The following is a 71,191-nucleotide window of genomic DNA, read 5'->3' as shown; positions in this document are numbered from 1 at the left end:
TTTTTTTTTTTTTTTTTTTTTTAAAGTTCACCATCCTCACAGAGCCAAAAGAGCTGGTTAGTGGGACTAGGGGGATGAATCCACACTTGGGACGCCTGGAGTTAGGCTGAGTGTTGTCTGGCAGGGAGGCCTTAAGATGAAAACATTTGAGAATCATGAGTTCCACACAGAATGATTGGAATTAGATAATAGTAGTACCAATGCAGATATGAAAAATTTGAGAAAGGACACATATTAGGAAGGGGAAGAAATGAGCCCATTTAAAAATATTTTCAGTTTTGAAGGATAGTAGGAGCCTCAACAGGATACACTCAGCATCTAACAGGTAGAGGAGGCCTGAAGGGAGGGTGGCAGGCCAAGGCTTGAGATTTGTAGCTCATTCACCTGGAAATGAAAGTCCTGAGAAAACAAAGAGCCCATACAAACTAAGTAGTGACCTGAGAAGTATGGCAAAAATAGGAATCTACTGCTGTGAAACACAAAGCTCAGGTATGGAGGTGAAAACACTGAAACTTGTGATGTGCAACGGTGACAGGCACACAGAAAATACAAGAGAGATAACAGATGGGGGTCAAGGGTGACTGCTGACTTGGGGACATTACTTTAAGACAGAAGTAAACAAGTAACAAGAAGACAGGAAAAAAACACTCACCACACTGCCAAATATTTGTTCTTTGGTAAGGGAAGGGAGAGGGTGTTTTTTGAGCACCTGGTAAATCTGAGCACAAGCCGATTTGAATCTTGGAAGAATGATGGATTTCTCTGCATAGGTTCCTAATGTGACAGACTACATAAATCATTTACATGTAAAAGCAAACTGAATATACAGATATACAAGCAGGATCCACACCTTTGAGTCATTTCTTTTGTGAACTACTATGGTGTTGTCTTTTTTTCCCAATGAGGAAAACGAGGGGAATCCGCTTTAAATTACAGAGATGGAGATTGAGGTCACTCCCAAGGGGATTAAGAGACACTGGGGGAAGATATTGAGATGGGTTATGAAAGATCAATTCCCTTGAGGACTCTAAGAATAGGATCAAAGTAGACAGAAGCACAATCAGCCTGTGCTTGAATACACTGAGCAGATGTGTCCTTAGCAGAAGGCAGTGGGCTAGATTCGACGGCCTTTCATTCCCTGACAACGCTCAACTGTGTCACACAGCTGGCACGGGGTAGAGGAATTAGTAGAGCGAGCTGGCATTGCCGCGGCCCCTTTAAGAGAGGAGGCGGCGAGGCGCGCTCCGACGGCTTCCCTCTGGCCCCGCCCCTTTCCCGTGAGCCCTCGGGGAGTGGTCCGACCGCGGGCGGCTGCCGGTGAGCAGAGGGGCGGGGGGCCGGGGGGAGACATGNCTGGCACTGCCCCTTTCTCTGCCCGCTGGAAGCTTCGCCTCCTGTCCTGGCCCTGCTCGGCCTAAATTCGGCTCCCCTTCTAATTCCATTTTCTGTCGCTCCTCACCCCCCTCATTTCTTTGCATCACCCCCTTTATTTCTGCTGTGCCCCCCGATTCTCTACCTCACACCCTACCTCCTGGGCCTCGCCCTCCCTCCCCCCATTTTCTCTGCCTCTCTGTACCTTTTTCGCCTCCGACCCCACCCCCTTTTTTTCTGCACCCGGCTCTCCCTCCTCAGCCTGCGAAGCTCGGGACCAGGACCGGGACTGGGATTGAGCATGAGAAGAGAGTGGGTGCGGTGTCTCGAATTGGGCTGGGGGCTGGGGGAGGGGAAGACACCATTGCGATCTGTTTCTCTAGGGTGTCAGACTGTTTAAGGCTCACAGAAGCTGCAGTAGTATCTCTACTGCCCAGCATCTGGCATTCTTTTGGAAGTAGAGTCGACCTTTACTCATTTCCCAGCTCTTGCTGTATCTTGTTCTTTTGAGGTTAAAAATGAAAACCTTACTCCTGTGGAGCCCATGCAAAATAACTTGAACGTAAAATAGGCTACAGAAGGTTTGGGGCATTTTAGATGACGTCCTGATTTATTGTACTATGCCTGTAATATCTGATAAGGATATCTGACCCTTAAAATTCAGGCTACAGAACTGAGGACAGGGAAGAGTTATGGTACCACCAGAAGTGTGGTGTACTATAGTATCATCAGGACGGTTCAGCTGAGCAGCAGTTAATAAACACCACGCATATGCAGTATGGGTGACTTTGCTTTTGGCATGGAGTTATTGACTGACTGTTAAGTGGCTTCAGTTCTTGTGTTTCAGTGTGCTTTCTTTTTGAGATTATTTATTTATTTATTTTTAGTTTTTGGTGTCAAGTTCGAGAAGGGTAAATCAAACCATGGACTCAGAGGCATATTGAGCTATGCTCAGGCCTCATGAGGGGAAAAGATGGTACATATTGCTGATTGTCTTAATCTGACTGAGAGTATGGGCCAAAGAGATGAGGGCAGATATCCATCATGTCTGTGCAGTATATGTGTGAAGATTATCTTCATTTAGAACAGTCTTTAACTGTTAACCTTATTGAGGTTTGTCTCTGAGACTTGTGGATAGGTAGATGAAGCTCTGGCATGAAAAGACATTTCTCCATGCAACCTCCCACCCCCACCTCTTTCCAGTAAATCCAGACTTCTAGAATGTGCATGCATCTCAATGGTAGCAAGCAAAGATAGTTGTGTGCCTCAGGAAAATTCATGAGTTCAAGCTTATTTTTCATTTGCAAGGTAATAAAATTCTAAGCCTTTGTGTACAGTATCTCTGTTCACTAGGATTCTTGGGTTTTAGAGATATTAGGTGGTTTTTTATTTCATTTTTTTTTTTTTTACATTTCATTTGCAGTGTCCCTTAAGGCGAGTTGGCCAGATAATTTCTATATTTTATGGTGTTTCTTTGTATAACCGTGTGTGATTTTTTTTTACTATCCTCAAAAAACATTTGCTGTTCAGTCTACTATGTATTATGCACAGAAAATACAAAGAAATATAGGCCCCTTCCCTTCAAGGAATTTATAGACAAGTCATAAGAAGAAAATAATGACATCTTAGATTTGGTAAGTATGAAAAGAGTACTATGTTAAAATAAGGAATTGATCACAGATATCTCTTTCTTATAGACAGAAATAATGTGATTTTGATAGTTAAAAGTACAAGGCTTTAGACTAGAGGTTGGAAAATTCTTTTCGGTAAAGGGTTAGATCCTGAAGATTGTTGACTATATAAGCCACACAGATTTCCATGTCTGTGTTGCATTTTACTCTTTGTTGTAGTTGTTTTTCTTTTTATAATCCTTTAAAATGTAAAACTGCATTTAGCTCTTGGGCCATACAAAAACAGATGGAATGCTATAGTTGCAAACCCCTGACTTTAGAGTTGGACCTGGATCCCTGTCACTTTGTACCAGTAACTATGTGTGATCTTAGTCAAGTTCCTTTCCCCTATTTAACTCTCATCTATATTGGGGATAATGATTGTAGGCTTATTGTGAGGAAGAAATGTTTTTAGCCTTCTACTTGGCCCCTAAGTAAATGCTTAATAAATGATAATTGTGCAATCCAGTGACTTATAAAATTGCATTTTATAAGATTAGGCTGAGAATAGTTATTTAATTGCTCAGTCTTATAAGGGGCAAACATAGTAATTTTTAATCAAATAAGGACTTTGAATTACCCTGAAAATATTTGCTCTTTGGTAGCTGATATCACTAACTTCATCTAATTTGCGGGCTGAAGTAAAAAAAAAAAAAGTAAGATTACTGATGGTATTTCCTGAAGTTTCTAAGTTAATAAAAGTGATAGAGTTCTTATAAAGGAAAAACAAAGATATCGCTTGTGGAATATGAAGTGCAAGAGTGTAAATCTGAAAGTCAAATCTGGGATTGATTTGGCATTCTTTAGCCTGTTTCTTTTCTCACTGTGGGTAGCAAGGGCTGTGAACTAAACAGTCTTCTAACTAACTCTCTTTTAAAAAATGCTTTTTTTTTTTTTTATTTATGTATATGTGGTGCTGAGAATCGAACCCAGCGCCTCACAGGTGCTAGGCAAACGTTCTACCACTGAGCCACAGTACCTACCCACTAACTCACTCTCAAGTCCAGTTCAAGTATAGATGGGATTGGGCCAAAGTATCTTCAATACTGGAAATTGAAATTTTATAACCCTAGTTACTGTCATTTGTCTCTTCTTATGACTCTTGCACTGTCATAGCTGTTGTGTTACTATATCATTTCAAGACCTTTATTTTTCAGCTTGACTTGGTGAAAAGAGAATGGTGTACCTCCAAGATTTAGCCTACTGGTGATTTATTCCTGTAATGTTGGTTTAGCTGCTTAACTCCTGGGAAAATTCTATTTAAAATGAACCTTTTCTTTATCTTTTTGAGAATCAAGGGTAAAAAAAAAAATTAGATCGCTAATGTGGTCAGTTTCTAGTTTGTAATATAGACTAATTGCTCCCATTGCAAACACAATGTCAAAGCACCCACGTGTTTTTGTTCATTGGGCTAGCTTTCTTAAAAGGCTTAAGAGTGAGTCACTGTTAGTAAAAATTATTGAGGTAGTTAATTAAGTCCAAAAAATGATCATTCACCATTGTGTTTTCCAGATAGTATACAAAGCAAAAGATGGAAGAAATATTTGTTTTGCCTTAAGTTTAGGGAATATGGGGTCTAGGCTTAACTAGTGTGATTCATTAATAAGCATTTATTAAATGTCTATAATGTGTGAAATATGATGGGAAATATAGGTCTGAGCCCTGCCCACAAAGTACTTACAATCCAGTGACTTAATAGATAATATTTATGGACATTACAACATGTTAGACATTGTGCTAAGTGCTTTGCAAGTATTTCTTTTTCTTTGCAATGCTTGGGATCTAACTGGCATGCTAGGTAAGTGCTCTACCACTGAGCTACATCCCTGTCCCTTATTTAAAATTTTATTTTGAGATAGGATCTCACCAAGTTGCCTAGGCTGGCTTTAAAATTTGCACCTTCCTGCCTCAGCCTCCCAAGTAGTTGGGATTACAGGTATACCATGTATAACTGCAATTATCATTTCATTTACACTTCCTAACATCGCTGTTATGAGATGGGCACTATTATCTTTCCCATTTAACAGATGAGGTAATTGGGGCTTAGAGAAGTTAAGTGACCTCCCTGATGTCACATAACTTAGACATATTTAGCCAGGATTCAAACCCACTCAATCTAGTTCAAAAGCCCCATTTTCTTAGCTCTTAAATCACATTGCTTCACGGCAAAGAGATAAAACTTAACTGTAAAGACAGATGAGTTAGAATTATCACCACTGCATATGAGGAGATAGCTTCAATGAGGGGTTATCTACCTTAAGGTTACAGATTAGAACTTGATGGAGCCACAATTTATACATCTGTCTGACTTCTAAATGTAGGCTTTTTGTCCTGTACTGTACTATACTCAATTTCATAAAATAAAATATATAAAAAAATAATACTTAAAGTTGAAAGGGCTTTGAAGGTAGATTGTAAGGGAAGACTGTGAGTGAATGGAGACCTAAATCATCTGCTTTTTCAAAGAAACACTGGAGAAGCAGTTCATGTTGATGTGAGAGTAAGGAGAAAATGAGAAAATTATAGTGGCTTTGGAGTGAGAAAGTCTAAATTTTAATTCTGACTTTGTCATTAAATGACAAATAATGTTGGGTAATTCATTTATTCTCATTTCATAGATGAAGAAACAGTGACAGAATTATAGTATCTGTCCCGAGATTATAAGGCTCAAATTATATGTGTGTGTGTGTGTGTGTGTGTATAATATAAATATATTATTTTTTTGTAGAAATAAAACAGGAATTGGTTCAAGGTCCTAGGTAAAAAGGTTTTCTTGAAAAAGATGTTTATCTTTCCTAAGAGGAGAGATGAAGATTAATGTGCTTTATTAAGATGGAGAGGCTTGGAATTGAGGAAGTTAGTGTCAAAACTCACCCCTCCACAGCTTCTCAGAAAAGTAGTCATTGGGGTTGAAAACTTGAGAAGGAGGATAAAACTTGGAAGAGCCTCTGTTGTGAATGTGCTAGGAGACAGAAATGAATAAATGTACGTAAAACTAAGATCAGCAAAAGCCTTGACTTTCTTGGCCATCTTGAATTAGTTTTCTTTTTTCTTTGCTGGGATTCAAACCCAGGGTATTATACATGCAAGGCAAGTGCTTTACCACTGAGCTACACCCCCAGCTCTTGAATTAACTTTTTATATAGGCTCTAATGGAATTCTTCAAGTAAGTAATGAATGTTTTTATACACATGCACAAATACATCTTAATCTATAGAAATTTTATCAGTTTTGGCCACATCTAATGTTCCAGTGATGTTCCTTCTTTATTTTTGACTGTTGGGGGATTCAAGTGCAATGGGCTGGAAGGATGGGCTGAAATTCACTAGAAAACCAGTTTCTGCTAAGTGGAAGTTTGATACATACGATGGTGGTACCTTGGGTGAAGCTGAGTTCCTTATCACTGGGAGAATTTCCAGCACAAGTGGGTCATGAATGTGTAGGAGGGGTAGATGTCTCCGTTTTGTGAAAGATGTCTCTTTGTGGTTATAATCCTTGGTGCCTGTTAGTGGTAATTTTAAATTCTATAATATCAATATTTTCTGTGCCTCTGTGTACGTGGGAGGCTAGAAGTTTTTGCTCTATCCTCCTAACAAAGCACCCTTTTTTGTGTCCTTTTTCTTTATTGAAAATTGCTTTCACTTCATGATTAGGATTTGACCTTTCAAAGAACCCATATTAACTTTCTCTGTCAACTCTTTTCTGAGGATTACAATTTTTCAGATGCCTGATATCATAATAGAAGGATCTCTATTTTTCCAACCTAAATAATTATTCTCCATGCTGTTGTTTTATATGCCAAGGTATGTGTTTCAAATCTGCGCAAGTACTATGCCCTTTTCAGGCATGTTTTAGTCACCTTTTCACCACTGTGACCAAAAGACCTGAGAAGAACAATTTTAGAGGAGGAGAAGTTTATTTGAGGTGTGGTTTCAGAAGTCTCAGTCCATAGGTGGCCAACTCCATTCCTCGGGGCCTGAGATAAGAAAGACTGTGGTCATGGAAAAGTATCACACAGGAAAGCAGCTGGAGACATGGCACCAGGAAGCAGAGAGATAAGACTTCTGCCACCACAGACAAAATATAACAAAGGCACGTCCTCACCTTTTTACACCGCACCCTATCTGTCTACAGTTACCACTCAGTTAATCCCTATCAGAGGATTAATGCACGGATTAGTTTAGGCTCTCATAACCAATCATCTCCCATTGTTATGGATTAGTTTAGGCTCTCATAACCAATCATCTCCCATTGTTTCACACATGAACTTTTGGGGGACATCTCATATTTAAACCATAATGGGGCACCCAGTGATATTTCAGCATAGGGCTAGAAATGCATAGGATCCAGTGTATACTATTCCCTACCTAAATGGGTTTGAGGATGTGGAAAGAATTTATGCTGTGCCACTAATTTAATATTTGTAGTAGCTAATCTGTGATTTTTTTGCATGCAAATATAAGGGAATAACTTTTACTAAGCCGCTTAATTAGGAATTCTTAGGATAAAAGACACAGAGATGTTTCTATATCATATAGGCAGAATAGACTATTTGAATCTTTAGTCTTTTCTCTCCCAGATTATATTTGTCGAATACCTAGCAGTCACTTTTTAATTTTAATTTTTGTGGTGCAACTTTTAAAAAAGTGAATCTTTCATTTATGTTACATCTTAACTTTGGATAAAATGTTTTTAAAGTTGATGTCATTGTACTGTTAAATAATTCATCATTGTTTCTTACTTTAAAAAAGCCTGTGTGACTGTAAGTTGACTAGAGGATCCAGTATTTTTGCTCCCTCCTTCTTTCCTGGACAACTACTGCTTTTATAACCCTGTTTCTGCTTTACTCCTTCCCACTCTCATCTGGATTCTACCCTCACTATTCCACTGAAACCTTATCAAGGTCACTGTTCTCTTTTTTGTCAAACACAGTGGTTACTTCTCAAGCCAGCCTTACTTGACTTTGCTGTAGCATTTGATAGTTTTTATCACTTATTCCTGCACAAAAATAAATTATTCCCTTTCTTCTTGAATTCTTAGCCACCACTCATTCCTCTTTCTTCTCCTGTGGCTTTTCCTCCATAGATTTCATCCCTCAGTTCCTCCTCTACCAGCCTCTCATTGTTGTCTATTAATGGATAAAAATCCTGAGCTTATATCTGTAGTCTTCTTGATATTTTGTTTGCTTCTAGGTGATCTCATCTGAGCCTGACTTCTACTAATTTATGATTTCCCAGTATATATCTGCAGTTAGGACTTCCCGCTTGAGCTCCAGACCTCTGTGCATATGTCATAGGTACATTAAACTCAGCATGTCAAACCTGAGTTTAGCCTTTCCTGTGTAAATACATTCTGCCTGTGTTCATACTCCATTGACTGACCCTACAATTTAACTAGGTGCTCAAGATAGCTTATCTACTTGGTTGCCCAGTCCATTATGACTCCTGTAAATCTTAAGTCTTTCATCTCCCTTCCCCTAACCTTTTCTTTTTAGTCACTGAATCTTTCTAAACTATATAATACCTTCTGAAACTCCATCTCTCTTCTATCACTACTCTCAGATTGTGATAAAAATATATAAATATATAAAAATGCATAGGATCCAGTGTATACTATTCCCTACCTAAAAGCTCTTATTGCCTGAATGATTGCAGTGGCCATCTAGCTGGCCTTTTAGACCCTCTCTAGTCTAGAAATTTTTTTTCAAAAATAGGAATCTGATATCAAGCCCCAGCTTGGAACCCTTCTATGATTTCCTTTTGCTTCTGGGATAAACTCCAAACTTTCTCCCCAATATATGTCATCCTTCATGATTTAGCTCCTGCTCATCTTTTAAATTTTTTTTGTTGTCAGTGGATCTTTTATTTTATTTTTATTTATTTATATGCATGCAGTGCTGAGGATTAAACCCCAGGGCCTCACACATGCCAGGCAAGCTGTACCACTGAGCCCCTCCTGCTGGTCTTTTAAACCTTACCTCTTATTACCATACAAGTTAGCCATACTGAACTACTTGTAATTCCCTTGAATGGGCTGTGTTCTCTCCTTCCTTGTCTAGATATATACAACTATTTCTCCACCTGAAATACATCCTTTCTTCTATTTTGTTACCTGCTCAGGTGACAGTTCTGGAAAGACTTTCTTTAATGTCCTTTACCTCACTCTTGGTAAAAAGATATCATTTTTATGCATACAAGTATATATTTTTATTATGATTATTCAGTCTGTTTTCACTAACTGGACTGAGAGCTCCTTGAAGGAGGGATTTCTTTACATTTCTGAACCCCAGGACCTCCCTAACATAGGACTCCATTCACATCTTAAAAGAATGTTTGGCTGGTCAGAATGAAAGGCCACAGGAAGGTAAAATGTAACTAATAGTGATGTATGATGCATCTTGGAATTAAGAAAGTTTCAGAAGTTTGGATGGGTTCAGCTTGTAGTTGATGGAATATTACTTGATCATTAAAAACGGAGTTCTGATACATGCTACAACATAGATTAACCTTGAAAACCTTATACTAAGTAAAAGAAGCTAGACACAAAAGGCATATTGTAGAATGCCATTTATATAAAATGTTCAGAATGGGTAAATCCTTAGAGAAAGAAAGTAGATTAGTAGTTGCCAAGGGCCTGGGGGGTTTAGAGGTGGGGGGGGGAATAGGGAGTATTCTAATTCTTTTTGGCAAGATGAAAATATTCTGGAATCAGATACTGGTGATTGATACACAACTTTGTAAATATACTGAAGACCACTGAATTGTGTAACTTAAAAGGATAAACTTTATATCATGTGAATTATATCAGCAAAGCTATTATTAAACAGATTTCCAGTTGATCAATGTAGCTTTATAGAACCTAACCTAGTACACTGTGCTTATTTGAATGCCAATGGAGTAATCCAGGTGAAATCCTAGCAGTATGTTGATTAGAGAACTTGTACTCCATCTTTTGATTTGATGCAGATATTTTAGTATTTAAATCTGACCTTGGTGTAGAAGAATTCAATTAATCTACAAATAATGTATTGACTTTCTAATTTGTTAAATGTATATTAGGCCAGCCATATGCTTTGGGATTGAACTTTGGGAAGCATGCACTTAAGTCTGGTAAATTGATAGAGGCAAAAGAAAAAAACACGCATTTCTAACATGACTACATTATCAAGTTTGGACAGCTTGGAACATATTCCATTGTACAGATGATCTGAAGATATTTTCTCATTTTTTTCTTTCCTCAACACTTATTTATATATTAATCTAGAAATGCAGTGATCCATGCTATTACCCTGGGAAATGGTTTTCTCACCTGTCCTACTAGATTACATGAAGATTAGGCATTTGGATATGTGAATTTAGTAATACTTTAAGCTATAACTGCATTTGGTCTAAAAATTGGTTCTGGATCACAGGGGAATATCATCAGAGATTTTGTGTTAAAAATCCAGAGGTATGTGTGAAATACAAACAGGTGGTCTCTGCCTGCAAGAAGAGCTTACATTGTTCTTTTATTTCAGGTCTTTTGGTGGGCCTTGTGCTTCGGTATGGCATTCATGTTCCAAGTGATGTAAATAATGTGACCCTGAGCTGTGAAGTGCAATCAAGTCCAACTACCTTGTTGGTAAATGTTAGTGGAAAATTTTATGAGTACACGCTGAAAGGAGAGATTAGCTCACATGAACTCAATAATGTTCAAGATAATGAAATGCTTAGAAAGGTAAGTTTTTAGTTAAAGGGAATCTTTGGATTTTTTTTTAATCCAAATATTTGGATTTTTAACCAGCAGCAAAGTGATTCTGAAGAAAAATAGTGAATTTTTAATATTTAAAATGATTCGCCTTTTAAAATGCAATAAAACCTCAGTTAGTATAATAATGTAAGGAAGTGAATATTTCTGTGTATCCTGATTGATGCTAAGTACTAAAAACTTTTTGTTTTATTCTGTGTTGTTTACAATTGTAATAAATAGTGACTAGGATTGATTTAAGCAGAAATTATAAGCATTTCTCTCAATTTACTGATGGTCTTTACAGTTTTAGAGTACTTTAGAGCTTTGAGGTTATTTGATACTGCCTAAAATATTCCATTAGTATTTCTTTAATTCTTTCTTGTGTTGGTTGATTTATACACTGAGTACAATTTAACCTCTCTTGGATTTATAATGTGGCACAATTTTGGGGGCCTTGGTATGAGCCTTGGTTGTTGGGCAGTGCTGTACATAATGCTTTATGTAAGAGGTGGAGTTGCATTCATACTGGCTTCCAGACATTTGAGGAGCTGCTTGCTTCTGTCCCACTTATAGTTTCTCTTATGAAGCTTCTCAGTGCGAGTTGTGCGTGTCTGGTTTTGTCCATGCTTGGCCACTTGCCTCAACATCTCCTATGTTCTCCATTGGCTGTCCTTGATTTTTATAGCTACTTGATTTTTTTCCGGACCATTTAAAATTTCCTATGAAATTTAGCTGGGAGCTGTGGTGCATACCTGTAATCCCAAAAACTTGGGAGGCTGAGGCAGGAGGATCACAAGTTTGAGGCCAGCTTCAGCAACTTAGTGAGGCCCTTTCTCAAAATAAAAAAAAAACAAAATTAAGAGGCTGGGTTATAGCTCATTGGTAGACCACTCCTGAGTTTGATCCCTGGTACCACAAATAAATAAAATAAAATTTTCTATAAACTTAAAGTTCACTTTGCAAAAAGAATTATCACTACCCATTGAATATTCTAGTAAACTGCCAGGCAGAATGGTACACACCTGTAATCCTAGTGACTCAGGAGGCTAAGGCAAGAAGATCATAACTTCAAGGCCATCTTTAGCAGTCTCAAGATAGCAAAAAAACCTGAAAAATCTCAGTGATAGAGCAATTCTGGATTCAATTGCTAGCACTGCCGAAAAATAAAGTTCTGGTAAACTAAGTTTCAGCACGGGTATGTGTGTAGCTGCATTGTGTTCATATCAAATTCTCCTGCAGCCTTATGGACAGAAGTGGGTGTCTGCATTATTAAAGCAAATAGGTTTTAAAATGAGTGGGCTATCAGGACTAAATATCGGAACTGTCCAGAAAGTTTTTACCTTAATATGTTGTATAGCTTTAGAGATGTCACCTATGTAACAAGTTGGTTTCCTCTCGCCAACAATAGTGACATACCTTAAATTCTATATTACCAGTTTTGGATCTCTTTTTTTATTTAAAGCAAAACTATGTTCATGCGTTTTCCTATTTCTAAGATTTTTAATACAGTAGTTTAACAAACTTTCCTTACATGTGGACTTAAATGATTATTCCAACACCATAGCCTTGTCATTTGGTTGAAAAGTAAAACAACAAACCATCCTATATGTGCCTAAGACAGGCAAGTATTAGATTCCCTATATGAAATATTTTTAAGTTACCATAGTAATGTTGTTGACCAGTGTGACAGTTATTTTTTTTCCTTTTTGATAGTTTGATAATGTAGTACAAGATCTTCTAAGAGAATGCGTCTAACATAATTCTTTATTTTAACAGGTTACTTTTGATCCAGAAGTATTTTTCAACATATTACTTCCTCCTATCATCTTTTATGCAGGTTATAGTCTGAAAAGGGTAAGTACTACATTTTATATACTTTGAATAACCTTAAACTTTCCATGGGCTTTATAATATTTGACACTTTAGAAATAGGCCATTTTTTCCAGGTACCCCTCCCTTCTATCTTTTTTAGATGATGAAATTTATCCTTATGCAAGAATGCATTCTTTTACCAATTTCTTCTACTGAATAATGTTTTTAATATTAACATAGCACACTACAATAGAAAACCTTTTCTTTTTCAAACATTTGGGGAGTATTCTATGCTAATACAGTGTAATTTTTTTTTCAGAGACATTTCTTTCGGAACCTCGGGTCTATTCTGGCATATGCTTTTCTTGGAACAGCAATTTCTTGTTTTGTTATTGGGTAAGCATTTGAAACTTGAAATACTTATAAGCCTTCAAATTATAATTGTAAAATAATTCATTTTTGATTTATGGGTATTAGGACTGTATTTCTGAATATGTCTAAGGACTTTTGCAGTAAGATGTATTCAAACAGGTAATAAGTTGCTTGCATTTTCAAGACCAAGGTATTAACCATACTTAAAAGTCATGATTTAAATTTGGGGTTAACCACAGAGTACTATAATAGATCCATCTTCTTACTCTTATTTTATTCTAACTTTTTTAACAGTGATTTTTTTTCTAAAGTAAGAATATGTTTATTGAACAGATCAATAATGTATGGCTGTGTAACGCTGATGAAGGTAACTGGACAACTTGCTGGAGATTTTTACTTTACAGATTGCCTGCTATTTGGTGCCATTGTATCAGCAACAGACCCAGGTATGTTTTACAAGAGGGGACCTTAAGTACTTTAGGTACAGTGTTTTCTAGTCAAAGCACTGTGGGTGTTTCTTTGAAGCATAGAATTTTTGATTAGGTACTTCCCTAGCACTAAGCTTTCCAGTTGTGGAAGAAAAATTACTGTCTGTAATTTCTTTTGGCTTAAGTGCACATTTATTTTTTTCTCATTTATTACATTTGCCTATTACTGGCCACTAATTGATGCTGTCTAGATGAGAGCTGTAAGATATTTTCTTCAGAAATTTAGGTTGATCTCTATCATTAGTGATTGGGTATAGGAGAAGATGAACTACTTTTTAGATTGTTAAAATGGGTAATAATTATACATGTTTTTAAACTTCTAGAAAACTAGTTCACTAAAAATCAGTCTAATTCAGCCATTTGCATTTACCAGTAAGAAAGAAGTTTAAAAATTGTTAGAAGGCAGATGTGCTGATAATAGTATGATTTTTTGGTCACTGGTGGTCTATTTTTTTATAGTTGTTGATGGACATTTATTTTATTCATTTATTTATATGTGGTGGTGAGAATCGAACTCAGTGCTTCACACATGCTAGGCAAGTGCTCTACCACTGAGCCACAACCCCAGACCCCACTGGTAGTCTTATGTATACATTAAATAATTACTTTTATAAAATTGGCCTTGTGATTATATAATTGTTTTGGTATTAACACAGCTTGCTTCCCTATACTTTTACTGTTAGGACACTAAAAATTTGTGTTCCATAAATAATTTAATTATATTAAGTGAAGTTTTCATTTTCCTAATATAATATTGCTAAGCTTAACAGCTACATTCATATTAGGAATTTGGAGAAAATGTAGAATGAAAAGGTCAGTATAGGAACATAGTCTGAAATTTTTTGTTTGTTTGTGGGATCCAGTTGAGGGCCTTGCACATGCTAGGCAAATATTATATCATAGAGCTATACCTCCCAACTCCTAGAGGGAAGTTTTTGAAGTAAGGATCAAGTTTTCTTTCACTGTGAGTTAAGAGTTTAGTAGAGGTTTGTTCTCTTCTACCTTTTGACCTTTAAGTTAATCATCTTAAATTGTCATCTAGTACAATTAAAGGTAGGGTCCAAGGTTTTGTCTCTGAATTCCTACGTTAATAACTCTGATTACACTGGACATTATGGGAAGGAGGAAAATGTGTTCTGTACTATTAAGAGATGATTTTAAAAGATTACTTAGAGGGCCATTTTAGACACTTACATAGTTGAGCATTTTTTTAATGTATGGTGCTGGGGATTGAACCCAGGGCCTTATGCATGTGACGCAAGCACTCTACCAACTGAGCTATGTCCCCAGCCCCTAGTAAGCATTTTTAAAACTGGAAATCAGGTTGCTTTTTTTTTAAAGACAACCATGGGTGACCCCTTATTGCTGGTAGCTGCTTCCATTATCAATATGAAGGTAGGATGGTTTTTGCAAGGATCTCTAGGTTCTGTGTTCTCTAGAAGTAAGTTCCTCGACTTTTCAAAACCTGTAAGAAATCTTAAGTTGATTGGACTCACTACATTACTTCCACCTTTTGGTTTAGTTTGGTGGGAGTACTGCCTGAATAGCTCAAGCAAGAATCTTTTGCTTACATAAAGTTGGACAGTTACATATTTTTCTGAATTATGTAGGCACTGGCCCCAATTCTATTATTTTGCAGTAGTTAATTTTCTATAAGGATGAGCTATAGGTTCTCTTTTCAGAATTCTGAATTGTCCCACCCTTCTCACTATCTCTTCATAAGCTTTGGTATCAGTATATTCCAGCTACAATGCCTTGCAGTAGAAGTTATATCTTTTAAAATGCAAGTTTCTTGTTTTTATGGTTAGCGTTTGAAAAGGGCTCTCCCATCTCTGGTTATATTAATCTTTCATGTCTGCTTGAGTTTATTTAGTGGATAAGCTCTATGTGACTCAGCATTTAAAGTTATAATGGAACTTTTCAACCTTATCTGATTTTCTGAGAATTGTAATATATTGCTTCCCCAAAAGAAGGGTTTGTTATTGTTTTCCTTCTCAGGATATAATATCCTGTGAGTTGGCTTCTTTTTCCATTAAATGTGGCAACTGTAATCCTGGTCATGAATTTTACCCCAACTAAAAACTGAACTTGGTGTTTTCATTTCCTACTGTCTTTGCTAAACCAGTGTGCTTGCAATTTGCAAGTCAAATAAAAGTGAGTTTTAAGGCTCCAAGGAGAAAAAAAGAGTATTTGCAGCAAGAGTTGCTTTTCATGTTAGTCTTCATTAAAGATTAATGATTACCTGGTCTGTAAGAAATTCTTAATATATTCTTTGTGAAAAGGAAATGTACAAAGCCAGATTATTAACATTTGCATAAAGAATATAGGCCAACTCAGTTCTCCAAGGTTATTTTCAGCTGTTTTTAAGATAATCAAAAAGGAGAAGTTGCATGTACACAATTAGGGAGAAATAATGACCAAATCACTGAATCATTGATATGATGAGAGATACTAAAAAGGAAGAAATGAATTTCTAAATAGCTCAGAATCAACTCTTGAGGGGAATATGTTATATTTGGGATGTTTAAATATTTTTCTGATTCTTTCTACTTGTTAGTGACTGTTCTTGCCATATTCCATGAACTTCAAGTCGACGTTGAACTCTACGCACTTCTTTTTGGTGAAAGTGTCCTCAATGATGCTGTTGCCATAGTGCTTTCCTCGTAAGTGTTTGTTTTCTTAATATATTCTAAATGTTAAAGTTGAGAGTAATAGGAAATGAAAATCACTTATTGAATAAAATTCATTATAAATAGAAATATTTGGAAGAACAAAGTTTTTTTTTCCTCTTATGAAGAAATGCATAGTTTATAGATAACTTGAAAAGGCAGGGAAGAAAAAAATCATGTACTCACATCACCTAAAAACAATTACTGTAAATATTCTAGGACATTTTTCTTTTTCTTTTTCTGTGTATGATATTTTTACATAATTGTGATTGTAGGATTTATGTAATTTTGTAATCTCTTTTAACATTATAACATAAAAACTTTGTTTTTAATTATATTTTTTAACAGATGATATATCCACATGGTTAAAAAATAAAAACTATATAAAATAATTTATACAGAAAAATCATATCCTTAACTTTTGTCCTCACCCCCCTCTCTTCTCAGTCCCTTAGAATGAACCATTTTTATTAGTTTCTTGCACATTGTAGTATTTCTTTATTCAAATGTAAACACAAATGTGAATATTCTTTTTTGTTCTAATTAGTTATACATGACAATAGAATGCATTTTACATATCATACATAAATGGAGTATGACTTCTCATTCTTTTGGTTGTACATGATGTAGAGTTACAACAGTTGTGTATTCATATATGCACATAGGGTTATATGCCCAATTCATTCTACTATCATTCCTACCACCATACTCTCTCCCCTCCATCTAATCCAAAGTACCTCTATTCTTCCCTAGCCCCCCCCCCACCTTATTGTGTATTAACATCTGCATATCAGAGAAAACATTCGGCCTTTGGTTTTTTGGGATTAGCTTCTTTGGCTCAGCATGATATTTTCCAGTTTCATCCATTTCCTGGCAAATGCCATAATTTCATTCTTCTTTAAGGCTCAGTAATATTCCATTGTGTATGTATACCACATTTTATTTATCCATTCATCTGTTGAAGGGCATGTAGGTCAGTTCCATAGTTTAGCTATTGTGAATTGAGCTGCTATAAACATTGATGTGGCTGTGTCTTGGTAGTATACTGATTTTAAGTCCTTTGGGTATAAACTGAGGAGTGGTAGAGCAGCTATGTAGTATTCTGTGTGTGAACTGTACTATATTTATTTTTCAGTCTCATTGCTGGATGCTGGAAGTATTTTCATTCTTTTGCTGTCCTATATGATGCTTCAGTGATTAACCTTGAACTTTCTTTGTTTTGTACATGCATAGGTACATGGTATGATAAATTCTAAAAAGTGAGATGGTGGTTAGTTTAAAGAGTAAATACATAAATACATTTTTAATTTTGTTAAAAGTTGCTAAATGGTTAAAGGGATCATACCACTTTACATTTTTGCCACTAAATTATGAGACTGTTTCCTCACAGCTTCTTCAATAGAATATTTGTCAAAATTTTTTATTTCTGGCAACTTGAAAGTTGAGTAATATCTCATTGTAGTTTAATTTGTATTTCTCTCATTAACATGATCATTTCCAAAGCTTTTATCTTTTTTTAATACCGAGTTTGGAATCCAGGGTGCTCTACCTCTGAAGTATATCTCCTGCCTCAGCCTCCCCAGTTGCTGGGATTTACAGACATGTACCACTGTATCTGGCCAGAATCCTTTTATCTCCAAAAGTATTAATAATATACCTTTTGTTCAAGACAGTTATTGAATGAGTAATTTCTACATTTAGGTGAAAATATTATTATACATGTTATTACAAGGTGTTTGCTGGGGGAAGAACGGGTCTGAACTGCTAAGGAACTCAATCCTGCCTAACTATTCTTACTAAGCAAATATTTAACCATGTAGACAGTTGTTATTACTTCATACCAGAACTTTCTATAAGAGAGAAGTACTATCCCTTCACATTTTCTCTTTATATCTTTGCTTAATTTCTATTTTATAAATATTTAAGAGTGATAAGTCACTCACTGTGGTTTGCATAGCATGATTGCCACTGGTGACCTTACTGCAAAGTGGGAAATTACCCTTTCTGAACTATAACACTCATCTCTTAAATGCTGTGTATGATGAAATACAAAAGGTCAAATCCTTTTCTTGTGTGTGAATACAGTATATGTGTTACTTCCTCCCTTCCACGTTTATTGCCAGAATTTTTTGCAGCTATCTACAGCTATTATAAATTTAATTTTTAATGCAAAGGTTGTAACTAATATTGACACCATACCTTTGATGATGGTAGCTATAAAATAAAAGTCATGTATGAATGGAGGAAGAAATGAGAGTGTTGTTGTAATTTGTGTCCTAAAAAGTGAAGCTACAGAGATTATTGAGCTTCTAGTACATATGTACATTTGAGATCAAGTGAGAGACTAAGGTATAGGCAGTTGCTTTTAGCATCAATTCTCTGTCGTAAACATTTATTCTATTGAATCATCTTACTAGTGTTCCTTTTCATTGTCCTAATGGATTAAGAGTTGGTCAAAAAAATCTGTTTTGTTCTGGTCTTATCTTAAAACTGATGTGCACTATGCTTTAGTGTTTTCAATAATAAAGTGACCTATTTTCTGCAATTTGGGAGTAGTTGACTAATGTAAAAAGAAGAAAAAAATCCTCATTGAAATGTTTTGAGGTTGGCTGTATAAATGTCAGTATTAGTGAAGAATAAATATGTTAAGAAAAACTCCTTTCCATAGCACTTCTTAAAAAGGGCCACACTTATCTTGTTGCCCCCTTTCTCAAACAGGGTTCTATGAGAAAATGAAGTACTACAGAAAAAGATTTGAACGGTTCCCTCAAATCTTTTGTTTTTGTTTTTGATACTGGGTATTGAACCCAGGGCCTCAAGCATCCCAGGCAAGCACTGTGCCACTGAGCTACATCCCTAGCCCTTTTAATTTAAAAATTTTGAGAGAGAGTCTAAGTTGCTGAGGCTCACCTTGAACTTGGGATCCTCCTGCCCCAGCCTCCTGAGTAGCTGGGATTACAGGTGTGTGCAGCTGTGCCTTGTGTGATTCTTTCCCTAATTCTGCTAAGGATGGTGTATAGTTGGTATCATTCTGGATTGATAGGAGATAAGTTAACTATTAAATTATCTGGTAGAACCCTGTGGAAAAGGACTGTATCTAGAGTGTATCATTAATGGGAATCATTAGCTGTATAAGTGTATTAATGGAGTTGAGCAAATGGTTCCTCCCCAAAAGCTGAAGGGAGTACAGTTGTGTTGCTGCCTATGGGAGGTTACTATCTGGAGTACTCAGTGATATTTTGGTCACTCTCTTTAATTTCCCTTTGAAGTATGTTTTAAAGTATGAAGTGTTTTTTAAATATGATAGATATGAATACTATATGTTGCATTTTCTTTGTTTGCTGATTATCTACTGTTCATATTCTGTATAAGCAGTTTTGCGTCAAAGGGGAGAGGACCCCTTTCCAAAGGAGTTAGGTTTGGCAATTAACGGGTTAAGACAACACTTGAAATTTATGTTGCAGGTTGTTTTTGTTTCTGCTTTTATGCATCTTATTAGATTAGCAGTTTTCTCTTTTAAATATTTTTTTAGTTGTAGATGGACGCAATACCTTTATTTTACTTTTTTATTTTTTGTGGTGCTGAGGATCAAACCCAGTGCCTCACACACGCTAGGCAAGTGCTCTACCACTGAGCTACAACCCCAGCCCAGCAGTTTTTTTTAAGTTAATACTTTTAATCTGGTTCCCTCATTCATTGCTGTATGAGGTAAATCTGTACATACTGACATAGTATGGTGTGTGTGTGTGTGTGTGTGTGTGTGTGTGTGTGTGTATACATGTGTGTATCTAGTTGGTTAATTAGTTAAAGATACAGTATAGGATGCATAGTATTTCATTGAATGAACCCAATTATCCTGGAGACCTAATTTCATACTACTTTAAAACATTTTTGGCAGTGGTTTGCATTTTATAAAAAGGAATTACAGTGAGTGAATAAACATGACCAACTGTTTAACATCACTAGTTTCTAGAGGTATACATGTTAATCTGTGGCCATTTTTACCTGTTTAATTAGTAAGAAAAAATTGTTAATGATTAAAATTACCATTTGTAATGGTGCAGTTAGTCATTCTAAACTGGGGGCAGTCCTATCCCCTGCTCTAGGGATATTTGATAATGTCTAGGGACATTTTGGGTGCCATGAGAGAGTTACTACTGGCATCTAGTGGATCTCAGAGACCTTCAGTGTACAGGACAAATACCTATAATGCTGGGGTCAAGAAATGCTGTTGTAGCTGGACACAGTGGTGCACACCTGTAATCCCAGTGGCTCGAGAGGCTGAGGCTGGACGATCATGAGTTCAAAGCCAGTCTCAGGAACATTGAGGCACTAAGCAACTCATTGAGACCCTGTATCTAAATAAAATACAAAAGAAGGCTGGAGATGTGGCCCAGTGGTCAAGTGCCCCTGAGTTTAGTCCCCAGTACCCAAAAAAAAAAAAAAAAGAAAAAGAAAAGAAAGAAACAAATGCTGGTGTAGTGAAACTAGACCACTCATACATTGCTGTTAACATTAAATTGATGTCCTCTTTTGTCATTTATGATAATAAAATTTAACATATATTTGTGATAAGAATTCTAAGTGTTGACTTATGAAGTAGAAAATTCCTGAAATTTAAGCTTAAAAAATCAGGATTTTCATCTCTTCATTAGTATATTAACATACTTATAAACATTATTTTTTAAACAAAAAGCATAGTACTACACATACTTTTCTATATCTTGCTTATTTCACTTGGACATGGTTTACCGTCTAATTTCCCACTGTGTGGATGCACCACAAATTTACCTTACCAATCCCCTGTTGGCTAACATTTAGTGGGTTTGTTTGTTGTTTTTGTAGTGCTAAGGATAGAATCCAAGACCTTATGCATGCTAAGCAAGTACTCTATCACTGAGCTATACCCCAGCCTAGTGTTTGGTGTTTTGAAATGTCACATTACTATGACTTCCATCGCGATGATCGTATTTATGTGTAAATCTCTGAATCCTTGAGAGTATTTCTGTGGGGTAACTTTTGTTGTTGTTTTGTAGGATACTTTTGGGGGGGGGGGTTGTGTGCTGCGGATCTAACCCAGGGCCTCATACACACTGGGTGTTTTAGTTTTTGCATTTAGGTTTTGCATCACTGTGACCAAAAAATACCCTCCAAGAACAACTTAGAGGAAGAAAAGCATATTTAGTCCCAAGGTATCAGATTTCAGTCCATAGATGGCTGATCCATTGCTCTGGTCCCTAGGTAAAACAGAACAATATGGGAAGGGTAATGCATTGGGAAGGTGCGCCTTTCATGACAGCAAGGAAACAGAGAGGGAAGCAGGAAAGGTGCCACATGGAAGTTACATCCTTCCAGAGCCCACCCTTAGTGACCCACCTCCTCCAGCCATGTTGCATATTACAGCTCTCATAATCTAATCATTTTACCTCTGAATATTCTTACATTAACAGGAACTTTGGGGGACACCTCATATCCAAACCATAATAATGGATAAGCTGTCTACCAGTAGGATACTTTTAAAGGTAGAATTTCTAAGATAATGGATATGATCATTTTAAAAAGTTGGGAGATATTATTTTATTTCCCTCCAAAATTGCAGTGAAGACCTTTTGAAGGCAGTTGAACAAAATGTAAAAAGAGCCATAGGTATGGTAATGCTCTATTTCTAGGAATGTAGCACAAGGCAATAGCCCAAAATATGTAAAAAAAAAAAAAAAAATCACCGATATTTCTTCATGCTGTTGTTATAGAAACAAAAATATTGAAAACAACTTCTAAATGTCTAACAATGGACATATGGTTAAATAAATTTTAAAAATCGTGATTACTGTTGGTTAAAGAAGCAGAATTCAAAACTGCATATTCACTGATTATAATTAAATGTGAAATATTATGCATGTGACAAAAAGAGGGGACACAAATAAAGAAAATAATATTTATCTGTCAGGAAAGTAGAATGATAGGGTGATTTCCTCCCCAGATGAATATTGTATGACTTTCAGAATTAAAAAAAAAAAACGTATGCATAAAGATGTTAACGCCTCAAGATAAAATGTTGGCTGATGTAGAAGATGAGTTAAGATTTCAAATCAGAAGCCAGGATTTGCCTTAAACAGAAGAAAAGAAACCCCTCAACTTATCATGTTTTCCATGCATCCTTGTACATTTTAGTGATTAAAGAATAAAATAGGGGCTGGGCTTGTAGCTCAGTGGTAGAGTACTTGCCTTGCATCTGAAAGGCACTGGATTCAATCCTCAGCACCACATATAAACATCTACAACTAAAAAAAATATTAAAAAGAAGAATTCTTAAAGTTTAAAAAAAGAACAAAATAATAATTAGTGTGTCTCTTGAATTTACTTGAACTAATCCAGGCAAAGCAACCTCATGAGGCATGGCATAGATATTTTTTCCCAGCCATCATCTTGGAAAATATTGCCAGGAAGAAAGAATGTTACTGTCGCAACATCCTTTGTTTTCTCCAACCAGCTTATATATTTTAATGCTATAATGTGTTTAGATTATATTTATGATGGTAGGACCCTTTATGTGTAGGTAAGGTAGCATTATATTAAAGGTATTTAATACTTATCAAAACAATATCAAATCTACTGGACCCCAAATAAATATTTAAACACAAATATTTAAATTTTTTAATTAAGATTGCCTCAGAAATTTGTAGATGCCACTAGCAGAAATTAATGTTAGTCATGTACTTCAATAAAATAGACAACAATTTAGAAAGTTTTAGTTTGGTCTTAGTTGTTTTTAAATTTAACCTGGCATGTATGAAAAGAACTTGTCGTACATTATATAGTAAAACACATTTTTTAGCCTTGAACCACAAGAAAAAAATGGCAGTAACCACAGGGTGAATTCATTATATTCTTAGGAATGTGCTTTTTTCCTCTGTTTCTTTGACATGACTTGTATGATGCTTTTGAGTCTAGACTTTTTATAATGCTGGTACCTCAATTAACTGAGCTGAGAACCAGTAAGAACTGTTGGCAGAGACCTGCTGACAAGAGCAATTTTCTCAGCTATTTCTGTTTCCTGTGGTAACTATTATAAAAGAAGCTTTTTCAGACCAGGTTTGGACTGTGAGTTCAAGATGGAGAGTGTCCCCTGTAATTGCCTGTCTTGGCTTGGTATGGAGTGACTTTCTTTCAGAAGTTTGGGGTGGAGGATCCAGCTGGGTATGCTCAAAGTACTGTTGAATGGATTCTAATTTCTTGGAAGGCCTTTCAAGCCCTTTTCCTATAAAAGTCCATTTTAGTGAGTGAATAGATATTAGGCATCTGGCCCATTCTGGTTTTCTAAAGTTAGAAGAGCTCTTCAGTCACCTTTTTTCTTCCCATAGGAAAAACAAAGTGTGACTGGGTTAAGTATTGAATAACATTCGTATGCCTCTGCTGGAAACAAGTGGGATTTGTCACTAATTTGTTCCCATTAGTGTGTTGGAGTTTTGGGGCACTCAGTAAGTGTAGTTCTTCAACAGAATCCCAAAAGTTTACTATTGCACAGAATTGAGGATGGAGGAACAGGTTTGGAACAACTTTTATGTAGAGGTCTTTACAATGTTCTACCTCTTAAAAATGTCATTTAAAAAAAAAGCTGAGTTTTTTTTTTGGGGGGAGGGTGGGTTACTAGAGTTTGAACTCAGGGACACTCAACCACTGAGCCACATCCCCAGCCCTATTTTGTATTTTATTTAGAGACAGGGTCTCACTGAGTTGCTTGGTGCCTCGCTTTTGCTGAGGCTGGTTTGAACTCGCCATCCTCCTACCTCAGCCTCCCAAGCTGCTAGGATTATAGGTGTGCGCGCCACCATGCCTGGTTAAGAAAAGCTGAGTTTTCTTGCTAGCTGGATACACGCAGATTTTTTTTTTTTTTTGATAACCTTTTGCCCTTATTTTGACAATTCAAGCCCAAAGGGTTTTTTTTTTTTTTCTCATTTCATCTTTCAAGTTCTGAACTAAGTAATGTTTTAAAGGCAAAGTTGCTTCTAGAAGTAAGAGAATTCTCTTTTTTGTAGTTCAATAGTGGCATACCAGCCAGCTGGAGACAATAGTCATACCTTTGATGTCACAGCAATGTTCAAGTCTATTGGAATCTTCCTGGGGATCTTCAGTGGATCTTTTGCAATGGGTGCTGCTACTGGAGTGGTGACAGCTTTAATATCCTTTTATCATTGTTTATCTTTTCTTGTTAACCTCACAAGGTAGTTAAACATGTAATCCTTGATTTCTCCTAGCTCCATGATTGGAATTGTATTATAATTATTAACCTTGTAACCAAGTGCTTGGTTTGAAAATCTGAAGCATTTATCTTTGACAATAAGTAAATTAAATAATTTTATTGCTTTGCATAGGGCCCAGTGCCTTAAAACTTTTGTACAATAATCTAATTAGACATAAGATTCCTGTGATAGAAAATTTTAAAGTTGTGGATTAAATTGATATAAAGGGATGGTAGGAAAGAGGGTGGAATGAGATGGACACCATTACCCCAAGTACATATATGAAGATACACATACACATACGCACACAAAAGGTACATATACTTCAAAGAGCTTCCGGGCATTCTATGCTGCTGGTCAACCTGGCAATCTTCTGCTCTTTGTTTAATAGGACAGACAGGAGATATACAACCTGATGTTACATGAACAAAATATGGTTCCCTGGTGAGGACATAGAGGATTTCATCCCAGATCTCCCAATTTTAAACTGTGCTCTAGAGCCAATACTGCCACTAGTTAGCTATGAGAAATACTGGCAGTTCGTTCTTATTTTCATTCAGAAGATATTTCCTGATTGTCTGCTACATGCCAACTGCTATGCTCTGAGTATTAAAGATAAACAAGGCAAATGTGGCCTCTACCTGCCTGGAGGATCTGGTGTTGTGGTAGATGCAAACATGATAGACATGTTGACACTTTGCCTCTTTGGATCTCAGTGTAGGAAAGTGGAAGGTGGGGACAGGAGGAAAGTTGAGTGGATCTTGATGCTCTCTAAGGAGTTTCCAGCTATAAATCTTCTAAGATACTTTCATATAAAACAAATATATATTTTTTATGAGAATCTCTTTGTTTGGTATACATGGTGAAAGAGACTTCTCTAGTGTTTTTTATAGGTGAATTAAGGCATGAAGGACAGTAAAATAATTCCAAAGAGGGAGACAGCACAGATAGTATCTCTTCCTTGTTATGGGTTCCTTTGATAGAAGAAGTATATCTTGTTCATCTTTTTGTCATGATACAGAGTTGCTGAAGTAACTCTAGATTCTAGCCCAACGTTTGTCACAATTTGGCATAGATCCTTCTACTACTGTCAACCAGCAAAATACTTTTTAAACTTGTATAAAGTGAGTTAAGTGCCTCAGTTTCTTCATTATGGAATGAATCCTCTACATTACAGATGTGTTAAAGGGTCAAATGTATGTGAAATCTCATGGAATCATGTTTTTATAAATGTAAATTGATAGAATTTTTGAATCTGTCTTGCTTTGGACCACAGCTTCAAAGTTGCCATGTTGTATGTGCAATCTGTTGCTCTTGTCTGCCTGTCCTCCACTGTGTGGTTTCTGGCAAGGTATGTCATACACATAAGAGTGGCTAAGCCATGACACTTTCTCTGAAAGGACAGCTGACTCTTCAGTAAGATGCTGAGAAGTTTCTTCACCTTAGTGTGTCCTTATTCTGTGGCTTTCGTGTTAGAAGGGCTAGAGAACCCTTCTCTTGCTTTCATGGTTGCCTTGCTTTGATGCTTATTTTTCAAGTCACACATTTGTATTCCAAGATCTCGTTACCAGGCTTAACTGTCTCACGTGACAAAGTTCACCAAATTGCGGGAGTTTCAGTTGCTGGAGACGGGCTTGTTCTTCTTGATGTCCTGGAGTACCTTTCTATTGGCTGAAGCATGGGGCTTCACAGGTGGGTTACTTTCTCCTTTTCATTGTAAACTCTTATAAAGAGTGATTTAGTAAGCCACTTCTGCAAGTGAATCAAAGTCTTCATATTTGAACATATTTATTGGGATTTAAGCTGTCATTTTAGGATGTCAACAAAATATTCAATGGAAGTTGTTCCTCTCAGCAAAGTAATTCAAAGTAAATGAAAATGTAGGTACCATGCATGTAATTGGCTTCTGTAAAACAAAAGCCTCAGTGTAAAAGTTGGGAGCCATCCTTTTATGTGAACTTGGAATTTGTTGTCTTTATAGGTGTCGTTGCAGTATTGTTTTGTGGCATCACACAAGCACATTACACATATAATAATTTGTCCACAGAGTCTCAACATAGAACAAAACAGGTAAGACCGACTTTATAATAAATTTGTGAATAAATTTTCCTCCTTTCAGCAAAATACAAATTTCCTTAAAAATAGTCTTTAATTTGTTCAAGGTGTTGTCTTACTCTTCTTCTTTTTTTTTTTTAAGAGAGAGGAGAGAGAGAGAGAGATTTTTAAAAATTTTTTTTTTAATATTTATTTTTTAGTTTTCGGTGGACACAACATCTTTGTTTTTGTATGTGGTGCAGACGATCGAACCCGGGCCGCACGCATGCCAGGCGAGCGCGCTACCACTTGAGCCACATCCCCAGCCCCGAGAGAGAATTTTTTAATATTTATTTTTCAGTTTTCGATGGACACAACATCGTTATTTTATTTTTATGTGGTGCTGAGGATCTAACCCAGTGCCCCGTGCATGCCAGGCGAGCGCATTACCGCCTAAGCCCCATCCCCAGCCCTGTCTTACTCTTCTTTTGACTTTAGAAATAGATGAGACTGGCAAGCTAGAGAGTGATAGTTTATTTAGGGTGGAGATAGATCAGCAGAATAGTCAGGGCTTATAATTGTATTTCCAGTAACCAGTTATTTAGCTTCGTCTCTTAACCTAATGTAGCCTTTTCTAAGAGTAATGTTTTAGAAACTCACTCTGGCTTGATTAGAACTGCCACTATGTGATACAGATAAGTTTAATTTCTGATCTGACTAGATCTGTGGGGCCTGAGAACACTAACTTCCTTCAGTCTTCACTCAGACCCTGCAAAATCTCTGTTTCCAGGAACTCCAGGGGACTGTATCAGTAATTGGGTACTGAATGATCACTTGCACAGGAATTGCAATGATCACCTGAAAGGAATTGTGAAGAAAATAGACATATAATTTTCCAGTCTTAGGAAATATATGGACAAATAAATAACCAAAATGTACTGTTAGGAATAGAAACAGGTACATACTTATGATTATTATAGTAAGATTTAGGAGCTTTCAGTTTTGCCAGATAGTTTTGAGATGAGCCAGGAAAGGATCAACACTAGAGCAGGAGCAACAATTTCTTTCTTTTCTTTGCCCTGGAGTCACAGATTTAATTTATGACCTATGCCTTCCCCACTCCTTCAGAAGTGTAATCCCAGTGTATATCCTCTCCCAAGCATATACACTGGGGTTACACATCCTTTTAACAAATTAACTCAGTGCATTAAGAATAGAGAAGAAAACCAACTTGGGGGATGTTCAGCATTTTTCTGGGTAACAGTGTAGGGCATTAATAAGCCACAGATTAAGAGTTTCCATTCTTGTTACTGATGAGAATCCTGATAGGAATACTAGATTATGTGCTTCAGATTCTGTGACATAATAGGCCATTAGAGAAGAGGGGACATGGTTTGAGGCTTCAGTATCTGAAAGGCTATCATAAAGGAAATGGTATACCTACAAGGATGGGAAGGATTTGGAAAGGCCTAAGGGAAACAAAGGTAAAAATTAAAAAGGATGCAGTAAAGTGTAGAGCAGGGGCTCACCAACTATAGCCTTCAGATAAAATCTGGCTCTTGCCAGTCTGTTAGCTAAGAATGGGCTTTACATTTCTAAATGATTATATAATTTCTAAATGATTAAGAAAAGATCACAAGAAGATTCTATGACCCATGAAAGTTATATGGAAATCACATTTCAACGTCCATTAAAGGTTTTATTGGCACACAGCCACACATACTCTTTTTTTTTAAGTGTATAGCTTAGGGTTTCTTTTGTACTACACTGGCTGAGTTGAGCAGTTGTGACAGAGACCTTGTAACTTGTAAACCCTCAAATATTTACTCTCTGGAAAAGTTTGCCAACCCCTGTGTTGTAGTTTAAAGCTGAGACTATGCAGTCACTGTATTGTGTTCTACTGCTTACTGGCTGTGTAATCAGGAGCAAGTTATGTAACTTCTCTGTGCATCAGTTCTTTAAAATAAAATAATGCCAGGCATAGTGGTGCGTGCCAATTGTCCCAGCTATGTTGGAGGCTGAGGTGAGAGCATTGTTTGAGTCTTAGAGTTCAAGACCAGCCTGGACCACATAGTGAGACCCATCTAAAAAAACAAAACAACACCAGGACTGGGTGTATAGCTCCAGTGGTAGAGCACTTTCCTAGCATGCCTGAGGACCCAGGTTTGATCCAGCAACACAATCAAACAAAACTAAACTAAATAAAATGAAACAGAGATGATAATAGTACTTACCTCACAGAGTTGTTGTTTTTTTCTTTTTTAATTTTATTTTGTCAGAGTTTTTTTGAGATAAAAGCAAGACAATGTACATGAGATCCTTATTTTAGTACCAGACATATACTGAAAAATAAATAAATGTAGCTATTATTATTAAATAAGTAGGAATAATAGCATATTAAATCAGTTAAGTATAATTAAACCTAACTTACTTATTTTAATGTTTATTGTCATTTTTTATAATAAGCCAACTCTGTCTTAAGAAGATGAACTGCGAGGAGCAGTGGCACACACATGTAATCCCAGCAACCTGAAAGTCTAATGCAGGATTGCACGTTTGTGGCCAGCCTCAGTAACTTAGCAAGGCCTCTCTCAAAATGAAAAGTAAAAAGGACCAGGGATGTTGTTCACTGGTAGAGCACCCCTGGATTCACTACCTACTACTACCAAAAAAAAAAAAAAAAAAGAAAGGAAGGAAAAAGAAGAAGAAAATTAACTAACTTGTCCGAGGCAACATAGTTAGCAAGTGGGGATGGCAAGGTTCAAATCTAGGCATTATGACTCCTGAGCCCATGTTCTTAACTTCCTACTTGGTATTATTGTCCAGAGGGCTCATGAGGAAGAGCAGAGATAGATAACTATAATGGCCAGAGGGATACCAGCCTATGGTATCCCTTTCAGCAAATCTTGTATACTTGCTGTTAGTGATACTTGGGGAGGCAGTGACATGAATGAGGTGAGGTGGGCAGGAAGCAAGGGAGGGCACCAAGTGCAGGATTCTGGTGCATAAGCCCTGTCTCTAGGAGGCTTCCTCCCTGAGAGATAAGACCCACAAAAAAAGTAAAGTCAGCAGCAAGTCAGTGAAACCATCATGATACTGCAGCACTCAATGTCAGAATGAAAAGAAGTTGAATTAGCCAGGCGCAGTGGCACATGCCTGTAATCCCAGAGGCTTAGGCAGTAGGATCACAAACTCAAAGCCAGCCTCAGCAACTTAGCAAGGCCCTAAGCAACTCAGTGAGTCCCTGTCTCTAAATAAAAAGGGGGCGGGGAATGGGGATGGGGATGTGACTCAATGGTTAAGCATCCCTGGGTTCAATTTCCAGTACCAAAAAAAAGAAGAAATTGAGTTGGATCTTTATAGCTTATAGAGAGGAAAGTATCTTGAAACTGCTATTTTTTAGAGATTCATTGTGGGGGTAGGAAATGAGGATGTCAGGGATATCAGTGAGGGTCCTCTTGCAGTATTATGGGTGGGAAGTGATGAAAACTAAACTAGGGCAGTGGAGGACACAAGGAACATTCCAAAAGAAAAATTGACATGGTTAGGAGGTGGAGGAGAAGACTGAAGATGGGGATTCAGAGTAGGGAAGCTGATTGAAAGAAGTGAGGAGGCAACAATTCTCATTCTTTTTATGGGACTGGAAATATTTCTGCATTCACTCCCCTCTGAGTCATATATTTCGGGTTTATGCATGAAGTTTACATATATGAAGTGTCTATTTCATTATCCTAGTAATACTCATGTTTTAAAATTGCATGACTTAATTTATTTACTCGACTAATCTTTTAAAATTTCGTTTCAGTTGTTTGAGCTTCTCAATTTCTTGGCAGAGAATTTCATCTTCTCCTACATGGGACTGACACTTTTTACCTTCCAGAACCATGTCTTTAACCCAACATTTGTAGTAGGAGCTTTCGTATCCTTTATCATATATTCTGTTTTGAAAACTATCTTAATTGAAATTTTCATTTGGTTTTTGGACATATGACTGATAAGAATACATTTAAATATGTAAAAATTTCCTCTGAGTAAAACAAATAAGGATTTCAACTCTCTTTATCTATTCCATTCTATTGATTTTATTCTGTTATTTTTATTTCTGTTTATTGCACAAATAACATTGACAGATTGAAATGATAGAACAGTTTGTACCATTCCGCCAACCCCCAAAGGTAACCCTGTTTGGCTTCTGTTACTAAATAGGAGGAGGAGAACATGAATACTGAAGAACAGTTAGTAGCCTGTGTCACAGAACAGTAGATAAAAGATGAAGAAAGCTCAAATGAGGCCCCTTTCTTTCCCTCTTTTTTTTGTCTCTCTCTTCCATATAAGCACATTGAGTCTTTAAAAACCAATTAAAAGGAAGAAGCTGAGAATATAAAAGAGAGCCAACAAAAGTGTAAGCTCATGAGAAGACAGAGTTGGAATCCCAAGTATGTGGGGAGGAATTGGCCTTCACTGGGAGGAAGGATAGATGTACCCTTATTACAGGAGAGGATAGGGCATGTGAAGAGGTAAGTACACCTGTAAGATGGAGCTCTTAGCTGATGGCTTCTGTTTTTAACTGTGAAGTAGAAGGTGAGATCATCTGCTGAGAGTGAAATAGAGAAGTATCAGTTATCCATTTGATAACAAATTACCCAGAACTTAGCTTAAAACAATAAACATTCTTTACTTCCCACAGTTTTTGAGGGTCAAGAATCCTGGAACAGCTTAGCTGGGTGAATCTGGCTCCAGGATCTCTCAGGAGAGTGCAGTCGTGCTATTGGCAGAGACTGTACTTAAGACTTGCCTAGGACTGGAGGTTCCTACTCGAAACTTACATGGTTGTTGGCAGAAGTCTCCCATCCTGTTCCACAGGGACCTCTCCATAGGGCAACCTAAACCATGGCTTCTCCCAGATTGAGCAAGCCGAGAGAGCATCAAGATGTTGGCTGAAATGCCTAGTATAACACAATCTTGGAAGTGGCATACTGTCATCACTTCTGCAATATTCTGTTGGTCACACAGACCAAACCTGGTACAGTGTGAGTAGCGAATATACAAGGGGACTATCTTGGAGACTGACTTCACAGGTGATAGGAGTTTTGCGGAAGATGGAGAAAGTTTATGAAATTGTTGCAGAGTGGGAGAGTGAGTTGACCAATGAAACGCAATAGGATTATTGAGCAGTAAGTAGGAATCCATTTCAGTTTGAGGAATAGATTCTACAGCAAGAGAACCAGTGTGCCCTATTCTATGCCTTTGTCCAGAAGGACTTAGCCATAAGCATGAAGAAAAGAGATAGTCCATCCATCTATGGGCTTTTGTTCAGTGGGTGCAGTATAATAAGAGAGGGACAAAGCTAATATTAGGATATTGGAAAGATTATTACAAACACGTGGATAAGAAGGAGAGTGAATAAAGGAGAGGGCTGACAAAGGAGAAAGTAAGGCCATCTTTGGACTGGAGATTCCAGTGTGGTAAAAGAATAATCATAGTGGGCTAGTGGAATGCACAATATAGAAAGAAAGATTGTGGCCAAAGAGATGAATGTTTACATAAGTGATTTTCAAAAGAAGTTATTTAACAAAGCTCAGAATGAAGATTCTGCCAAGAGATTGGTATATATATATTTTTAAATCAACACTCAATATAAAATCTCTCTTGAAAAGTAAGATATTACTGAAATACCATTCTGCAGAGTCTTCTGGATAAAAAGATAAAACTCTATTAATAAGAGAAGAACCTTAGCTGAAAGACAACCATGAGATTAGTAACTTTATGTCCTGTGAATATTTAAGAAATTTTTGAGCAGTCAAATGGCTTGATCTACTGTACTCAATCTGGAAATAAGGTTAAAATGTTCTCTAGCGGTCCCTAAATCTGTTGGGAACTAAAATTCCTCAATTTAAAAATTTTGTAAAAATCGACTCAACAGGAGAGAGCTGTTCTCTTTCTGCCTACATTAGGTAAGATATAGGTTTGGTTTCATGTGACAACGACTCAAATTTAACCTACATTTAAACAAGACAGAAGTTTTTCTTTTCTTTTTCATGTGGAAGTCTGAGCTGGTGTGTCAGCTCTGCTCTATAGAGTCATCGGGGACCCAAGCAACCTTATTCCTGCTCTCCTTAGGGAGTTGCTCTTATCCATGTGGTCCAAGATGTCTCATCCCTATGTCTGCCAATTGCCTTTGAGGGCAGAAATATGTGTACATCAGTACCACTTCACATCACTTGATACACCTACATGCAAGGGAGGCTGAGAATCATAGTCTTTATCTGGGTAGCTATGTACCCAAATAAAAATAGGGAGTGGGAGGGAAGAGTATCCACTACTATAAAGGCTAGAAAGAATGAGATACTGGGGAGAATTAGCAGTTGCTGCTATAGGATCCCACATGCTATTGTTTACTTCTTTTGTTTTAGGAAATCATTATTTTAGATAATTTTTATTTTAGAATAAAATCATCTCATATACCCTCCAGTTTCCCCTATTGTTAACATCATAGCCTGCTACATTTTGTCACAACAAATGAGCCAATATCGATACATTATTATTAACAAAAGTTCATACTGTATTCAGATTTACACAAATTTTTCCTGATGTCCCTTTTGTGTTTTAGCATCCCATCCAGAAAACCATATTATATTTGGTTGTCATGTCTCTTTAAGTTCTGCTAAACTGTGACAGTTATTCAGCTATTCCTTGTTGTTAAGGACCCTTGGCAGTTTTGAGACATTGACCAGGTATTTGGTTGAGTGTTCCTCAACTGGAATTTGGTGTTTTCCCCATGATTAGATTAGGGTTATGTTTTCTTTGGGATGAATACCTCAGAAGTAAAGTACTGTTCCCTTAGCCTCCCTGAGCCTTTTCTGCCTCAGCCTAAGAATTGACCATTTCTTCAAGGAGTCCTGATTCCTTTTATTGGAGAATGATATTAGAAACCAAGATCTGGGCACTCAGTGTGCTCATCACTACTGAGTGTCCTAAATTCTAGTCCCTGTCAACTGATAGACCAAGGAAATAATCTATGTATATACTAAGTGATGTAGTTACATATATCTATAAATATTTCGTTTTGTAACTATTTATATCTCCATTAAACTAAACATGAGTTCATACTTAAGCTTCAACTATATTCCATTACTTGCCTGGCTACATCAGTGTGCCCAGTGTGCCATGCTCTTAAAAAATATTTATTTATTTATGTATCTTTAGTTTTTAGGTGGATACATTAGTTTGTTTTTATGTGGTGCTGAGGATAGAACCCAGTGCTTCATGCATGCTAGGGGAGCACTCTACCACTGAGCCACCACCTTAGCCCCTGCCATGCTTTTTAATGACTAGCAGAACAGTATGTTTGTTTCCTCTGAGTAAGGTGCTATATTTTGATGTTATGACAGCTACAGCATCACTAGGCAATGGGAATTTTTCAGCTTCATTGTAATCTTATGGGACCTATGGTGTATGCAGTTTGTCATCAATTGAAACAGTATATGGTGCATGACCATTTAGCAGTATCAGAATTGTTAACCAGTACTCCCATGGGAGTACTTTACCAATAGACACATCATTTGTATGTGCGCTTCTTTTGCCTTTAATCTTACAGGCTGCATTCTTTTCCAAGTTTACTAAGGTCAGCACTGTTTCTACCATGTTACTTTGTTTTCAATATTAGATTTCCCTTTATATTCCTTTCAGGAAATGGTATTGGAACTGTATTGTGACCCCTGAGATAAAAACTGTAATTATAAAGCAGGAGTTTATATAAGACAGCAAGTAGAGAAAAAGACATTAATATTGGTTTCTAGTTAAAACCAATCTTAACTCACCTTAAGCCTGTCCTTTGCACCAGGTTGGAAGTATAGATTCAGTGGGATGAATTAGGGCTTGCAGGACTTTCAGTGGTGTGAAGTGCTGAACTGCCATTTGTTCTTAGAAAGGATGGGGTAGGGCTGGGGTTGTGGCTCAGTGGCAGAGTGCTTGCCTTGCATGTGTGAGGCCCTGGGTTTGATCCTCAGCACCACATAAAAATAAATAAACAAAATAAAAGTATTAAAAAAAAAGAAAGGATGGGGAAATTTAGCCAACATTACTCTTTTTATCAACACTGACAATGAAAATGAATTATAACTATTATATTAATAATGTTAAATATATAGTAGTGAAGCTCTGCTTTGAAACATCTTTTTCTTCATCTAATGAATTTCCTGTATGTTAAGCCTGTACTGTCCAATTTGGTAGCAATTAGCCATGTGTGATTATTTAAATTTAAATTAATAAATGATATAAGGATTAAAATTTCAGTTCCTCAGTCACACTTGTCACATTTTAGGTGCTCATTGTATTGGACAGTGCAGATAGAAAATTTTCCTCATTGCAGAAATATGTGTTAGACAGCAATGTGTTAGACAATGGAATCAAGATTGACTGTTAAAAACTGAGCTCCCTGAAATGGCTTTTGACTGTCTTAAATGTATAGTCTAAATAATGTCAATAGTAAGAAGAAATAATCCTTAACCTATTAATAATTTTAGATTGCTATTTTCTTGGGAAGAGCTGCCAATATTTACCCTTTGTCTTTCTTACTTAATTTGGGTAGAAGAAGTAAGATTGGATCAAATTTTCAACATATGATGATGTTTGCTGGTAAGTTAAAATTTCTTCTCTAGTCTTCCCCAAGAAATCATTGACAACACAGATTATATGCCAGTTTATGTGATTTGAAGCTGAAAAATCATGTCCCTAATAAAGAACTCTTTGAAACATGGACATTGCATAATCAAGGTGAAAATTCTTATAGTATCTTATTTCCTTCTATAGAATTTTTTTTATATTCTGTTTCCAAATCTTTGGTTCAAAAATATATTAATGCAAGTTAAGAAAGGTAAAGATGAATGCAGTTTTCAACCTGTAAGTGAATGTTTATAACAAATCTGTTCATAATTACCAAAAACTTGGCAACAACCCATATGTCTTTTTTATGAGTAGATGGAAGAACAAACCATGATACATTTATGTCATGGAATACTACTTAGCAGCAAAAAGAGAAAACTATTTGTGTTAGTTAGCTTTTCATCACTGTGACCAAAATACCTGACAAAAATAACTTAGAAGAGGAAAAGTTTATTTTGGCTTATGGTTTCAGAGGTCTCAGTTCATGGTCAGCTGACTATTGCTCTGGGCCCGAGGCTAGGCAGAACACAAAAGGGGCTGATTAAAGATAGCTGCTCAGTTAGGACCACCAGGAAGTGAGGGTGGGGGTATAGAGAGGGTCAAGATATAATCCCCAAGGGCACATCCCTAGTGAAATATCTCCTCCAGCTATACCCCACCTCCTATAGTTACCACCCAGTATAGTAGTCCTTTCAACTTATTAATTCATTAGATGGATTAATTAACCAATTAGGTCATAGCTCCAATAACCTAATCATTTCACCTCCTGCATTAACACGGGAGTTTGGAGGCCACTTCAAATCCAAACCATAACTATTGATCCACACAAAGATGTGGATGAATTTCAGTGGCACTATGCTGAGGGAAAGAAGCTGGTCTCAAAGGTTAGATGCTCTATGATTCTGTTCACATGACATTCTCAAAAAGACAGAATCATGGCAATGGAGAACAGTCAGGGGTTTGGCAGGGTGACAAAGAGGTTAGACTAAAAGGGGTAACACAGAGGTGTTGGGGTAAGATGAAACTGTTCTGTGTCTTCATTGTGGCAGTGCTCTACTCATTGTCAAAACTCATGGAACTGTATATCAAAAGATGAATTCTTCACATAAATTAAAATATAAATTTTAAAGAATTAAAATATCAATATATATCAGTATCATGCTAATTCTCTTACTATTTGTATATATTTAGCTATATTAATATTTATTTCATATTTGTTCACCTGCTTCTAAGCTTTAGGACATGCTTTATATCTGATTTTATGAAGCTCATGTTGGTGATGCGTTATTGAAGAATACCTCTTCCATTCCTTTGTAGGCCTTCGTGGTGCAATGGCATTTGCTTTGGCCATTCGAGACACTGCCACTTATGCTCGGCAAATGATGTTCAGCACCACGCTTCTTATTGTGTTTTTTACCGTGTGGGTATTTGGTGGTGGTACCACTGCCATGCTGTCGTGCTTGCATATAAGGTAAGTAGGAACTGGAGGCCTCATTTTAATATGATATTTTAATTCAGTTTATTTTTCTTTTAGTCATGAGAAGATTTTAAACTTTGGTGACTCTGTAATGTGTCATTTTTTTTCCTTTTAAAAAGCATAGAAGATATAGTACAGAAAAATGAAACTATGTAAAACAAAAGTAAATAAAAACCATCGTTAACCCTTTGAAGGATATCTTTTCAGATCTTTTGCTAGGCAATGTATGTATTTTGAACAAAAAATGTGCAATACTAAGGGTACTCTTGTAGACTGATTTTGTTAAATGTAATATAGCGTGAATTCATATCATTATTTGAATGGCAGCATATATCCGGAAGTACTTAATCAAATTCCTATTGTTAGGCCTGGGGCTATAGCTCAGTGGTAGAGCTCTTGCCTTGCACGTGTGAGGCACTGGGTTCAATCCTTAGTACCACATAAAAATAAACAAATAAAATAAAGGCATGCTGTCCATCTATAACTACAAAAATTTTTTTTAAAATTCGTATTGTTGGATTTTTGTATTGAGTTTAAGATTTTGCTGTTGCCATTACCATTTGAGGATTTTGCTGTTACTGTCAATAATGTGAACCTTCTTAAGTATGTACACCTCCTTGCAGTTATTTGATTATTTCCTTAGGATGCATCCTAGAAATGGAATTGCTTAACCTAAAGGATGTGAATGGCTGGTCATGGTGGCACGTGCCTATAATCCCAGTGACTTGTGAGACCAAGGCAGTAGCATCACAAGATTGAGGCCAGCTTCAGCAATTTAGCTAGACACTGCCTCAAAATAAAAAGGGCTGGGAATACAGCTCAATGGTAAATACAGCTCTGGGTGCAATTCCCAATACCAAAAAGAAGGATATGCATATATTTAAGGTGTTCAGTCATATTACCAGGTTGGATTCATCTGTAGTGTGTGAGACAATCCAATTTACCCCAGCCCTAATCCATAATAGATGTTATCATTCTTTCTCATGTTTACGATCACCACTGTTTCTAACCTAACAAACCAAGGCCAAGATCATGAGGCCTTAGTCTTCAATGTGTACTACTTAATGTATTCAATTTGAAAGCTGTCTTGTATCTCAAGAGTTCTACATTTGTTTCCATGGATACAACAGCCTGTGTTGCTGAAGCCTTTGTAGATTTTAGTTCTGTTTGGCTAAAACTTCATAGATGTTAAGGGTTACCAGGCTTCCAGAATATGAAGGTTCATTAGAGAAAACATTTCACATTTTATAGAATCTGTTCTTTTTTTTTCCGTTCTGTCATGCCTTTCTTTCAATTTTGTTAAGACCAGCCAGCCTTGAATAACACTTTAAATGTTGTTATTGCTATCTTATTCTCTTTGCTATTCAAATCTCCTTTTTAATAATCTCTGTGTTGTTATGTGTAGTAGACAATATACTGTAGCATATGTTTTTATAACCCTAATATTCTTACAGACATTATTGCTTCAAGGAAGACCTGGAATTTATTGAGCACTTACTATGTGCTAGGCATTGTGCTAACTGTATTTAATGTGTTTATCTAATTATAGAAACTCTGTTTTACAAATGAAGAAATAGAGACTTAGAAAGATTCTTAGTTGTCCAAGGTGATATATATGAAATTAAATGGTGGACAGAGGAGCCTCTGGTTTTATTTAGTTTCTTCTGTACCACAATGCATAAAAAAATTGACAGTAGTACATTTCAAAAGGACTAAGTTCCTTTCTTTTCTCAATGGCTTATAAATGAAGACTCTCCTAAGGAGAACAAAATTAAATGTAAGATAATTTAGGAAAAGTAATACTCTTCAGTAGAGTCTCAGGTTTAAGGAGAATCAGTTCTTTTCCCTCCACAAAAACTAAACAAAATACCCATACTTTACTATCCCTGCCAAGAAAAAAGCAAAATCAAAAATCTAGCTACTCACATAGAGCTTAATCTGTGTCACTAGCTTTGAAACCTCTCTGGCTGGCCCCATCTTGCACATTTTGTAACATGAATGGAATGCAATTAAATACATTGCCTTATAGTCTTAGATAATTTCTTGTTTTTTGTTTTGAGTTTTTCAGCCTCTTTGTGACAAAGGCAGTGTTTTAAGCTTCTCTTCCCACCCTCCCAATTTGCCTAGTATAATTTTGAAAATACTGAGGTATCCTGAAAGTTGAAGATGCATGCACACTTAAACTTGGTTTTGAGTTCTTGCCCCTTCTTACTAATTCTGCAATCTTTGGCAAGTTCTTTAACCTTTCAAAGCCTGCTTCCTCATCTGTATCATGTCCATCTTAGTAGCTACCTCTTAGGGTGGTTGTTAGGATTCAGTGAGCTTATGTCTACAAAGCTCTTTGCATAGCCTTTCAAATGTGTCTTTGTCCATTCACTTGATGAATCACTTACTGAGCACTAGCCATGTGTCAAGCACTGTTTTAGGCTCCAATTCAGTGATTTGCAGCCAGGGACCATTTTGCCCACCAGGAGACATTTGGCAGTGTTTTGATACATTTTTGATTGTCACAACTGGGAGAGGGGACTTCTACAGATTTCTACTGAGTGGGGGGCCAGGGATGCTGGTAAACATCCTATCATGCACAGGAAAGGTCATCCCCCAACCTGCCAACAAAGAATTATTTGGGCCAAAATATCAATAATGCTAAGGTTAAAAAGCCCTGCTCTAGGGCTGGGGTTGTGGCTTAGTGGCAGACTGCTCGCACATGTGAGGTACTGGGTTCGATCTTCAGCACCACATAAAAATAAATAAACAAAATAAAGATATTGTGTCCATCTACAACTAAAAAGACATATATTTTTAAAAGCCCTGCTCTAGAGAAGGGCAGTGGTAATGATAATACGCCTGATCTTGTAAAGAGTGTACTTTAGTGGGAAAAGACAGGCAGTAGATTAGTAAACAAATGAACATGACAAATTTAGATGTATTAAATGTGATGTCAGTCAAAGAAGGTACTTTGATACTCATTGGGAATGGGAGTATATGAAAAGGTCAAGGAAGTTTTCTCTGAAAGGTTACATTAGAGCTCAGTCTACCTGAGTGACAAGATACTGTCAAACAATGATCAGGAAGACGAGCAGTCCAGGCAGAGAGAAAAGCAAGTGCAGATGCCAAGGCAGAAACAAACTTGGCCTGTTAGATAAACACAAAAGCTTATATAGTGGGGGCATAGTGATTTGAACAGTAGGTAGAAATGAGGAGGGCAAGATTCCATAGGAGTAGGGATCTCCAGACTTCCATAAAGGGACAGAGAGGAAAGGTTTTTGGCTTTGCAGATCATATGGTCTCTGTCTTAGCCGCTCATTGCTGGTGCGAAAACAGCCATAGATAACTATGTAATTGGTGTGGCTGTGATCCAACAAAACCTTATTGATGAAAACAGAGGGGTATGTAGGCTGTAGTTTGTAAACCCCTGCTGTAAGGTCTTGTAAGATGTGGTGAAGAGAGTGGATTTTAAAATAAAATTAGAAATCTCTGAGGATATTAAAATGAGGAGAATGACATGATCTAATTTATAGTAGTAAAGGAGCACTTCAACTGTCTCATAACCAGTGAATCCTCAGTGAATTAGAGTCAGCCAGCCATTCCTGTGTCCTTTCACATGATTTGTGACAGTCACATTTGGCTCCCTATCTACTGCACTTGCTTTGCATTTCTCTGTCTCTGAGCCTTTGCTCATACTGTTCCCTCTGGCTGGAATTCTGTGTCACTCCCAGTGACACAGCCAAGCATCTCTTCCTTTGCACCCTGTTCCTTTCTCTCAGAACCACTCCTTAACGTTGGGTTTCTCTATTATAGCACTTATATTCATTTAGTTATGTAATAATGCAAGTCTTGTTTTATGTAATAATACAGTCTTGTTATAAGAGCTACCACTTAGCCTTAAAGATGCATCAGATACTCTTTTCTTAAATTTTGTTTATACATTATAATTATATATAATAGTGGGTTTCATTATGCCTAATCATACCTGCACATAATTTGTTCAGTTTTCTTCACTAGTGCCTTCCCTTTCCCTTCCCTTCTCCCTAACTCAATCCACTTACTCTACCGATCTCCCTTCTGTCATTATTTTTTAATTAGTGTTTTATCATTATATAAGCAGTGTGCATTGTGGTACATTTGTACGTGGATATAGCATAACTCTCTAGATTTTATTCCCTTTTTAAAAGCTTTTGATACTTATTTCTCATTTAATCCTTGCAGCAACTCTCTGTGGTAGATACTAGCCCTATTTTCCAAATGATAGAATTATGGTCCATAGGACCACATAACTTGACTGAATTCACACAGCTAGATGGCAGCCAGGTGCACATTTGAACTTAGTGTTCCCTGACAGCAAGCCCTTAGCAATTCTGCTCTAACTGTGTCTGTTTCCCCCACTAGTCCGTGAGCTCCTTGAGGGCAGGGACCATGTTTAATTCATGTCTATGCCCTGTGCCTAGCACAGTGCCTGGCAAATAATAAGTGCTCTATAAATGTTTATTACATTGTATTGGCTTCAGGAAAGGAACCATTTGAACATTATAAATGTACTATCTTCAAGACCACTAGATGTCACTTGAGATGCATAAATGTGGTTAGACTTTAATGTGACTGAGAAGACCTTAAACAGCATCTGCCCATTTTTAACAAAGTAAAAATGAGCCTTTCTTTGAATTTTGAATCTTGTCATGGCCATCTGTTTTCAGTTACTTGATCATGACAACCTTACCTTCCAGAGGTGTCTTGGCGTTGTTTTCCTCCCTTGAGTATTACTTGTCTTTGGGGGTGCTGCTGCTACAGCTTTTCATACTGCTGTTTTGTGTGTGTTGTCTGTAGTAGTTAACTTAATTGATAAACATTTGAGCACCTATTGTGTGTCAGGTACTGTGCTAGACTCTGGGGATACAGAGATGAATTGAGACATGGCCTTTACCCTCAAGGAGCTCACAGTCTTTTTGGGGAGACTGACAGGTAAATAACTATACTCTACTGTGCTAAGATTTATAACCAAGGACTCTAAGAAGTGCTGCTGAAGCACAGAGGAAAAAATTCTGCTTGGAGGGGTCATAGAACAGTTACTTTGTAACTTAGCAGACAAGTAGGAAAATGAGGGAAAGCACATCTCAGCTAGAGGGAATTGCATGAGTGAAGGTATGGAGGTCCCGAAAGGACAAGGATTTGGGGAGGACTTGGTGGGCATTTTTTAGAAGAGAATGGTGGGGAATGAGGGTGGGAAGGTAGGCTGGAGGGTGGGGTGGCCACTAGTTTGTCAAGAGTCTTGAATGCCATTCAAAGAGCTTTTTTTGACTTGCCTGTTTGGATTGTAAACTACTCTGAGTGTTCTGTGAAGGGAGTGACCAACAAATTCTGTACATTAGACACTTACTTTAGGGGAGAGCCTGGTGATGGAAAGACTTATACTCCAGGCCCTGTGAATCAGAACGAGGGCCTATGCTGCAGCAGCTGGGGTGGCAAGGATAGGAAACCTGAGGGGCAGGGTAGAGGAAGAAAAAACAGAGTTGGTGAGTAGAAGAGTCACAAGAACTTCTTAATGAAGCTGTTCCCCAGGAAGCACAGGTAAAAACAAATTTTGAAGAACCAAGACTAATGTCTGTTCTTTAGCCTATGAAAAAACTGAAATTGGACCTTCTCTTCCATCATCATAACAAAATATCGCCATGAAAGCTGCAAGGTCCCCAAACATGCAACTCCCTCCTGGAGTTGCATTGTGCCAGCCTTGTTTTGGGAACTTTCCACTAGCTCTTATTCAACAACTGGGCAGTGTTGCTCTCCCTGACTCTGCTTAGAGTGGACTTACGTTCAGAGAAGAAATGGTATTTTACTGACACTGGTGAGTGGGATTACAGGAATAGAATTCTTCACCCTGCTTGCCTTAGAATCCAAGCTGTTGCTAAGGAAAGTGTCCGGAGCCAAAAATGTATATCAACAACCGTAGAGGGTAAGAAAACATTAACCATTCCATAGCTTCTGTGTTGAGAAGAGTAGTTTCCTGACAATGTACATATGTGACTAGGCCTTTTTTTGGCTTCAAAAATCTCACTTGCTCTTTGTGTTTTTCCTTTAGGGTTGGTGTTGATTCAGACCAAGAACATTTGGTAAATATGCATTTGTGTTGTCCCTGGCATTTCTGTCAAGTGTACAGCCATTTGGAAAGAAAACAGCCTCCTGTAGACTTCATGTCACTATTTAGATCCTGTGTTGTCTGCCTCAGCTTTTAACTGACTTCATTCCTGGCTTTTCTCACTACTCCATAGAGACAAAACCACATTTTAGTTAGCTTGTGGTTATCAAGAGTGGCAGGTTTCCTATCTGTAGTCCATCCTGGGCTTTTGCCACAGAGGGGAGTAGTCTCTTAAGCACTCCTGGGTTTTCAAGTGACTGCTCTGGCACAGGGAGCCTTTTTCCACTTTGGTTTGCGCATGAAGGCTTGTCTCTGATGTCAGCCTCACTCCAGCTGCTCTTCCTGTGTAACTTTCAAATTGGATGACCAGCAGCTGCCCCTGAGAAATGCCTAGAAGCTTTTGAATGTTGAACTAGCCTTCCCTGCCTGCTCAGGAGAATGCACTTTCTTATCTCCTTGCTTCTTTCCTTCCGTGTGTCAGTTTCTCAGTTGTTCCTATGAACTCCAGCCTGTTGGACTGAGCACAGTGTAACTGGCTGCACTTTCTAGACTAACCACCCTTTTTCAGTATTTTCTGTCTGCTGTTTAATGGTTTCTGAGCACCGCTGAATATGTGACTCTGTATTAGACATAAGATGAAAAATCAGTGAAATTATGTTTTTGAAAACAGAAAGCATCTCTTTCAAGACAGGATTCTTGTTCTTGTCTGAAATAAGCACTGGTATATTTTTCTTTAGGGTGTAGTTAAAAAAAATTTATCAGATTCATTTCCTAAATGCTAATTTTGTTAGCTGTTGAGTGATGAATGCCTATGTGTGTATGTGATATAGTAAGTACTTGCCTCTTTTGTGGTCAGAACCTTAAAGTAGAATTCCATGGGCTTGAAATACTTGAACAAACCAGGCTGGATAAATTCCCATCATGCCAAGCTACTGGGTTAGTGTCCAAGTGGTAATAGCTCCTCAATGCCTCCACCCCTGTGGCAAAACCAGAAAACAGTTATCATGCAGCTCACAGGACAAATTCTTGATTGTTGTCTGAATAAGGCTCCATCAGCTGTGTCACCTCTGTCACCAGAGGGGAAATGGAAACAGAATTGCAGAGACAGAGCCAGGTTGGTGACTGTAAGTGGTGATATACAGAAAAGAAAAAAAAAAGATTTTTCCCTGACTTCAAAATTCCGTGGATGTTTTGGTTATATTGTTTACTCAATAAATGTCTGCAAGGAAACACGGAGGAGCACTATAGTAAGTATGGAGTGTGGGGAGGGTTGGATGTGCAGGTATTAATGTGGTAAGGAGGTGGTGAGATCTATAAACTAATTGCTTTTCAAGAAGTAAACAAAAAATAAATAAATAAAAATAAAACAAAATACCGTGGGCTGGAGATACAGCTCAGTGTTAGAGCACGTACTTAGCAGGCACAAGCCCTGGTTCCATCCCCAAACCAGTAAGTAAGTAAGTAAGTAAATAAATAAGGTGAAGGCATGCAAAACTATACCTAGTGATGTGAAAGGAAATATAGAAAATGTTCTTCAGTACTTATAAGCCCACACATTGTCCTCAGACATTTTTGTGTATGTACTGATCCACGTCAAGGAAAATAATAACTTATTCTGAGAATTAGGGAAGACAGGAAGGAACCAAAACCCAGAATCTAAACTCTGCGCTCTTAGAAAATTATAGAACCTTAGAACACTAGCACTAGAAAGGGCCTTGGGGAGTCTCTAACATTCACATCTTACACATGAAGAAATTCAAGTCTGGAGAGGTAAGAAGTTAGTTAACATTGGTGAGCCAGGACTGGAACCAGATAGTCTAACTGCCCAACTACTGACCATACCATATTACAAGTAAGGACACAGTTTATCTTTTTGGAAGCTATTTTAGAAGGAGCCTGCTTGCTGTATTAATTTTCTCCCCTAAGCAATCAGGCTTACCATGGAATTTCCCTGCTTGTTTTCATTTTGCTAGTGAGTTAAGAACATAATAGTAACTTTGAATGCCAGTTACTTTTGAGACCCATGACAACTCCCAAAGATAGGAATGAACATTGGTATGATGTTTTCTACTTAAGTTGCTATTGCATTGAGGGTATAAGTCTTTCAGATTTCAAAAGTGAATTTTCCTACACTGACTTTTAAAAATGACAATAGATTCATACTTAGCAAGTCTTCTGAATAATAGCGATGTTCAGACAAAATTTCTTCAAAACTGCTGTATACAAGCCATTAAATTTCTAATGTTACCCATGTTGGAAAGTTTCTTTTCTGTAGGCTCTAGTTCTGATTCTACTAAGGAAGGACTCTATACAAATGTGTTTGTGTATGTAATGATTTTTGTATTATCTTTCTGCAGGGTGTTCCAGAAAATGAACGGAGAACTACCAAAGCAGAGAGTGCTTGGCTCTTCCGGATATGGTACAACTTCGATCATAAGTATCCTTCATTGAGAAAAAAAAAGATAGTATGGACACAGAACAATTGTTTTGTTTGTTTGTTTTATGGTGCCAGGGCCTTCCTTACACATGCTAAGCATGCACTCTACTACTGAACAACTCTAGCGTCAGAACAACTGTTTTGACAGTTGCTTTCTGGAAGTGGAATGTAAAACCTAACCTGTAGTCTTCCCTTTCTTCATCAGTGTGTGAAGGAGGAAATTCACACAATTGAATGCCTCTGCACACCCAGGAAACCAGTAGGGACTAGTTATTGTAAAGGCTGGTTATATGGAGGGAATCAAGAGTCCAGATGTCATACTTTCTTCAATACATAGGTTTCTTTATTGAGCAAATTTTAATATTTGTTGTCCTTAAGCTAACTTAGTGAATCATATAAAAGGTATTTGTTTGTTCTTGTTGGGGTACTTGCTAGGGTGGACTAGGAAAGGCTGCCTTAGGGGAAAACATGGAGATGGAATAAAACTTCAGTACTGATAGATTACTACAGTATGCAGGGACATGCCTTTTCTTCCCTGACCTTTTCAGAGACCAGGAGACTCAACTGTACATTCAGAATGCCATAAATGTAGCACACACCAGTAATCATAGCTACTCAGGAGACTGAGGCAGTAGGATCCGAAGTTCAGGGCCAGCATGGGCAACTTAGGTCCTCTCTCAAAATAAAAATAAGCTTAGGGATGTAGCTCAGTGGTACAACATTTACCTAGAATGTGCCAGACCCTGAGTTCAATCCCCAGCACCACAAAGTGCCACAAATAGCTAAATATTTTCATTGATGATCATATTTTCTTGTCCTGTTGTAAATCTTCTTCATAGCTATGCTTTAAATAGTGTTGGTGTTCTATTACTTGTTTAAATCATGCCTTTAAAAACATTTTGTTACTGTTCAGATGTTTTTCTTATTTGAAATTTGAATCAGAAAAAAGAAACCATGGAGTTATTTCAGGCTAAGATTTATTAGCAAGTGAATGAAAACTTGGTTTAGGTTTCATTGAAGCAAATTTGGGATAAGCATGTAAAAATTGTTCTATTTGCTGATCAAAGCCTCATGTACTTAGGATGAATGCACTTGACACTTATGATTAGAAGCTACTACTTACTATTTTCTATTTACCAGATATTTGCATTCACTCTTTACAAGTATTTCAAAATTAAATTACTGTATGGAAACAAGAATGCAAGCATATCTGTGGTATTAAGACTCCCATTAGGGAGGGAGACAGCCTGGCTCTTTAAAATAGTTTAAAGATTATGTCATTACTTTTGGCTCCATTATCAGCATTTTGGATATAAGCCATTTGTATACCTCTTGGGGCTTTTCATCCCTCTGATTTAACAATTATTTTAGCATTTTTTGCATAAATTGTTTTGTACATTTTCTGCATTATACACAAACAATTAAATGATCTTAATGTACAGAAAGAATACCAGCTTTTTAAAAAATATTCTTATAGAAGTAAACATGAAGACTTGTTTGATTCAGTACTACCCTATTAAGTACTACACAAGATCTGGTCATGTTAATACCTGGTGCCCTGGGAGAATTAATTATTCATCATTCTAGATTTTGGTTCTCTTGGGTACAACTGGATTATTTATTAAAATTGTGGTATAACTTGGAATACAATAAAGTACATGAATCTTAAATGTTTAGCTTAATGAATTTTGACCTATATCTACACCTGTGTGCCCACCATCCATATAAAGCTATATAGAAGCATTTCCAGCACCATAGAAGGTTCCCTGTGTTCCTTTACTATAGTAACACCATCCCTGCCACCCCCAGAAAGGGGTAACCATGATTCTGACTTTAGTCAGCATGAATAACATTTTATCTGTTCTTGATCTCCACAGAAATGGATCATGTATTATGTATTCTTTTGTGTTTTACTTCCTTTGCTCAGTATCTTCCATGTAATTTATTTATGTTGTAGCATATAACAGTGATTCATTCTTTTTATGACTGTGTAGTGTTCCAAGGTATGAATATATTATATGATTTTTGTATTGTTTTTAACCATCCTACTGTTAATAAACATTTGAAAATGCTTTTGGCCATAACAAATAAAATTAATATTTTAGAATATATGTATATTTTTGGTGGATATAAGCACTCACTTCTTTTGGGTGTATACCGAAAAGTAGAATTTGGGGCAAATATATGTTTAGCTTTAATCCATACTGCCAACCAGTTTTCTGGAGTGTTTTTAACCAGTGTGGTTGTAACCAATTTGATAAATTCATCGTTACCCCCAATAACAAGTTAAGGGAGTTCTGGTTGTTTCACTTCTTTGCTTGAACTTGGTGTTTATCAGCCTTTTGAATTTTAGCCATTTTGCTGAGTATATAGTGATATATCCAGTAGTTTACTTTGCATTTCTCTCTGATACCCAGGAAAAGCATCCTTTCAGATGGTTTTTGTACATCTTTTAGATATCTTTGTCTTTTCTCTTTCCTATTTACTTATTGTTCTTTTAAATTCCTGAATTAAGTTTATTGATGATTTTATGGATTATGTCTTTTTAATCTGTAGCATACCTTTTCATTTTTTGGATCCTGTCTTTTGAAGAACAGAAGTTCTGCATTTTAATGAAGTCCATTGTAGTAGTATTTTCTTTTGTGGCTAGTGTTTTTTGTCCTAAGGTTATGAATATATATTTCCCATTTTCTTCTAAAAGTGTGACTGTTTTAGCATCATCTTTAGGTCTTTGATCCATCACAAATTATTTTTTTTGCAGTGCCTAGTATATACAAAGCCCTGGGTTCAATCCCCAGCTATATTGGCAGCCTTTTTATTTTACTTTATGACAGGGTCTCTCTAAGTTGCCCAGACTGGCCTTGAAATTGCCATTCTCCTGCCTCAGCCTCCCAAGTAACTGGGATTTATAGGCATGTGTCACCATGCCTAGCACAAATTAATATTTACTTGTAGTGCGAGGTGCTTATGGTTAATATCTACATTTTTTTTCCAATATGGATATCCAAATGATCTAGCACCATTTATTAAAAATACCAATGATTACTGGACTGGGGTTGTAGCTCAGTGGTAGAGCACTTGCCTTGCATGCATGAGGCCCTGGGTTTGATCCTCAGCACCACATAAAAATAAAGATATTGTGTCTATCTACAACTAAAAAATATTTTTAAAAATACCATCATTACTCCCATTAAATTGCAGTGGAATCCTTGTTGTAAATCACTTGGCCATATAAGTAGGGGCCAATTTCTGGACTTTCTATTCTCTATTTTTATATCAATTACACTTTTTAATTACTGTAGAGTAAATGTAGGTTCATTCTTCTCTAGTACTGCTTTAGCTATTTTAGGTCCCTTGCATTTTCCTTTAAATTTTAGAAATATCTGGTCAATTTATACATTTTGTGTCTTGCTAAAAATAAGCAAAAAAAAAAAAAAAAAAAACCTACTGGAAAGAAATGATATCTTAGCAATGTGAGACTTCCAATTCATGAACACAGCATATCTCCCCTTTTTCTAGTATTTGATGCTTTTGATGCTATTGCAAATGGTATTTGTTTCATTTTCTGTTTGTTATTGTTATACATATAATTGGATTTTATGTATTGATCCTATGTCCAGCTGTCTTACTAAAGTTCACTTACAGTTTCTAGTGGGTTGTAGATTCTTTTTGGTTTTCTGCATACACGATTTGAGTGATCTATGAATAATGATGTGTTATTTTTTATTTTATAAGCTCTTGTATTTCTTTTTTTGTTATTTTTCTACATTGTGCATTATAGTTGTACATAATGCTGCAATTTGCTGTTATACATTTGTACATGCACAAAATATAACAGTATATTTGGCCTGTATTTCTTTTTTCCCCCATACCTTCTGTATCTTTCCTCTATTCTACTTATCCCCCTTTAGTTTTCATGTAATCCCTTCACCTTTCTTTTCCCTTTCCCTCTCTAGCTTCCACATATGAGAGAAAGCATATATAACCCTTGCCCTTCTGAGTTTAGCTTTTTTTTTGCTTAATATAATGTTCTCAAATTTCATCAATTTTCTTGCAAATGACGTAATTTCATTTTTCTTTATGACTAAGTAAAACTCCATTGTGTATATAGGCCATATTTTCTGTATCCAACCTAGGCTGATTCCATTTTTTGGCTTTTGTTAGTTGTGCTGTTATAAACATGGGTATGCACTAATCACTATAGTATGGTGATTTTTAATTCTTTAAGATAAATACCAAGGATTGGTATAGGTGAGTCTAGTGCCTAGTCTTTTTAGAAACTTCCATACTGATTTTCATAGTGTTTGTATTAATTTATGGCCCCACCAACAGTTTGAAAGTTTCTTTTTCTCCACATCCTCTCCAGTATTTATTGTTATTTGTATTCTTGATGCCCTTGTATTTCTTCTTTAAGTCTTAATACATTGGCTGGACCTCTACAGCTCAAAGCTGAAGGTGAGTGGTGATAATGACATTCTTGTCTTATTCCTGATCTCAGGGAGAAATTTTTCAGTATTATACCATGAAGTATGATGTTGGTATAGGTTTTTGGAAATAACCTTTAGGAAATTAAGAATATTTCCTTTTATTTCTAGTTTTCTGAGAGTTTTATCATGAATAGACGTTGAGTATTATTTATGTTTTTCCTGCATTAGTTGATGACATGATTTTTTTTCTCCTTTAACCTGTCATTGTGCTGATTTGCATTGATCAATTGTTTGAATATAAAATCATTCTTGCTTTGCTGGAAAAAAATCCCACTTGGTTGTGATATGTTACCTTTTGTGTATGTCATTGGATTTAATTTGTTAGTATTTTGTGTCTGCTTTTGTGGGAGATATTGGCTTGTGATTTTTTAAAATTGTAATGTTCTTTATTAGGTTTCTATAGCAATATTATGCTGACCTTATAAAATAAGTTGGGGAGTATTTGTTCTTTTTCTGTTCTCTGAAGGAGATTGGTGATGTATCTTCCTTAAATGCTGGGAAGATTTTAACATTGAAGTTATTTGGGCCTCTTTCTTTTCATATGGGATGGTTTTTTTATCTTTTAATAGAAGACTATTCAGATTTTCTTGATTCTTTTGTCAAAATTATTTGGCAAGTTCTTCTTGTTTTTATTCTTTTGGCAAATTCTCCTAAGGAATTTATTCATAGAGAGTGTAACACCACAACTTGCTAGCCTTAATAGTATCCTATTCAGTGCCATTGGACACAGACTTAGTCATTTCTATACCTAATGTACTAGTAGAATTTATCATTCTAGTTTTTTCATTGGCTTTGTGTGGCCAGATATTTTATAAAGTATATTTATGTTGAAAATGTAATCTTTACTTAGAATTTAGTAATATGGCAAATCAAAATTTTGTCTGACTTTCCCATTTTTTAAAATATTTTTTCAGTTGCAATTGGACACAATACCTTTATTTAATTAATTTATTTATGTGGTGCTAAGGGTCGAACCCAGTGCCCCGTATGTGCTAGGCGAGTGCTGCACTGCTGAGCCACAACCCCAGCCCCTAACTTTCCCATTTTTAATTAAGAACTATCTTAGCTTCATATTCTTCCCCCGCCCCAACCCCTGGAGTGCTAGGGATCAAGCTCAGGGCTTTGTGCATGCTGGGTAAGAAGTCTACCACTGAGCTATATCCCCAATCCATGTTCTCATTTTAGAATATGGGGAAAATGGGGGCCTGCAGATCCAGCTCAGTGGTAGAACACTTGCGTAGCAATTGTGAGGCCCTGGGTTTGAATCCCCAGTAGCACAAAAAAAAGCATGTGGGGAATATGATATATATGTCTGTATCCTTTCTCCCTCCTTTTTCTTGTGATTCCCTCTTTTTCTTCTGAGTATCATATATTATCAATCTGTTTTTATCTGTTGAAATGAGGGTTTATAGTAGAGGCGCTCGTTATACATAGTTTATTTAAATGTCTTAGGAATTGACTTTCCTTACCTCTTTACAGGAAAAGATTCAACCTGATACTGAAGTTCAACTTAGAGCGTTCAGGAGGCCACTTGAATCCACAGTAAATTATTAAAAACATTTTTATTACTTGTGTACTATTAAAATATTTAATCTCCTCTCTGAAAATTATCATTCTTTATTTTCTCCCTTGCTTCCTTCAGTGCCAAATTTAGAGTGACCTTATGTTCCTTTTACTTTTGGTAAAATCAGAAAAGCAGTATGATGTAGTGGAATGGTCACATAATTGGAAATCAGGCCAATTTTGATTAGTAGATCAGTTTCTATTTTCTTAATTGTGTGACTTAGGCAAGTCCTTGACCTCTCTGAGCCTCAGTTTTCTTATCTGTGAAATAGAAATGATAAAAAGGTCTCCCTTTGCTTTCTCACTGTCATCATGTGATGACAACATGAGATTGCATATGTGAAAGCCCTTTGTTAACCTCCGAAGTGGTCGATGGTTAGTATACTGTGATAATAACTGTCATCAACTGAGTTGTTTTTTGAATGTGTGGAAAAAGCGCAGCCCTTCCTTAACCACTCACAGCTACCTGAAGCCCCTGCTGACTCATAGTGGGCCTCCTCTCACCACCACACTCCCCACCTGCTGCGGGCCCATCGCCAGGTGCCTAACCAGTCCCCAGGCTTATGAAGTAAGTGATTTTTATCCACCAACTGAACTGTTTAGCAAGTTTAATTTAGCTGCTTTATGGGTGGGTTTCTGGTTTTGTTTTATTTTGGTTTAGTTTTTGGCCTTTGAAGTATAAAATCCCTCAGAAGAAATTTAAGCATACTTTGCTCAACCAAAAAATACACTGAAATCTACAAATATAATTCATGGCCTTTCAAATATCATTTGATAACAGATATAGAATTTATCTCATCTTACTTAGGTGATGTTGCTACGTCATTCTATTCCCATGCCAGCTTTCATTTTTTGGTAGTAATGTGGCCCAAGTTTAGCACTAAATGTATGTTTTTGTCTGCGTGTTAGGGTTGCCACAGTTATGTTGAGAGAATTTTAAAACAATTTTGATGCTGCTCCTGAAGTGCAACAGATGTTTTGTTTCATACCTACCAACTTTTGGATATCAGAAGGTTTTTCTGCCCTGTGTTCACATTGTTGGAAGGCAGGGACAGATCTAGACAGAATCTAGATTCTGCATTTATGCAGACCAGCATATGATTGGTGATTTGGTAAATATCCCAACTAAGAAAAAAGTGAGAGATATGCTAAATAGCCACTATTTTTGCAATGTGAACATTTTAACTTTTGCTATTTAAATCTTTGTTTCTAAACCATCCATTCAGAAATAATCTGTGGCATCCAATGGGCTCTCCTATCAACAAAGCCTACCGTTTTTGACTACTCAGACACAACACCCAGGACCTTGAGTGGAGAAAGGGGAAGCAGTGTAGACATGTACCCTCCAGTTGCTCGCAGCTTCCTTTGTGGCATGGCAAAGCAGATCCTACAGGAAATGGGTGGGATGAAGTAGACAGCATGGGGGTGGCACCTGGGCCAGGTTGGGTGGTGGGAGTGGGAGTACCCTATGGCTTTGTTTAGAGTGAGTGCATATTTTTGACAGAGTGCTGGCAGAGTGGGAAGAACACCCCATGTTGCTTTATCTCTCTCCTACATTGCCTGGACTCCCCTCTCAAGCATTGTCCATTTCTGCTGTGCCCTGGTAGCCCATTTGATTCTGTATAGAAGTGTCAGCCTGCTTTGTTGGTTCAGGCAGTGAGGTTTGGCTACCATCCCTCTTGCCATCACCAAGAATCCAAAGGTCCACAACAACTGTGTGTCCTGTGGACTATAAGAAAACGTGATACACCACTATAGGAGTTTCTGGGGCCACTGTAACAAAGTACCACACATTGAATGGCTTAAATGATAGACATACCTTAAGAGTTCTTGAGATTAGAAGTCTAAAGTCAAGGTAAGGGCAGGACTGGTTCCCTCTAGGCCTCTCTCTTGTGCTTTGCTTTGCGAGCTGTCTATGGCATTCCATCACTTACAGATACATCACTTTACTCTCAGCTTTCATCTCCACATGATGTCTTCCCATATGCACCAATCTGTATCCAAATTTCATAAGGATAAGCGTCATTGGATCAGGGCCCACCTTATTTCTAAATATGATCCTGTTTCCAAACAAGGTCATATTCATAGGTACCAAGGGTTAGGTCATCAGTATCTTTTTGGGGGAATAAAATTTAACCCATTATAGCCATAAAACTTATTGTTTTAATATATTTTTGTTGTTAATCACTTTTTTAAATGTTTTTTTTAGTTGTCAATGGACCATTATTTTATTTGTTTATTTATATGTGGTGCTGAGAATCTAATCCAGTGCCTCACATTCTAGGCAAGTGCTGTAACACTGAGCCACAACCCCAACCTGCTAATTACTTCTGTAAGTTATTAAATCAATATGCTCATGGCTAAATATTTAAACTGTGGAATGTACAAAGTGAAAGAATTCATTTTCCTCCTACCTAATTCCTTAGAAACAGTCTTTATTAAAGGTTTACTGTAGATACTTTCTGATATATTTTTTTTTCTAAATGTTTAATTTATTCAGTGTTTTGCAGTGTTGGGGATTAAACTCAGGGCTTCACACATGTTAGGCAACTGTTCTAACGCTAAGCTACATCCAGCTCTATCTATATACACTTATATGTGTGTGTAGCTTTGTTTTATACACGTGGGGTTGTAATAGGTGTACTGTCCCACTACTTGATTTTTTCAATTGCTGCTACATCATTGATGGCTTTTCATTAGGTACATTAGAGCTGTTACCTTCTCTTTTTTTATGAATATATAGTATTCCATTTGTAGCTATACTAAATTGATTAATTCAGTCTCCCATAGACATTTAAGTTTCTTCTTTTTTTGCTATTACAAATAATACTTACAGCAAATATATTTTTATATATTCTTTTACATGCCAGTTTACTCAAGGATATGAAAATATATAGAATTGCTTTTAAAGATAAAATTGCTGGGTCAACATTTTAAAATTTGGTAGATATTTCCCTAGACCTCAAACTTAATGAAAACATTAGGAAGTGCCAAAGAGCCTGTGCTGTCCTGTAAAGGAGCTAAAACCCTTTGTTGTGAGTATTGTTGTATTAAGTGACAGAAACTAGTTAAACTTATAATTACTTATTACTACATTAGGGGATAGGGAAAAGGGATTTGGTTTAGTTGGTAGCTATTGATAATATTTTTCAATCCACATTTGTTTATCTTAGTTGTTTGGGAAATTCCTGGCAACAGCCAGTGTCCAACAGTATAGGAACATATAAAGAAAATAAAACTCACTAGTAACTCTGTTTTTACAGAGTTAATGTTGAATACCATTCCAGATTTTTCTGTGTGTACACATGTTTTTTATTTACCAAAATGGGACTACACATTCTTGATTTCTTTTCCCTCTTGTAGAACTTTATTAAGTATGCTATTTTGCCACAAACTTTCCATTATAACCAGAGCTTATGGAGCTGGGAGACAAGTATGCAGTGAGGATTTCGTATTTCTGTGTGAGGTGGTTGGACTAGATAGCATCAAGTCTTTTATCATAACCATGTGTTTATCAGTGTGCTCCTCCCCCTCTCACCCTAGACCCTAAGACCCTTGATGGCAGACCAATATGTGAAAGAGCAAGTGCTATTTCAGGGAAGGGGTCCAGGAATGGGATGCTGTAAAAGCACACAGGAGGGACACCTAACCTAGACCTGGAAGATCAAGGATGACTTCCAGGAGAAAATTATAAATAAATGCTAGTCACATGAAGTGGGCAGAGAGGACAACATGTAGAATGATGTGGAGGTAAGAGAAACTTGGGAGACATCTGGGCAACTGGCAGCACTATATACATTGGGGCTGTTGGGGTATGAGATGCAGGTTGTGTCAGAAGATAAGGCTGAAGGGGACAAGTCACACTGTCCTTTTTTTTTTTAGTTGTTGATGGACCTTTATTTTATTTATTTATATGTGGTGCTGAGGATCGAACCCAGTGCCTCACACATGCCAGGCAAGTGTGCTTTTGCTGAACCACAGCCCCAGCTCCCAAGTCACACTGTCTTTTAAGGCATTGTAGGGACATTTAAACCTTATCTTGAGGGCATTGGGCCACTGAAGAGTTTTAAATAGGGAATGTTTAAAAATTCTCCTACTGGAAATGATTCTTTAATTTCTTAACAATTCTAAATTTTATTTTATTTGCATTTAGAACCAAGAACAATTGAAGGATGATGACTCTGATCTTATTCTCAATGATGGTGATATCAGCTTGACATATGGGGATTCCACTGTGACCACTGAATCGACAATATCTAGTGCCCCTAGGAGATTCTTGGGCAACAGTTCTGAAGATGCCCTGGATCGTGAGCTTGCATTTGGGGACCACGAGCTGGTCATTCGCGGGACACGCCTGGTTCTGCCTATGGATGATTCTGAACCCGCATTAAATTCATTAGAGGATACGAGACACAGCCCAGCCTAAGCTTATTAATGTTCACTTAGTGATTTGTAAAATTTGCACATGTGATTGTGAAGAAATTTGTACTACCTAAAAAGTCCTAGTGCATGTCTCTGAATGTGTAAGCTATATAAATGCTATTTATATGGCATAGAAAGAATATAACTATCCTGTACAAGGCAGATTGTAAACAAACTATTCTTTTAAGTTTTGCTGGCTGCACTATGTAGGCTGGATCTGTTTTAGAAAGTTACTTTCACAGTGATGTGTGTTCTGTTAGCTTTATGTCTCAGTTAAAGTATAAAAAGTGATGGATTTACTCTATTTACCTGACACTTAGCAGGAGTACCAAGTTCTTGTGATGTGAATTAATTTGTGTGTGTGTGGTTGGGTGGGGGGGAGAAGAAGGAGGGAAGTGTTATTTCCTAGTGAACCCAGGGAGGAGAGGTTCCTTTGTTGGGACGATTTTGTTGATTGCTGCTGCCTTTGTCATGACCTTTTTCTTTCCCTTTTCTCTTGTGGCCTATTGTGGTGTAAGGAGCTGATGACATTTTGATCTTGCCCCACTCAGGTTGCAGAGTGAAGTTGGAGTGAAGTATGGGGCTGCCCCCCACCCTTTCTGTGAAAGAACAGATTCATTAACTACAATACACTGATGTTTCAAAAGAAGGCTGCAAATGACCTCCAAGACCTTATTTCTTTTCCTCTAGGCCAAGACCGTGGAGTTGCATCCAGCTGGCTTAGCCAAAGTACAGGTGTATATAGTTCAGGGCACTTGATTTAGATTTGGAGGGGCTGGGGCAGGTGGAGAGGGGACAGAGGGCAAGAAGGGAGTAAATGGTGTTAGAGGTCTCTCTTCCCAAATATGTAAATATTCTATACCAGATAAGTTTAAATAAGAAATTTAATTGCTGCTTAATTTTTGATTATGTACTTTATCTGTATAGCAAGCTTTGTTGTCACAAGTTTTTATATCAATTTAAATTGCTGCTCTTTAGCAGCCGAACAGGAGCAAAATGTAAAATTTTTAAACTTACTGTATCTAATTGTCATTTGTTAGTCTGTAGTTGATGTTAAAAGTTAATTTATGAATTCATGAACATCCCATACTACACCAAAGGCAGTCATAAGAGAATTGCAATGCTCTGGAGCATTTATTGTAAGGAGGCTCCTTTGTGTGCAGTGGGTATAGTTGTCTTCATTGTCATGTTACTTTTTAATATTAAACACCTAAGCTGCCATGTATTTTTTTCCACAGTTTTCAAGGAAGAGCACAGAACAATTTCCCATTTCATATTCATAGTATGAAAGTGAATTCTATTTTGTAATGCTGAAAATACTTATAGGTACAATGAATACTTGAAAGGGGAATACTTTTTGATGTTGATTCTGACCTATTAATAATTCTGAAGAAAAATATAAACTTTTGTGGATTTTTTCCTCAGGTCTGAGTAGCATTGCCTTAAATCTTACCCAATTAGAAAATTGATGTACGTACATGATGTTCAAATTTTCCACTGAAAACTATTCATCCAAACAAAACACGTACTTATTCTCCAAAAGAGTTCTGTGCTATTGTAAACACTCCTTGAGATTTTAAGGGAATTCTAATATTGTACCCTCTAGTGGCAGCCTTGACTGTTGGCATAGCCATTTGTTATGTAGTGGTAGCAACTTTCCTGCTATGCAGGAACCCCTCCTGTGAAGTGTATGTTTTATATGATGTGTGCCTCTTCGTCTAGTAAATAATTTCTTGTTGATGTATGTTTGAGGGGCTTTGTATGTCAGCATCATCTTCCCACAGAGTTATTCAAGTTATAAAAGGTTATACAATAATTTAACAACTACCTTTTTTATTGTCAGGTTACTGAGCTCACTTTATGAACATGGCTGTAAATACTTAGCATGATAAATTCCGTAACTTGTCTGTTTCAGCATGCATAAGACTTCTCATTAGGGGAACTGATAAAGCTTGAGTCCACTAAATCTGCCTTCAGTACTTTATCAAAGGGGAACCAAGCCTGCTGTGCTTACATCATCAGCCTCTGGAAGATTTTTCTTCTCAAATCTATGTACACATCTCCACACAAAGAAGAGCAAACATTTCTGCTCAGACACCCATTGAATTGAAACGCCTGGATGAACTTTGATGAAGTACAGTCTGAGTTACCATCATGCACAAGTAGAACTGTTCTTGGACCTGTTTTTCTGTTGTTTGTGGAACCTACATGTTTGATTGACTTGAACGTTGCATCTTTTAAAGTTATTTTTAAAGGTCTCTTGGCATTTATCCTAGTGTCTGTGTTTGGCAATGTGCTGTTAAAATAATAGACTTTTAATCTTCATGTATTTTTTTTTTGTTTTCCCTTGGAGTACTTGGACAAATGTTATAGTGGTTTCTTTTAGGAAAATCTGTCATTAAAGAAATTATAGCCTTGCAAATAACCACTCACCATATTTGAGTCACAGCTTATTCTAGTGAGATGTAAAGAGTGCTGACTTCATTTATTTTTCTACACACACACACACACACACACACAGACTGAAAACGGGGGAAGACTTATGTTTTAAAAACAAACCTAACAACTTAACTTACAGGGTGGCAAATTCTTGGTGCTTATGTGTAAGGGTGGGTGTATTTGCTTATGGTCACAGTTGGGCCATTTAAGAAATATGAGTCAAAGTGGTCAAATTCCATTACATTGATTTGTGGCCTGTTAACTCAGTAATGGAGAATGTCATGAAAATGTTAGTTGTTTCTATTAGATGGAGAGAGTCAATTCTTTATCCAGTTAGGGTAGAAAGGCAGTTTCAGGTTCCTTTCCCCAAGTTAAAGATGCATCTCTTTTTTTTTTTTTTGTACATGTTTTGTAAGTTAGACTTTGCTGACAGCATCATTACCTATCTGGCTACTGGCCCCAGCCACCATCCATTGTGTCTTGTTGCCATCCACTATGGCTTCCTTGCTCATAGCCCAATGACAGACACAGGTTGGGGGCTCACACACAACAGACTTATTCCTTGAAACAACTCACATTTTCTAATTCACCGCACATTAGTTAACCTGACCCAGTGCTGGAGCATAAGGAAGTGAAAAGATAGATGTTTTGAGTTGATCAGAAATTTCTTGACAGGAAGTTCAACACTAAGATGATGCAGGAGGAGGCTTAAAAATAAATTTGAGAATAACAGTAGTTAATGTTATTATTTTTAAAAAATATTTTTTAGTTTTTAGGTGGACACAATATATTTATGTTACATTTATGTGGTGCTGAGGATTGAACCCAGTGCCTCGTCATGCTAGGTTAGCATTCTGTCACTGAGCCACAACCCAGCCCCTATTATTTTTTTAATTAGGTTTTTAAAAAAATTTTTTAGTTGATGATAGACCTTTATTTTATTTATTCATATGCGGTGATGAGAATCTAACCCAGTGCCTCACACATGCCAGGCAAGTGTGCTACCGCTGAGCCCCAGCTCCCGCCCCCTATTATTATTATTTTGGTACAGGGGATTGAACCCGGTTGCGCTTAACCACTGAGCCACATCCCCAGCCCTTTTTGTATTTTATTTAGAGACAGGGTCTTGTGGAGTTTCTTAGGCCTTACTAAGTTGCTGAGGGTGACCTTGAACTTGCCATCCTCCTGCCCCAGCCTCCTGAGTTGAGATTACAGGTGTGCACCACTATGCCCACCAGTGGTTCCCATGAGGGTACATTCCACTATTCTCATTTCACAGTTGAGGAAACTGAGGTGCAGAATAGTTGTCACATGGCTAATTAAGTCACAGAGCTAGTTAAATCCAGTCTGATTCCAAAGTCCAGAATCTTCCCCCCCTACTCTACTGGCTCCAAAGACAGACTCTGCTAATCCATCTTTTAGTATAACGAGAAGGATAATGAAGGGAGTTGCAGATTTCGAGCCTGCTGCCCACCACCTTCGTGTTAAGAGGCCAGGGTAAGGCATGAAGTCAGCTCTGTCCCTCCACTTGGGGCCCTGTTGTCTGCTTCATGCAGGTTCCCCTGGTTAGGAGGGTTCTTACACTCCTAGCCAGGGTCCCTCCTGTGTCTTGTGTAGCCCATGGGCAAGGCAGCCTGACTAGCAGCATTCCTTCATTCTGCCTCCCAGCCTTTTCAACAAATGGCCATCTTTCATGGCAGAGCTTTCAATTCTAAAAGTGGCTTTGTGTCCACATAGTTTGGTTTAGAAAAAAGAAAAAAAGCCCGGGTATTGGAGTTACACACATCTGAACACTTTCTTTTTATGGTTCACAGTAGAAATAACAGACAACTGAATTACAATCCCAGCTCTGCTGGAGAGTATTCTATAGGAGTTACAGCCATATCATGGGGTTTTTTTTTTTTTTTTTTTTTTTTTTTGGTACTGGGGATTGAACCCAGGGGTGCTTATCCACTGAGCCATATCCCTAGCCCTTTTTTTAAAATATATTTTTTTAGTTGTAGTTGGACACAATACCTTTATTTTTATGTGGTGCTGAGGATCAAACCCAGTGCCTCACATGTGCTAGGCAAGCACTCTATCACTGAACCACAACCCCAGCCCCATCCCCAGCCCTTTTTTATATTTTATTTAGAGACAGTGTCTTACTGAGTTGCTTAGGCCCTCACTAAGTTGCTGAGGCTGGATCTGAACTTGCGATTCTCCTACCTCAGCCTCCTGAGTTGCTGGGATTATAGGCGTGAGTCACCACACCAGGCTCATGAGATTCTTAGGAATCATTCATGCAAGAAAGTATTGATCACCTTCCGGTAGGGCAATGTGGATCATTTTTTATTTATTTTCTTTGTTATACATAACATTAGGATTCATTTTGACATAATTATAAAAGCATGGAGTATAATTTGTTTTAATTCAGCCCTCAGTACTTGACAAATAACCTCAAATACAATAATCATAAATGCTGTGATGGAAAAATATGGGGCACTATGAGAGGGGATTGTCATCTGGTGATACAGGAACTGAGAATGATTTTCCAAATAAAGTGATATTTAAGATCAGACCTTGGGACTGGGGTTGTGGCTCAGCGGTAGAGTGCTTGCCTAGCATGTGCGAGGCCCTGGGTTCGATCCTCAGCACCACATAAAAATAAATAAATAAAAGTATCGTGTCCAACTACGAATAAAAAATAAATAAATAAAAAATAAAGATCAGACCTTAAGTGTAAGTTAAGGGCCATTCAAGTGAAGGGAAGTGAGGATGAGGAGCATTTTTGGCAAAGTGACAGGGACCTATAGTTGCTATTTCACATAACATTCCTTCAATCACACATTGAGTGGCAAAGACACCATGTAGTCTGCTGTGTACATATAGTGAAAAATAAGAGATGTGGGACTAACCTCAGCACTTAAACATTAGTAGGAAGATGGTAAGCATCCAACAATTAAATAGTGGTGAGAATAATGAATGCACCTTGAACCAAAATCCCTGCAAGTACCACCCATTCCCCTATTCTGCTGGGTCACTTAGGCCAAGTCTACCCTCCTTTTTTGTGTTGCAATCTTCAGGCGTTTGAAAAGATGTCTTCCCTGAGTCTTTCTGTTCTAAGGTTAACACCATTCCCTTATCTTCTGAACATTAGGCCTGAAGTCCATTGTTCTACACTTCTCTGAATATGCCTTGCCTGAGACCACACTGGCTAGGTTTCAGTGGCTGCATCACACCCTTATCTTATAATTAGAAGAAAGTCTGGATCAGCACACTGTCCTCAGAAAGCTTACATTCTAGTCAGGGAAGTCAATAAACATATACATAAACATAAAATAATGAAAGGTCGGGATAAGTCAAATAGGAAATGGGGTAGATTGTAGTGGGTATGAGGAGTTGGGCAGGGTGGAAGAGGCAAATCAGGAAGCCTTGCTTAAGAGATTCCATTGAAAACAAGATGAATGAGCCATATGCTCAATGAATGTTTATTTAGCATGAGAGAAATGTCCTCCTGACCTTGGTTCAGTTGGAGTTTGAAGGCCAGCATGGCAGAACAGGAGAAGCAACAGGCTAACAGGAGGCCAGAATTCTAGCCCTGTATGCCACTGGGCACTTTTAGGAAACCACTTAAACCTCTTTGAACCTGCTTCTTCTTTTATAAAATGATGACAGTTCATGGATTCCGTAAACATGTAGTGAGCTATTAACATGTGCCAGGAACTGTGGTAGGTACTAGATTCTGATTCCAGCCCCAACTAACTGCCAAGCCTGTTGGGGGATCAAATGAAGTACTTAGAAACATTTTAACTGGGATTCACAAGGATCTCGAAACCAACATTGAATATTCTGTATGGTTTTACTGATGAGGTGCTATTTGAATAAAGTATGGAAAACTCTGCAGACCATGCAGCTACTCTAGGCTATTTTCCTTCAGAATCTCCAGATCAGCAAGTTGGAGGCCTCCCAAGTGGTTGCCATAGTGAAGATAGAACTCTGAGAACTGGCTTAGTTAGGGCTGTCATGGCTGGAGTTTGAACTCCACAAGACCTGGCAATTTTTGGACAATTCTGCCAAGTGAAAGAATCCATCTCCTTTACCATGAATCTATATCGCAATTGCATCTTGTCAAGTCCTGCCCTGTGTCCTGATTGCACACCAGGTCTGCTCATTTTCTAGTTGGTGCTATATGGAGAGTACTGTGTCTCACCACAGAGACATAGTTTAGTTGTGGAACTTATTTTGCAGTGATGGAAAAATGTATTGAAAGCTCTGTGAGCACTTCTTGGAAACAAGGTTTCATTTCTCCAGATGTATTGGAACTGAAGGGCTTCACTATGTGTTTAAATGCTAATCCTACAAAAATTGCTTGAGAAGAATTTGATTCTCAGTTGTGCTGGGGGATCATAAGACTTTATGGCATGAATTTTGTTGTTCATTTGAATTTCCTATACAGCTGTGTTCCCATGTGGGCTAGACAAAAAAGCTATGAGATGTTTTTTCATCTGAAAAATCTGGAACACTTCTGTCAGATAATAGAAGTTGCCTGTTTTGTTCATCTTTGAGCTGGCTTAGTGTGAGAAAGCAAGATAATGACAATTGGACCCCCTGATTGTGCTACAAAATTGTTTTTTTAACACTTTCTCAAAACTCAGCCAACCTCTATTTTCTAAGAGGAGTCAGGAGACTGATGTTTAAACACTCCAGCCAACCAACATTTTACCTAGTAGCTTCTAGTCGATAAATACTGAGCTCCTCACCTGGGCTGAGACCTGGGCCAGGGACTGGGGACAGAGAGGTGACTAAATCATGCTTTTGATCTAAAGAAGAATGCAGCAGACTAGGTAAGAGCATGGCAATTGTGCGAAAAACGTTAGAAAAGTTACTACGTGGAATTCAGGGCCCTCACATTGCTGCCTATGGTGGGCAGAATATGGCCCTCCAAAATTGTACATACCCTAATTAGGGCTGCTAATTAGATAATCTTTAAGTGGGGAGATTATCATATATTACCCAGGTGGGCCCTATCTAATCACACAGTCCCTTAAAATTGGAAAACCTCTTTCCTAGCTGTAATCAGAAAAAGACAAGTGACAACAGAAATGATGTCAGAGACATTGGCCAATAAATGGATGGATCTGGAGACTATTATGCTAAGTGAACAAAGCCAATCCCCCCAAAACCAAAGGCCAAATGTCCACACTGATATGAGGATGCTAATCCACAACAAGGCAGGGAAGGGAAGAACAGAAGTTGGTTGGATCAGACAAAGGGGAATGAAGGGAAGGGATAGGGGCTGGGAATAGGAAAGACAGTAGAATGAATCTGACATCACTTTCCAATGTTCATATATGAATACACCATGGTGAATCTCCACACGATGTACAACCATAAGACTGGGATCCTAATTAGAATAAGATGTACTCCACGTTTGCTAATATGTCAAAATACACTCTACTGTCATGTATAACTAAAAAGAACCATTTTTTTTAAAAAAAGCAAAATCAGAGAGATGCCACATTCCTGGCTTTGAAGATGTAAGGAGGGGGCCTCTAGAAGCTGAAAAAGACAAGGAATGGATTTAGAGCCTCTGGAGGGAATGCAACCGTGCAAACACAAGTTTAGCTCAGTAAGATCCTTGTCAGACTTCTGACCTACAGAGCTGTCTTATGACAAGTAGATGTTGTAAGCCACAAAGTTTGTAGCAATTTGTTACGCCAGCAATTGGAAACTAACTTGCCACCTTTGAGGGAGAGAGGGTTGTCACTATAACTATCACATCTGGAATGTATTCTCTGTGCATGGTGCCTCAGATATAGAACTGAGCAAGTCCCAGAGTTCACAGTCTGATGAGGAAGAATGGCAAGTGCACAGACAACTGTGATATAGCGCATTAGGTCCCATGATGGAGAAAAGCCATCATACTCTTAGCGATCATACTCTTAGCCTGGGGAAGGATCAGGAGGCTGGAGAAAGTGCTTCCATTTCTGTGACATTAACCTAGCTTTAACTATCACTTCCATATTACTCAATGGTGTAAGGAATTTCCTCCGTCTACTATGCCCACTACATTACCCCCAGAGTGGCAGTATGAGGGACACATCATATTTGAGTTTTAGAAAGATCACTTTCAATGTGGCTGCAGTAGGAAGGATGGATTATTTGGATAGGGCCAAGAGTGGGCCCAGAGATGACAATTAGAAAACTTGGCCAGAAAGAGACACACACAGAGAGTACTGGATTAGACCAGAGAAATGTCAGTGGGGAAAGGAACAGATGCAAGACATTTTTGGGGGGAGACTCAACTGACCTGGGAAACTAAATGTAGTGAATGAGTGAGAGGGAGGAGTTTAGAATGATTCCCAGCAATCTGCAATGAGCAAATGGGTGGATGGAATGGCAAGAGCTATAATTTTAGAAAATATTAGGGCCAAGAGGTTAAGAGATAAAGCAGTAAAAGCACAACTCTAAATTTGCTTCTGAGCCAGACAAAAAAAGACAGATACCACATGTTCTCTCTCATATGTGAAAGTTTAAAAAGTTGATCTCAAAGTGGAAGAAAATAGAATAGTATTTAGTAGAGGATAGGAAGGCTGGGGGACAGGGCATAGAAAGAGGTTGAAGAATCGGTCCCAAATCATAGTAGACAGGAAGAATAAATTCAAGTGTTCTAGAGCATAAAAGGGTGACTAGAGTTTATAATAACCTACTATATATTTTATAAAGGTTTAGAATATGGGAGCTCAAAGCCTCTGAAACATAAAGCTCCAAACATTAAAAAATGATAAGGAGGCAGGCACAGCGGCATACCCCTGTAATCCTAGTGGCTTGGGAGGCTGAGGCAGGAGGATCCCAAGTTCAAGGCCAGCCTCAGCAACTTAGCAAGGCCCTTAGCAACTCAGGGAGACCCTGTCTCTAAATAAAATACAAAAAGAGCTGGGGATGTGGCTCAGTGGTTAAGCATCCCTGGGTTCAATCCCTGCTACCAAAAAACATTTGAAAAAAAAAAAGAAAAGAAAAAAGATAAGGTGATGAAAATGCTGATTACCCTGATTTGATCATTATATGTGGTATGCATGTATTGAAATATCACATTCCCCACAAATATGCACTCTTATTATGTGTTAATTAAAATTAAAAATGACTGGTTAGAACTAATAAAAATAAAATTTAAAAAGTGAAAAATGAATATTTTTAAAAAATAAATCTGCTTTACTTAGACAAGGGAAGATAAAAACTTAATGGAAGAAGAGGGGTGGGAGTAGGGGACTAAGGGCCCCAGATGAGAAGATTGGGAAAGTTTCCAAGTTGGAAAACACCAAGATTTGTAAAGCCTTCTCCCACTACAACCGAGGAACATCTGGAGCTTTTTGCTCTGGGTGGTGTCTGGGGAAAATAGTTACTCTAACCAAAGTACAATGGATGGAGGAAAAAATAAATTATTTTTCCTCCTTATAAAAAGTCAGCTTCATAAGTTCTCAGGGAATGATGGGTGGTGTTATTAGGAAACTTTTAAAAGTGCGTCACTCTGGATTTCAGTGTATCCACCACGAGTCTGGTAGGAAGAATGAAAATATATGTTGTGGGCTCTCTAAAGTGCAGTTCTTAGCATTTTCCAAGAGGGTCAAGGGCCAAGGAATGAATACTCGATGTGGAAAGGAAGCCACGGCTGGTTGGCCAGACCCCTCTGGTTCTGTGGAGGTTTATGTGCTAGCAGAAACAGCTTCATTTTTTGCCTTTCCCCAAAGGCTGTTGCAAGAGTTCCTAGCACATCCATTTAAGAATCTGAAGCCCTTTGCTATGCTCTGCTCCAACACTGTGGGTCATTCACTTGCTGAAATTGACAATGCCTGAGCTGCAGTCTTGGCAGAAATTTGAGCCAAATAGCAACTGGTGGGACAGAGTTCATCAAATATGCCTGGCTAGGAACCCTGTAAAAATTGATTTTTGCCTCAACAGAAGGAATTCAGCAAGTGACAGGATAACTTATAAAAGAAAGCATAGAGGCCTATATTAAGATGAAGGAAACATCTGGTTTTTGTTTTCTCAACTTTTATTAATGCATCTGAGGTGTGAGTCATCAGCTCACACGGCCAATGTTTCCAAAATGAAGTCTTCGTTGCCTTCAGAGTAGTTGGGAAAAGTCACTTCAGAACTACCTTGAGGGAAAGATGATCCATAGAGAGATGCCATATTTTAAATGTAATGTTGTTCCTGGTAGGTAGTCCCTAAAAATTGCTTCTATGTTAAACCATGACTACATTCCTTTCTCAGTGGGATTTTATTCATCCACCTAGAAATTGGAGTCTTGATGCTGACATAAAAATGTATATTAAACCCAGAATCTCACAAAATATGCCTTTCACCTGTAAAGACAACTATTGGTTTTGCCTTAGTCTTTCCCAGTAGAGGGTGGTGTCAGATGTGTAGTTCCTGAGGACCCTTGAGGGAAAATTTTCCTCTCTGCTCAGGATTTTCCAGAACCCCAAATAATCCCACTCTACAAAGGGAGCTCAGGCAGAGACACCAAGGAGAAAATGAAGATTTCTTCCTTTACCTACACCCTTACCACCATCTGGGTTACTGATTCCGTGTTCTCACTTAATGCTATAGTTGTCCAACACTGCATTTTCAAGATGGCTGCTCTGAGTTCACAGTTGGCTTACAGTCATGGCTCAGGACAAAGCTGGATGGTCTGTGCAATGATGGAGCCAACAACGGTCTCCCATTACAGTGTACTCTGTCCAAATGAGCTCTATTCTTTCTGACCTGCTGGTAGGGATGTCAGAAGTGGGATTCAAATCTGTACTTTTCAAAGGAGACCAATGACTTGATTACTGTTCCTTTCTCCACCCCTCCCTTTCTTCCTTTCTTTTTTCCTTCCCCCTATCCTTCTTCCTTTCATTAACAGACTTTGTCTAGTGCCTACCTCCACAATAGGTACTGGAAATTCAGAGGTGAATAAGTCACGGTTCTTGTCATCAGGGAATTTGGTCTAATGGTGGAGACAGTCTTGTAATTAGATGTCATTGGATATATGGTTTTAGAGCTCAAAATTCCAAGTTTGTAAATACAGTAGACTAAAATGCTCACATTTTTTTCCTGTAGAGGACTCTATACCATCTTTTCATTACATCTTTTTAAAAACATTTATATTTTTAGCTGTAAATGGACACAATACCTTTATTTATTTATTTTTATGTGGTTCTGAGGATTGAACCCAGTACCTAATGCATACTAGCTGAGTGCTCTACCTCTGAGCCACAACCCTAGCCCCTTCATTATGCCTTTTGCCAGGATCAATGGCTTAGATGTTAGATATTTTTGGTATTCCCCTGTGATTTCTCAACTGATATTATATAACTTGGAAAATGGTATCTACCCTGGCAGTTCAGGACAGCTATTGTCAGCTTCAGGCTCATGTAGTTTTTTTTTTTTACCCTAAGATAAGCTTTAGGTTATTGTCCCTTGTAGCAAATGAAAACCCCAATCTTCATAAAGAACATGATGTCATTGGTATGCCCTTTTCTCTATTCCCCATCAGACTGAATTTAGATATGACACTGGCAAGAGCAACAGGGTAAATAATCAATTAGTGATGTGTCTGGTCCAAAGGGGACTATTTTGACAGTCTGTTCTAACCATACAAGCAATGTTTCCAATAAAAAGTTTTATTAGGTGTTGTCACAGATGTAAATGTTTCATAAAGATATCACTCGAGTTATAAATCTTTCTGCAATTCATTCTAAAGTCACCTCATTAAATACCAAAGAAAACTATGCCTTTCACATAAATCCTGGTCTCAAGTGACTTTACAAAAAAAAAAGGAACAAAGAATAAAAAACAGAACTCAAGCCCCAGCCGTCCATGGCTGAAGTTTAATAAGAGACTGACAGATATATGAAAATTTCCCATATCTCTTTCTTTAATCCTCCTTTCCAGATCAGACCTTCCAAAAGTTTTATTATCTTCCTAGGCCCTTCAGATTCTCCAGAGATAACAGAACTGGAGAAATGAGCCAAACTTTTTAAAACACAACTCTGGCTTTATTGAAGTATGATTGACAAGCTTTAAAATTTATCCTTTCTAGAGTACAGCTCTGTGAGTTTTGAAAAATGCATTCAGACATGTAACTATCACCACAATCAAGATATGGAATATTTCTATCTCTCCAAAAGATTCTCCCCTGCCCCTTTGCAAGTTAACCCCCTCCCTGACCCCAGGCTTCTGTCAACCACTGACCTGTTTTCTGTCCCTGTAGTTTTGTCTTTTACAGAATGTCATAGAAATAGAATCATATAGCTTGCAGTCTTTTGCAGACTCTTTCACTTTTACATTCAATAATATTATTTTCAGGGAATAAGATAATACATGTTTATTGTAGAAAAATCAAAATATTTAATTAAGAAACGGGGAAATATATATATTTTTAAAAACCTTCCTTGCAATAAACACAAGAGTGGAGTTGTTTCTTTTATATATTGATTTCATTCCCTTTGGATATATACCCAGAAATCGGATTGTTGTATCATATGGTAGTTTTGTTTTTAATTGTTTGGTACTGGGGATAGAACAGAACTGAGAGGCACTTAACCACTGAACCACATCCCCATCTCTTATTTTATTTTTTGAGACAGGGTCTTCCTAAGTGGCTGAGGATCTTGCCAAATTGCTGAGTCTGGCCTCAAACTTGCTATCCTTGTGCCTCAGCTTCCCAAGTCTCTGGGATTACAGGCATGCACTACAATGCCCAACTATTTTTAATTCTTTGAGAAAAAAACATATTTTCCATAATGGCTGTACCAGTTTACATGCCCACCAACAGTGTGCATGGATTCCCTTTTCTCCTCACCAGCAGTAGCTAGAAGAGAGATTTTTGATGTTTCATTACAAATAAATTACAAATACTTCAGGTGATGGATGTACTAATTATTCTGATTCAGTAACCACACAAGGCATACGTGTATCAGAACTTCATTCTGTAGATAAATTTGTAAAGTTGTCTGATCAACTAGAAAATTAAAACATAATAAAAATGTTTCCCACAGATAACCATTGTTAGCATTTTGGTGTATTTCCTTACAGTCTTTTTACTCCGTAAGCACCTGCACTCACATTTATAGAAAATATAGAAACTTGGAATCCTATGAATACAGGATTTTGTATTTTCATTTTCTATTTTGTGACTTTAACATTGGGAGCATTTTCTCAAAGACTTAACTATTTTTTGAGGGATTGAGGCAAGAGCCTAGTCAGTGGATACAGGGATGAACAAGAAACAGGTGCAGAACTACAGGGGTCCAGAGGACCCACCTTCAAAGTTTCCTTAGGAGGCTCTGCACTCTCTATATTTGGTGTTGCTGGCCACAGAGTTCCACTTGTTTTAATCAAAAGCTTTGTTTTCTTTTTAATGCTGGCTTTTTCTTAGACTAAAATAAATACACTCCCAGATTAAGTTTGGTGCCTGTTCTTCTCAGAACCAGCAGCACTCTGTGATCCTCTCCCACAAAGAACTTCTCTCACCATTTCAGAATTGTTCATTTATTTTGTCTATCTCTCCCACTAGACAGCAAGTCCCACAAGCACAGGCACCCTTATATCTTATTTGTCTCATTTTCCTCAATCCTTGGCATACTGTTCACTGAAGAGTAGATAAAGTTGGGTGTGGTGGTGCATGCCTATAATCTCAGCAACTTGGGAGGCTGAGGCAGGAGGATCACAAGCTCAAGGACAGCCTCAGCAACATAGCAATACCATATCTCAAAATAAATAAAATGTAAAGGGCTGGAGATGTAGCTTAATGGTAAAGAGCCCCTGGGTTCAATATTAAGATCTGTTCCAAAAAAGAATAGATACAGTTGTCCCTTAGTATCCATAGGGGACAGGTTCAAGGAAACCATAGATACCAAAATCCCAGAACACTCAAGTCCTTATACAAAATGGTGTAGTATTTGTGTTGAACCTACACATATCCTCCTGTATACTTTAAAAAAATGTGGTTGTAGATGGACAAAATGCCTTTATTTGTTTATTTTTATATCATGCTGAGAATCAAACCCAGCACCTCACGCATGCTAGGCAAGTGCTCTGCCACTGAGCCACAGCCCCAGACCCCTCCTGTATACTTTAAACCATCTCTAGATGACTTACAATACCTACCTAGTACAATGTAAATACCATGTTGATGTTGCTATACTATATAGTGTAAGGAATATTGAGAAAGGAAAAGTGTGAACATTTTCAAGGTAGATACAATTTGTTTTGAATATTTTATTTCTTTTTTCTTTTTCTTTCTTTTTCTTTTTCTTTTTTTCTTTTTTCTTTTTCTTTTTTTTTTTTTTTTGTATGTGTGTGGTGCTGAGGATGGAACTCAGGGCCTTGTGCATGCTAGGCAAGTGCTTTACCACTGAGCCACATCCCTAGCCCTTGTTTCTAAATATTTTTTTAATTTAAAAAAAATTAAAAAATGTTTTTTCTTACTTATACTCAGACACAGTACCTTTATTTTATTTATTTATTTTTATGTGGTGCTGAGGAGCAAACCCAGGGCCTCTCATGTGTTAGGTGAGCACTCTACTGCTGAGTCACAGCCCCAGCCCCTCTAAATATTTTTAATTTGAATTGGTTGAATCTGTAGACGTGGAGGCCATGGATGTGGAGGGCCAAGTGTATTTACTAAAAATGCAATGAATGAAAAAAATGCATAAATATGCGTTCCAAAATCAAACATTCCTTTCACCAGACTGGTGGCTACTTCTCATTTTTTCTCTTCTGCTTTACCATCAGAACAAGAAGGAACAAAACACCAAAACTTTTTGAGCATCATTGTTGTGGGTACCACAGAAGGGGTGAATTTTGCTCTCAAATGCCTTTGCATTTTTAACTCACTACTACATGGCCTGGTAAGACAGCCAACTAACTACTTTTCACATTGCTATGGCATGTCTCCTGCATCGCCCTGTGGAGCCAGGCCACAGTTGAATTGTGAAGGAGACATGTAAAGTGCAGAAAATGGACCTGTCCAGGAGAGGAAAAGGATCTTGCTCAGAGTGGCTGCTAACAGGCACACAGACCTATGAGTGATCAGTGTGTATTTCTCAACAGCTAGGCTGGTAAGTGCTTGCCTTACTTGCCCTTCTTGGGAGTTGGGAAATAATTCACAGTCTGAGTCTAAGCATCGGGTAAGATGAGATGGTGGAGGGCTGG

General features: G+C 37.5%; 1 protein-coding gene across 1 annotated transcript; it reads left to right on the top strand.

Moving 5' to 3' along the window:
* Nucleotides 1–10,512: 10,512 nt before the first annotated feature.
* Slc9a6 (solute carrier family 9 member A6) lies at nt 10,513–57,999 on the top strand. Its single transcript, XM_015498043.2, has 15 exons — nt 10,513–10,757; nt 12,546–12,623; nt 12,901–12,977; nt 13,287–13,399; nt 15,999–16,104; nt 24,147–24,288; nt 25,937–26,042; nt 26,332–26,420; nt 30,190–30,303; nt 34,910–35,021; nt 36,366–36,519; nt 42,599–42,629; nt 45,013–45,092; nt 51,605–51,710; nt 55,296–57,999. Exons 1-15 carry the CDS (start codon nt 10,746–10,748, stop codon nt 55,566–55,568), a joined length of 1,593 nt encoding a protein of 530 aa, XP_015353529.1. The 5' UTR covers nt 10,513–10,745; the 3' UTR covers nt 55,569–57,999.
* Nucleotides 58,000–71,191: the final 13,192 nt, after the last annotated feature.

Source organism: Marmota marmota, unplaced genomic scaffold (genome assembly GCF_001458135.2).
Source record: "Marmota marmota marmota unplaced genomic scaffold, marMar, whole genome shotgun sequence".
Taxonomy (NCBI): Eukaryota; Metazoa; Chordata; class Mammalia; order Rodentia; family Sciuridae; genus Marmota; species Marmota marmota.
This window is presented reverse-complemented; position numbering and strand designations above follow the sequence as displayed.

Bases quoted from the DNA above. Each gene is read 5' to 3' on its own strand.
- Slc9a6 (XM_015498043.2), top strand. The intron at 16,105-24,146 runs GTAAGTGTTTGT...TCTTTTTTGTAG, and splicing joins GTTGCCATAGTGCTTTCCTC to TTCAATAGTGGCATACCAGC. The intron at 35,022-36,365 runs GTAAGTTAAAAT...ATTCCTTTGTAG, and splicing joins ACATATGATGATGTTTGCTG to GCCTTCGTGGTGCAATGGCA.